This window comes from Peromyscus californicus, unplaced genomic scaffold (genome assembly GCF_007827085.1).
Source record: "Peromyscus californicus insignis strain IS unplaced genomic scaffold, ASM782708v3 Scaffold_5__1_contigs__length_169319896, whole genome shotgun sequence".
NCBI lineage: Eukaryota > Metazoa > Chordata > Mammalia > Rodentia > Cricetidae > Peromyscus > Peromyscus californicus.
The window spans coordinates 87,279,054-87,339,900 of NW_026294573.1; the positions used below are offsets into that span (position 1 = coordinate 87,279,054).

At 46.9% G+C, this 60,847-nt stretch overlaps 3 protein-coding genes across 5 annotated transcripts; 2 read left to right on the top strand and 1 right to left on the bottom strand.

Annotated features, from left to right (window-relative positions):
• Nucleotides 1-6,454: 6,454 nt before the first annotated feature.
• Nucleotides 6,455-35,215, bottom strand: CUNH9orf43 (chromosome unknown C9orf43 homolog). 2 transcript variants are annotated; one of them, XM_052716523.1, is made up of 15 exons: nt 34,798-35,215; nt 34,480-34,576; nt 28,091-28,243; nt 27,837-27,981; nt 22,258-22,312; nt 20,679-20,779; nt 19,209-19,242; nt 17,545-17,720; nt 16,759-16,906; nt 16,307-16,394; nt 16,020-16,069; nt 15,777-15,825; nt 12,674-12,756; nt 11,556-11,625; nt 6,455-11,347 (listed from the first exon to the last, which is right to left on the bottom strand). In XM_052716523.1, exons 1-15 carry the CDS (start codon nt 34,903-34,905, stop codon nt 11,118-11,120), a joined length of 1,587 nt encoding a protein of 528 aa, XP_052572483.1. In that variant the 5' UTR covers nt 34,906-35,215; the 3' UTR covers nt 6,455-11,117. The 2 variants fall into 2 exon arrangements, with proteins under 2 accessions (XP_052572483.1, XP_052572484.1); XM_052716524.1 differs by lacking the exons at nt 34,480-34,576; nt 34,798-35,215 and adding an exon at nt 29,203-32,612.
• A 14-nt stretch (nt 35,216-35,229) lies between these two features.
• Nucleotides 35,230-37,662, top strand: Pole3 (DNA polymerase epsilon 3, accessory subunit). Its single transcript, XM_052716526.1, has 4 exons — nt 35,230-35,423; nt 35,515-35,600; nt 35,909-36,027; nt 36,229-37,662. The coding sequence occupies exons 1-4, from the start codon at nt 35,358-35,360 to the stop codon at nt 36,396-36,398; spliced, it is 441 nt and encodes a 146-aa protein (XP_052572486.1). The 5' UTR covers nt 35,230-35,357; the 3' UTR covers nt 36,399-37,662.
• Nucleotides 37,663-40,205: 2,543 nt separating this feature from the next.
• On the top strand, nt 40,206-52,224 carry Alad (aminolevulinate dehydratase). 2 transcript variants are annotated; one of them, XM_052717703.1, is made up of 12 exons: nt 40,206-40,336; nt 46,203-46,390; nt 47,300-47,350; nt 47,915-48,011; nt 49,401-49,536; nt 49,637-49,720; nt 49,806-49,894; nt 50,439-50,494; nt 50,578-50,665; nt 50,758-50,844; nt 51,127-51,256; nt 52,075-52,224. In XM_052717703.1, exons 2-12 carry the CDS (start codon nt 46,278-46,280, stop codon nt 52,134-52,136), a joined length of 993 nt encoding a protein of 330 aa, XP_052573663.1. In that variant the 5' UTR covers nt 40,206-40,336; nt 46,203-46,277; the 3' UTR covers nt 52,137-52,224. The 2 variants fall into 2 exon arrangements, with proteins under 2 accessions (XP_052573663.1, XP_052573662.1); XM_052717702.1 differs by having other exon boundaries at nt 40,207-40,430.
• Nucleotides 52,225-60,847: the final 8,623 nt, after the last annotated feature.

Below are 60,847 nucleotides of genomic sequence, written 5' to 3' on the forward strand. Positions count from 1 at the left end.
ACCAGAGAGACCTTGACTCCACAGGGTAAAAGACAAGACCAACTCCCACAGGCTGTCCTCTGACCTCCAGATGTCCACAGTGATATACAGGTGTCTGAATTCACACACACACACACACACACACACACACACACACACACACACACACACGATTTTTTTTTAAAGAGTATAAAGACTATTGTAGTTTTTGAGAGTTGTTTCATCAAGTAGTTGGGTTATTTAAAAAAAAATAATAATTAGACCTTCTAAGCCAGGCATGGTAGCACATGCCTTTAATCTTGGGAGGCAGAGGCAGACAGATCTCTGTGAGTTTAAGGCCAGCCTAATCTATAGAGCAAGTTCCAGAATAGCCAGGACTACACAGAGAAACCCCGTCTCAAAAAAAAAAAATTGACCTTCTCTTCTGGGTCTGAATCTTCAGTAAAATACAATCAAAATGGGCCCCATTTCACCCCATCAGCACTTCTCACCCCTGGAAATTGGGCGGAGACTGATACTGGGTCTTGAGGTAGGCTAAGAAGTGGAAACAGTTATAAATGTTAAAGTCAGACCACAAAAAACAGTCTACAATATACATTCGAAAACTAGCTATTTTCAGGAAAGCAGCCCACATAGCACCTCTTTGGTTTCTCTTGCTGTGAAGGTTCAGCTAAATATAGCTCAGGTTAGTAACACAAGTGACATCATGCGCTGTCGATGGGAAAAATGGGGAGGCAGCAGGTTTGGCTTTCTACTCTGGTCTGTTTTGAGACCATGTTTAATCTGCCCTTCCAATCAAACTATACTTAGGGTAATGAATAATTGATGATGGAAAGCTTCTCTTCAAAGAGCTCAGACTCAGCCAGAGTTCCTCTGTGACACAGGACATGAGGAGCTCCATTGTTCTCCAGTGAGTCTGATGAAAAATACTTACGACAAGAAAACACTTAAATGCAGGTCTACTGGAATAGTCATAAAGGTATACAGCCGAGAAACACTTACTCAACAGGCTGGAGAGATGGCTCAACAGTTAAGAGCACTTGTTTCTCTCATTAAAAAGTAAACAAACAGCCGGGCGGTGGTGGCGCACGCCTTTAATCCCAGCACTCGGGAGGCAGAGCCAGGCGGATCTCTGTGAGTTCGAGGCCAGCCTGGTCTACCAAGCGAGTTCCAGGAGAGGCGCAAAGCTACACAGAGAAACCCTGTCTCGAAAAACCAAAAAAAAAAAAAAAAAAAAAAAAAAGTAAACAAACAAATAAAACCCTCAGGTTTGGCCCCCACATGCTAGCTCCTTCCCACAGGAACTGATTCCCTCTTCTGACCTCAGTGGGCACCAGGCATGCACATGGCACACATACACACTTGTAGGCAAAACAGTCATAGACGTGACAGAAGCTAAATAAATATTTTAGAAAAAGAGGAGGAAAAAACCATTTTTTCAAGAAAATATACAAAAACAGGCAGGCAAGATGGTTCAGTGGGTAGAGGCACTTGCTGCCAAGTTTGACAGCCGGAGTTCGATCGCAGGGACCCTCATGGTGAAGGAGAGAACCAAATCTCACAAAATGTTTTCTGACCTATACATGAGTATCATGCCATGTGCATGTACACACACACACACACACACACACACACACACACACACACACACACACAAATACACACATTGTATTTTTAAAGTTATTTCCTTTTTCAAAATTATTTATTTTTTGTTTGTGTGTATTAGTCTTTGCCTGCGTATATGTCTGTGTGAGGGGGTGGGATCCCCTGGAACTAGAGTTACACACAGTAGTGAGCTACCATGTAGGTGCTGGGAATTGAACCTGGCTCCTTTGGAAAAGAAGTCTATGCTCTTAACCACTGAGCCATCCCTCCAGCACTATTTCCTTTAAAAAAAAAAATGAAGGGAGGGAGAGAGGGGGAAAAAAAAGAAAATTTAAAAACCTTGAAACTCTCAGGTTTTATGATATGTGACCAAGAAGATGCATTTTTTGAGAGACAGAAACTGCACTCTGGTCTGCTGCACCCCAAATTCACGGCTGCCTCACCTGCAGCACAAGTCAGAGGGCTATTTCCCAGGAGGGACCAGCTGTCAGCTCCCCACGACCTGCTTCCAAGACCCAGTTCCAGATTAGTACATTTGCTTATTTAAGTGAGGACTCCCTTCTTGCACCCAGACCCTATTACGGAAGTAGGCTCTACTCTGGACATGGTACCACTAAGAGTGCTGAGGCCCTGGGTGACCTTGTCATGGCAAGGTCTTAAGACCTGGGACTAGTGTGTTCCATCATATCTCCCAATTGCTCTGCTCCAAACACAGAGAACACAGCACCGTCCCCACCACCACCAAACACAGAGAACACAGCACCGTCCCTGTCCCCACCACCAAACACAGAGAACACAGCACCGTCCCTGTCCCCACCACCAAACACAGAGAACACAGCACCGTCCCTGTCCCCACCACCAAACACAGAGAACACAGCACTGTCCCCACCACCACCAAACACAGAGAACACAGCACCGTCCCTGTCCCCACCACCAAACACAGAGAACACAGCACCGTCCCTGTCCCCACCACCAAACACAGAGAACACAGCACCGTCCCCACCACCACCAAACACAGAGAATACAGCACCGTCCCTGTCCCCACCACCAAACACAGAGAACACAGCACCGTCCCCACCACCAAACACAGAGAACACAGCACCGTCCTCACCACCACCAAACACAGAGAACACAGCACCGTCCCTGTCCCCACCACCAAACACAGAGAACACAGCACCGTCCCTGTCCCCACCACCAAACACAGAGAACACAGCACCGTCCCCACCACCACCAAACACAGAGAACACAGCACCGTCCCCACCACCAAACACAGAGAACACAGCACCGTCCCTGTCCCCACCACCAAACACAGAGAACACAGCACCGTCCCCACCACCAAACACAGAGAACACAGCACCGTCCCTGTCCCCACCACCAAACACAGAGAACACAGCACCGTCCCCACCACCACCAAACACAGAGAACACAGCACCGTCCCTGTCCCCACCACCAAACACAGAGAACACAGCACCGTCCCTGTCCCCACCACCACCAAACACAGAGAACACAGCACCGTCCCCACCACCAAACACAGAGAACACAGCACCGTCCCCACCACCACCAAACACAGAGAACACAGCACCGTCCCTGTCCCCACCACCAAACACAGAGAACACAGCACCGTCCCCACCACCAAACACAGAGAACACAGCACCGTCCCTGTCCCCACCACCAAAGTCTGGGCTCAGAAACATCCCCAAATACATGCATATATAGGTGGAAAATGAAAATCTGGGAAAGTCACAAATATGTAGAAATCAAATAACATGTACCCTTAAATGACTGAGAAGTAAGAGAAATCATCAGAAAAATAGCAATATGCTTAAGATCAATGAAATTTAAGATCTATAAAAATGTATAGGTTATTGCTAAAATAGTACTTAGAAACTTATAGCCCTGTACCTATAGTTAAAAAGAAGCCCACCAGGCCAGGTGGCTATAATCCCAGCTACCAAGAAGCTACCCATGGGATTGAAGGTTCACCACCAGCCTTGGCTACAAGAATATGAGTTCTAGGCCAACATGGGAAAATTTTTGTTTGGTTTGGTTTTGTTGTTGTTTGGGTTTTTGTTGTTGTTGTTGTTGGTTTGGTTTGGTTTTGTGTTTCAGGTTTTTTATTGGTGAAATTATTAAGGCCACTCCATGTAGTTAAAAGGGAGGTTTATTTTGTGGGGTAACTTACAAGTGAAGGGATAAGTAACAGGGTCTGGGAAAGGTGTGGTGCAGTCTGGCGATGTTCTCTGGAGAACTCTGCTGGGTCTACCTCCAGCGTCCAGGGTCCAGGAACCAAGAGAGCCGGCACATCCGGATCTCAGGTCTTCAGGGTCCTCCCTCCGCCCCGCCTTGTAGTCGTGACAGTTACCTAAGCCTGGCAGGGGGTGGGGGGGTGGGGAGGGGTGGGGGTGGAACTTCCATATCAAAGCTGGAATGGCTACCCACTACAGTTTTTTGTTTGTTTGTTTTTTGATTTTTGGTTTTTTGTTTTTGTTTAGTCCGGTTTGGTTTTTTTTGAGACAGAGTTTCTCTGTGAATCCCTGGCTGTTCTGGAACTCACTCTGTAGACCAGGCTGACCTTGAACTCAGAGATCACCCACCTCTGCCTCACAAGTGTGGAGGGGATAAAAGGTCTATGCGGCAGTGGTGCACACCTTTAATCCCAGCACAAGCTGGGAGGCAGAGCCAGGTGGATCTCTGTGAGTTCGAGGCCAGCCTAGTCTACAGAATGAGATCCAGGACGGGCACCAAAACTACACAGAGAAGCCCTGTCTCGAAAAACAAAACAAACAAACAAAAAAAGTTCTATGTCACCACTGCCCAGCTCCAACATGGGAAACTTAATGAGACCCTCTCTCAACAAATGAGGCCTGGGCCCCGCCCCTCGCCAATCCTGCTGAGGCCCCAGCTAACCAGCTCAGCTACCAGCCATGCCCAGATCCAGGGCTTTGAGTTGGTCCACTACAAACATCATCTACTCCATTTATGAGCTGCGGGAGCATGGAAAGGTGCTGGTCCATGACTGCATGCTGGACTATGCGGTACCAGAGTCACAGGATCTCCATAACTCTGGGCAACAGCAGGATATCCGAGAGGAATCTCAGGGAGGGTCCAGTGAGGATGGTGTGGCAGAAGCCAAAGACCTTGAAGCAGATCAATGACTCATTGCAACGAACATTTGCATGTAAAGCTTTTGGGCAGAAGGGTATATTGTGACACATTGCTGCTTCTAATACCTCTACAATGAACAAATATACGATGAAGAGGCAGGGGAAATGGAGGAGCAGGGCAGTGCCTGTGAGTTGGAACTGGAGACAGCTGTGACGGGGCGAGAGAAGGCTGCAGCTGATGGACGAACAGCTCGTTACCCAGAAGGGTCGGCAGGGTGGCATGCAGCACCTGAAGCCTGGGCAGACTCCGTCCTGGAACAAGAGGCCCCAGCCCCACGATCTCCCTGGCTCTGAACAGTAACAGGATATTCAAGATGAAGAGTGGTTCATTCACAGGATTGAACCTCCTGAAGACCTCTGTGGTCCGTACTTCTTCCTGAGTCCATGCTGGTCAGTGGCCCGTGTTTTGGCCCAGGGCCATGTTGATGTTCTCAGGCTGAACTACCACCAGAGATCAAGCAGAGGTCCCTGGCAAGTGCTGATGTTTGTGCATACAGATGTTTGTGGTCCATGCTGTTGCCAGAAACCACGTAGAAGCCCAGGACCCACACTCCCACTGACTGCAAAGGGCAAGCAAGCTCCTCTTGCAGTGGTATTGATGACTGCAGATGCACAGTTGAGAACGAGACACACAGAAGGCTTCTGTGACAACCCCCACCCGCCCGCCCGCCCCCCGCCCACCCACCTGAAAAGCAACAGCCTAAAAAAGAAGCCACTGAAGATTACTTTTAAAAATTGTCACAGGGAGGCTGGAGAGATGGCTCAGCGGTTAAGAACACTGACTGTTCTTCCAGAGGTCCTGAGTTCAATTCCCAGAAACCACATGGTGGCTCACAACCATCTGTAATGAGATCTGGCACCCTCTTCTGGCCTGCAGGTATACATGCAGACAGAATACTGTATACATAATAAATAAATAAATCTTTAAAAAAAAAAAATTGTCACAGGGATACTGAAGTGTAGCTCTCCACAACTGATGGCTTCTAGAGGGGGTGCAGATGGAGAAGGACTCAGCTTTCCTTAGGGGGCTAACCACTGGGAGTCTGAACATGCTCCAGTGAGTCTAATGACAACATAAAATGGACTTGTCTCTTTTTTTTCTTTCTTTCTTCTTTTTCTTTTTGTGGGGAAGGGGAACAGACACTCGAGGACTGGGAAGTGAGCATGACCAGGGTGCATGATGTGCAATTCCCAAATAATCAATAAAAATGTTATGTTTTAAAAATGAAATAGAATCTAGGATGAAAATTATTTAGAAATGTCTAAGGGAATTGTAGGTCGGGCAGTGGAGGTGCACACCTTTAATCCAAGCACTCAGGAGGCAGAGGGAGGCAGATCTCTGAGTTTGAGGCCAGCCTGGTCTACAAGATCAAGTCCAGGACAGCCAAGACTGCTACACAGAGAAACCCTGTCTTGAAAAAAACAGAGAGAGAGAGAGAGAGAGAGAGAGAGAGAGAATTGTAACCAAATAGAGTTTTTAAGGTGAAAAAAAAAAGAGACCCACATTCAAGAGGTAAAGAGAGAGGTGGAGATACATAGGTCAGTGGAAGCTTTTGCCTAGTATGTGTAGCTCTAGATCCAATCCCCACTACTACAAAAACAAGCAAACAAATAAGTACTAAAACTAACCTGCCTTCTACCTTAAGACACTGGAGAAAGAACAAACAGCCAAAGCAAACAGAACAAAGGAAACAGGAACAAGAAGGTTGGAAACCATAGAGAATGTTTTTAATGGAATAAACAAAGAAAACCAAAGTTTGCTCTTCGAAAATTTAAATAATGCTGACAGATCATTAGCTAATCAACAAAACAAACAAATAAACAAAAGAAAAAAGGAAGACTTAGTTCTGATTCTACTAATCAGGAATGATAGGGGACACGAGCCAGGAAGCAAATGACTATACTCGGAGCTCTCAGGAGGGAGAGGCAGAGGATCAGGACTTCAAAGTCATCTTCAGCTCACAGTAAGTTAAGAGCCAGGCTAGGCTACGGAAAGAGAGCCAGGCATAGGAAGAACGGGGACACATTACTGCCAACCTTCAGAAATAAAAGGGATCATAAGAAATAACATATATATACATCCTGGCAGTGGTGGCGAATGCCTTTAATCCCCACACTTGGGAGGCAGAGGCATGTGGATTTCTGTGAGTTCAGACCAGCCTTGTCTACACAGTGAGTTCTAGGACAGGCAGGGCTACACAAAGAAATCCTGTCTTGAACCCACACACACACACAAAAAGTGATTACAAAGAAATAACATATAACAGTATGCTAAGAAATGATAGTTTAGATGAAATAGCGACAAATATTTAGAAACTACAAAAACAGACTAAAGAAGAAACAGAGCTGGAATGATGGCTAGGCAGTTAAGAGCACTGGCTGCTCTTTCAGAGGACCTGGGTTCAATTCCCAACACCCACATGGCAGCTCACAACTATCTGGAACTCCAGTTCTGGGGCCTCCAAAGGCACCAGGCATGCACGTAGTGCACAGACATACACGCAGATAAAACTCCCAAACACATAAAATATAAATAAAAAATAAATAAATAGGTATTCTAAAGACTTATAACAATGGGTTGAGTTTATAATTAAAAAACAAAAAAACTACCCCAAAAGAAAAGCCTAGCCCATATTGCTTCATGGGCACATTCTACCAAAAGTTAAAGAATTAAATATTTCACCAACTCTCCCAAAAAGACAAAGAATATCAACAAATAAATACATAAACTTCCCAACTTATGAGTCTTTAATACCCAAACTAGGGACATCACAACCAAGTTACAGCCATTAGGGCTAGAGAGCATGGTGGCTGAAGCCTGTAATCCAGCTGCTCAGGAGGCAGAGGCAGGAGGAGTGTAAGTTTGAGACCAGCCTCAGCTACATAATAATTGATACACCAACCCAAGTACACAGTGAGATCCTATCTTAAAAATAAGCTAGCAAATTGAATCCAAAGACATATAAAAATAGCCATACACCACAGTCAAGTGGCATTATCCCAGGAATGCAGGTTGGTTTAACAGCCAAAAAAAAAATCTATACTATATTAATAGAATAAAAAAAACAAAAATATATACTCCTTACAATAGAAAAACAACAAAATTACAAACTCCAATATCTTTTCACAGTTAAAGAACAAAACAATTCTCAACAAGTTAAGGGTAGTAGAAAAAATAATCTAATAAAGACTTCTATTAAAAGACCCACAGCTAACAACATACTTTGTGGTAAAAGTATCTTTTTTCTCCTAAGATCAATAGTAAGACAAGGATGTCTGTTTTCACCACTCCGTCAACACTATACTAGACGGTATAGTTAGACAAAGGACACTAAGGGGCTGGCGAGATGGCTCAGTGGTTAAGGGTGCATACTGCTCTTGGGGAAGACTCCAGTTCAGTTCCCAGCTCCTATGTCAGACAGCTCATGACTTCACAGCAGTTGAGGCTGTCTGCACAAGACATGCACAATCTTACCCTGTAGCTGAAAGTTTTCCTGTGTCCCGCCCAGTCCGCAGCCGCTCAGACCCAATTAAACACACAGAGGCTTACATTAATTAAAACTGCTCGGCCATTAGCTCAGGCTTCCTACTGGCTAGCTCTTACACTTAAACTCAGCCCATTTCTGTTAATCTATATGTCGCCACGTGTTCTGTGGCTTTACCTGTGTGCCATTACATGCTTCTCCCTGGACAGCCAAGCTGGTATCTCTGACTCAGCCTTCCTCTTCCCAGAATTCTCCTTGTCTGCTTATCCCACCTATACTTCCTGTCTGGCTACTGGTCAATCAGCGTTTTATTTATCAACCAATCAGAGCAATACACATTCACAGCATACAGAATGACGTTCCATAGCAGCTTACCGGTACCTTTACACCTTGCTTCTTCTGGCAGTGGCTAGCAGCGTCCTCTGCTCTGTCCTTCTCCTTCCTCTCTCTCTAGTTAGAATGTCCCGCCTAACCTTGTTCTGCCTCACCATTGGCCAAACAGCTTTACTTATCAACCGATCAGAGCAACACATATTCACAGCATACAGAACATCCCACAGCATTACCCAACTTTTTCTTAAATTTTATTTAATTTATTGTGTATTTGTGGTTTGTAGGTATGAGTGCAGGCAGGTATGAGCCATGTCATACACAGGGAAGCCAAAGGACAACCTTCAGAAGTCAGTTCTGTCCTTCCACTGTGGGACTGGAGGAACGAGTGTGGGTCTTCAGTCTTGCACTGCGAGTACTTTCAACACCGAGCCATCTCACCTGCCCGCAATCCTAACTACCTCAGGATCCAGGAGAAGAGTACAAAACCCGTTCTACTAAGTTTGTTTGAGCATGTAAGAATTATAAGTCAAGATACCACATACTCCCCTCCTACTTGATCAGTTGTGGTGTTTGACTGAGAATGGCCCCATGGGCCCATACATCTGAATATTTGGTCCTCAGTTGGTGGAACTGTTTGGGAATGATTAGGAGGTATGGCCTGGATGGAGGAGGTGTGTCACTGGGGACTGGCTTCGAGGCTTCCAAGGACTTGCACGATGCCCAGTGCTTTCTCCCTCTCTGCCTCATACTCCCAGATCAAGATATAAGCTCATAGTGGTTCTTTCTGCCGTGACTTTGATCCATCATCATGGACTCTAAGCCCCTGAAACTGTGAGAGCAAATTAAACACTTCGTTTTATAAATTGCCTTGGTCATTGTGTCTTATCACAACAATAGAAAAGCAACTAAGACTCCAGTCTATTCTCATGAACTAAAAGTCCATCCTCAGTCAAGCCTCCCACTTCCTGAGATGCCACCTCTGTCATCCAGTGCAATAGAAGAACCAGCCTAAGTCCATGCGGGGTCCGTCCTTCACGTCTCTAGCTCCCATTCTGACTGGTGACACCTGCAGATGCCCCAATCCCCATGCCCAAGCTCTGGCTGCATGCCCTCTAACCAGCCTCTCTTAGCCACCTCAAACCCAGCAGTACACACATAGATGGTGGGCTCAGAAAAGCGCCTTGCAGAGGCCATGGAAGCAAGCATGAGACCATTTAGACAGCGAATTCTAGGGTTCCAGACACCAGTGGTCAAATACAAAAGAAACGAGACTTCAAAAAGGTATGCTTGGGGGATGGAGGGGTTAATATGACTAAAATACATGGTATGCATTATGAAGTTCTCTAAGAATTTTAAGAATTACATTTTAAAAGAAGGTATGCTTGTCATTGACCTTATAGACTTCTCCTTCCATGAGAAATAACATTAGCTAGAAAAACAAAACAAAACAACAGTAGGTCTTTCTAAAGTATGTGGTTCAACCCAACCAAGGGCCTTTCTTAACAATATCCCAGGTAGTGGGAACTTAGAGTTTTGCTATATTATATTGTATTGTATTGTATTGTATTGTATTTTTATACAATTTTCAAATTTTACAGGTTAAAATATTTCAGGAGGTTTTTTAATAGTAAAGGTTTTTTTAAGGACTAAACACAATGGAAAAAAATCCATCCAAAAACCAAGTTAGAAGTCTCCTGAGACTTTGGAATTCTGGGTCTTTGTAAAACATTGAAATTTCCCTGAAGACTAGATTTCTTAGAAACTAGAAAGCAAGCTCTTCTGAGTTGGAATAAATTCTAGGAAAAGAGAAAGAAAAGGGAGGAGGGTGCACAAATTAAAAGAGACTAGAGCATAGTGAGAAAATGCAACTTATGGAGCTTGTTTGAATTCTAATATGAATATGTCAACTGTTAAAAAACTTAGTAAGACATGGAAATTTGAATATGCTTGGATATGTGGACTCAAGCAATCAATATGAATTCTGTGGAATGAGATAATTTTTAGATGTTTCACACTTTTCTTTTAGAGATCCACACTGAACTATCTGTAGATAAGATAAACTTTAAGGAGGGAGTACCATACAGTGACCACCACCTGATAACGGCGCAGGCCCCATCACCAAATGAAGCCATCTCCAGGGAAGGAGAGGAGCATTTAGGGATATTATAGAGGTTCCTTCCCATAGCTGAATCCAGCTTCCCATCACTACAAAGATTTCAGAAGAGAAATAAAGGGGACCCAGAAAACAGACACAAGGAAGCACTACCTCCTCCCTTCCTGGAAATAGAGCACAAGTCTTTCGATAGAAGGGATTGTGTTTAATCGTGGAAATACTCTGCCCTGGAAAAATTTCCCATATTGAGCAGGTTTAGGGCTTTTTTCTCACTCATTTTGGAGGTAAGAAGCAAATGAAGAAAGCAGGGTCTCTGAGTCCTGGTCCTGCTGAAGGAATCCAGAGAACAAGTCTCTTCTCTATCCTACGTCCAAGGTTGTTGTCCTCAAAATACCAAGAACTGTTCCAGCTAAGGCTGCCCCATGTGACGTCTCCAGCCTAAGCATCCAGAGATGCCTCACTCTGTGCCCTAGAAAGATGGTTCTCCTCATCTTCCTCAACATGGGCCTGAAGAATCCTCAGCAGTTTGAGGTCAGGGTTCCAGCTGCCTTTGTCCATACTTCCAGACACACTCCTGGGGCTAGTGTTTTGGCTGGAAGTCATCATTCCCACCATAGTCTCATCCACGTCACCAATGTCTTCGTAAACCGGCTCATATAGAACAGGGCCTAAAAGAAGACCCGACCATTAATTGCATGGCTGATTTCTCCCAAATAACTATGACAAGAGGCATTTAGAAAAGACTGGCTCTCTTTAGGACCTCTCCAAAGCACAAGGGCTGTGGTCACACACACACCCAACCCCTGTCCCCCCTCCCCAGAAAGTCAGCTATCCTGGCTAGCACAGAATCAGCTCTTCCCATTCTCAGGCACTTACTCTCTGGAAAGGAAGAGTAGTCTGTGTAGTAGCTGCTGAGGTCATAATCCGATGTTTCCTCTACGGAAGCCTAAATTCATTGGGGTAAGCAGAAGAAATGTGAATGTGGACCTCAGTAAACTAAAAGAACTTTCTAGGACACTTTTCTTGAGGAAAGTAACATCTAAGACAGGATAAAGAGCCCCAGAACAAGCCTATATTACACAGTCCTTGCTTTCCGGGTCACTCAGATAAGCCAGGGCTCACTTCTCCCCATTTCCAGAAATCAACCAAGGGAAGCCTGACTCTAGAGATGGCTGCCCAGACGGCCACTGCTCTCATCAAGAAATGTGGTCTATTTTCACACCTGGGAATTGAAATGAAATGCTGGCTTCTTTGACCAATAAATGTTTTAGCTCTAAGTCCATCACTTAAGGAATGACTAGACAAAAAAAAAAAAACCACTGAGAGATGGCTCAGCAGTTAAGAACAAATGTTGATCTTGCAGTGTTTAAGTTCCTAGCACCCATATCAGGAAGCAAACTACTACTCACAATTCCAATTCCAGTTCCCAGTGATCTGGTGCCCTCTTGTGGCCTCTGTGGGCACTGCACATATATGATACACATTGTCTCTGTCTCTGTCTCTGTTTCTGTCTCTCTGTCTTTCTCTCAAGACATAACACACACATAAAATAAATGTATTTTTTAAAAGATAGAAAGTGGCTAGTCTGTCAATAAGCACAATAAATCACATAGAGAGAAATCATAGACGAGAACACAGGCACCCTGGCTAACAGCTCCTCCCAGCGGCACCGACCGATCTCAAGTAGGAGAAGAATGATTGTCCAGTCAACCCAGACTTATTAGAAATAACACATCATGGGCTAGGCATTGTAGCAGGAGCTTATGATCACAGTCCTCTGGAGGCTAAGGCAGGAAGATCAAGTCTGAAGTCATCCTGGTCTACATAGCAAGTTCTAGGCTAGCCTGGGCTACATAACAAGGTCGTGTCTCAAGAAAAAAAACTAACTGACTAGACCACCTCTTCTTGTATTTTGGGGTAGTTTGCTATATAAATTCGCAGTAAGAGATTACCAAACTGGACCCCAGCAGAGGCCTTGGGGCATACACACTTACATGTTTCACAAAGGCTTTTGTCGCCTCCTCTTCCTGCTCCTCCAGCTTTTGCTCATCTTCCTCTACTGATGGGATTATCTGACCTAGTAACAGAAGATAGGTTCAGTCCTCTTCTTATTGGCATTTCGTGTCCCATAGTTGGACTTATAGTTGACCCCTAGAGTAATTCCCTATTCAGGACAAGATAAGGCCTTGGTGGTAGATGAAAGGGAGGTAGATCTTCTGAATTCCATTTTTGTCAAGGGATGTCTTTTTTTTATAACTGATGCATAAAAAATATTATACATATTTATGAGTTTCCATGAGATGTTTCAAAATATGCATACCCTGTAAAGCCTTCTGAGTTCTATGATCCTGTTTTACCTAGGATGTAGCCATGTCTGCTAGAGACTAGAAGAGACCCAGTGCCAGCACTGGTGGGCACACAACACTCAGGAGGCAGAGGAAGGTGGATCTGTGAGTGCCAGCTCAGCCTTATCTACATATCGAGTCCCAGGCCAGCAGGGACTACACAGTGAGACCCTGCCTCCAAAAAAAAAAAAGTGGAAAGAGGGATGGAGACATGGCTCAGTGGTTAAGAGGACTGGCTGCTCTTCTAGAGGACCTGAGTTCAATTCCCAGAATATACACTGAACCCCAGGGGATCCAATGCCTTCTTCTGGCTTCCTTAGGCACCACGTGACATGGTCTGTAGATATGTGTGCCAAACACCCATAAACATAAAATAAAATTTAAATTTAAAAGGGGGGGGCAGGCCCCCTTGTGGCCATTGCTGGAGTGGCAGGCATCAAATGAAGTCCAATCCCTTTATGACTTCTGCCTGAAGCAAAACCATAAAGGGCATTTCAATGCCCCTTTGCACATTCAGGGGAAGATCCTGTCTCCCCCTCTTTCCAAAGAGCTGAAGTGTAATGCTCAATCTATGCCCATCGAAAGGATAGTGAAGTTCATGCTATACAAGGACATTTCCAAAGTCATCAAAGCAGTCTAAGTTTTCAGGAAGAAATGTGTCATCTACATTGAATAAGCAGAACAGATAAAAGCCCCAGCAAGGTGTTGTCACCAGGCTAAAGGTGATCAAAGAGGGCAAACCAATTCTGAAACAAAAAGCCAAGTCTCGCCATGTAGGAAAGGCAAGAGCAGACACGAGGGAGGAGCAATGAAAGCGCAGGAAGAGAGCAGTAGTGTATGTAACCTGCATTCAGAACTGGTCAGTGAAAGAGACAGACGCACAGAGACGGAGCGACCTAGGACTCCTGCAAGAGGTGCACAGTGGATCCCTGCAATGGTCAGCAGCCAAAGACCCTGGATCTTAGCTAAGCCAGGCCCGGCACTCCTGTCATCCCAGCACTGAGAAGCGAAGGAACAGGGATCAAGAGTTTGAGGTCAACCTGATCTACCAGTGAGTTCCAGGCCAGCCTGGGCTACACAGTGAGAGCCTGTCTCCAAAAGGAATCAAGAAGCTGCTAACTCTGTTTCTTTCCATTGCTACCCCTAGTTTGAGAATGTGTCATGCGCTCCTCTGAGGATACCCCCAACAGACCCATGTTAGTTTCTGAATCCAGGCCTTGGGTATTCCTTTCACACACACACTCTTTTCCCAACCACACCCTGAAGGCACCCATTCTCTCTTTCTCACCCTCCTCTAGACAAACAACTCCCAAGGGTTCTGCTAAACAGAACACTTCCGTTGCTCCCAAGCACTGGTTCTCATCCAAGCTTCACACGGGCCACACTGAAAAGCTTTAACCGACATTGGGCCCCAATTCCAGAAACTATGATCTAAAACATGAGGGGTTCAGGCTGGGTGTTAGGTTTTAAAAGCTTCTCGGTTGGCTTCAGTGTGCAGTCAGGGTGAACACAAAGGGAAAATGTAAGTGCAGAGAGTCTTACGCAGGCCCCTCTCTCCACATTCTCCCTTAAACCCTCACAGCCACACTAAGCAGCTACACTAAGCAAGACACATCTTCCCAAGCTACTCTCAATTCCAGGAATTCTTTTCCCACATCAGGAACCCCACACGACTGCGATCCAATTCACAAACCATCTTTTCTGTAAAGCCCGTCTCAACTTGGGGAGGACAGGCCACCGCTCGGAGACCATAACTCAAGAGAGGCACACCAGTCACCCAAGCAACACAGCTCTTGTTGGGAGCATCAGGAAGAAGTACAAAAGGAACCAGAAGAGAACTGTGGGAACGATCATCCTAGAGAGGAACTCACCTTGGACAAATTCCTCCTACCCTGAGCCTCAGCCTCTTCTACTTCCTACATGGAGGTCAGAACCCTTTGTAGACCTTTAGGCTTATGGACAGCGCTGACACCAGAAAACAGTGGGATGTGAAGCAAAGCACAAAGACAGCAGCTTTCTCAGGGACGTCTCACCTGAGCCCGCTCAGGACCCCAGATTCCACAGCAAATTCTGAGAATTCAGTTGTTTGCAGAGTAAAGCCAGCAATGCCCAGTCTGAGCAGAACAATCTTATAAGATTCTAGAAGAGTCTTCCTTGGCCCTTCCTACTCTGCATTCAAGCTGAGAAATGTCAGGCAGGCAGGGCTCCACGTGTCCCTCAGTCTATGAGATCAGAGCTCCAAAAAGATAGGTACTGTTCTGGATTTCAACATGACACCAGTCAGAATGGCTGCCTGCTGAGTACTGTTACTGCTGATACAACGTGTTGCTTGCCCACTGAGCCCCAGAACTCTCCAGCTTTTTGGGGGAAACCAGAGGGCTCTTGAGAGACAGGACCTGTCTCCGTAAGCCTCGAACTTCCAATCTTCCCCCTCAGCCTGTGAGATACTGGTAGAGACAGGTATCCCGACACCTGATTCCCACTCTGTACTTTTTAAAGCAGGACCTGAAGAAAATACAACTATGAGTCAGTCATCTCCCAAATGCCTGTGTGAAGCAGACATACAGCCTAACCTACTTGTCCAGTAACTATTTAGTTCACGGATGACTCAGGGTAGGCCTGCCAGACAGATTGAGCATTTCCAGAACAATTCTGAATGCCTGAGAAAAGTGTGTTTGACTGCTGCCCTTCGCTACATCCTGGGATGCTATCACTTGACTAAGCAAAGGGAGGGTTATAAATGTCGACTTACTCATACTGCGCTGGACCTCAACATCAATCTGGGCTTTCTTCTTAGCCTCCTGAAACCAACATAAGGAACTGAATTGGGACTTTTGGAAGCAAAGAAAACTTTGGCAAAAAGAAAGAACTTGAAATGACTACCGGACAGTAATGTCCTATCAACAACTGACACCCAGGGAAGGGCCCCTCCTCTGAGGTACCCTTCCCAGCCCTCACTGCACCCACATCTAAGAGGCTTCCCTCCCTACTCTACCTGTCTCGTAGTAGAGGTTTTCATCTTCCTCTGCTGCTGCTTCCTGAAACCTGGGAAGCAGAGAGGTCAGCTCAGTCCTCCCCGCTGAGAGTCCACATCCGCCAGGCTACTGACTGTGACCTGCCCCACTACGGTGACTCTCCTTCCCTGGCCAGGACCAAGCAAGAAGCTGCTCTAAAACTGGGGTCTCCTGGGTTCTCCACCTGACCCTGTGTGACTGTGGATACAATTGAACAGGGACCAAGTGACATGAGAGCACTGTGCCGTGACAGAGGAGAAGACGGTACCTGAAGAGTCAGGCCCGGGAGATCCTTCCCTTCTCTTCAGGTTGTACTGCAGCTTCCTCAGATGTTCAGGGTACCGCAACGATGGTCTCTGCCAGAAGAAAAAATGAGCAAAAAGTTCTTCTGTGGGTCTCTCTTTGCCCCAAGCACATGTATTCACCTAGTCTATAAAGGTGTTCTGAGAAACGGGTTTTCGGCAGTGGCTTTGTACCAAGGTCCGAGGAAGAAGGGACATGAGTGGGAAACAGAGTCCAGAAGACCCAGAGTTGCTCCCCTTGCCCCTCCCCCTATCCTGGCTTTCACTTCCACACAATCCAGCCCTCCGCTCTGCAAAGCCTGGGTCCAGAGCGGCAGGGCAGAATGAAGAATGGACAGATAACCAACGCTTCCTCTCTTCAAGACAGATGGCTCGGCCTCCTTGTAGGCCTTCTCCTCTGAGGCACCACGGTTCTTACTTGCAGGGTGATGCGGTGTATAGTTAGATACATCTTAGAGGAGACAGCGCTGACTGGTCGGCTCTTTTCTGGGGGAAGATTCTTTCTCATCTTGGCCAACTCTGTCTTCACCTCAGGACTAGTCATGGTCTTCTCATGTGCCAAAAAGCTAAAGGGGACAGAGACATCCAGACAGTCAGCTCTTCCCAGAGAGAGGCGCTGAGGAGAAAGAAGAAAGGGGCTCAAATCTAAAGAAATGTCCACTTTGGCTCTACAAAGGCTTGCACGGGCCTCCCTCGGTAACACCTTCCCACTCAGCTATGACGACCACAACTGGGTCTATTAAGGGCTAACGCTATGCCAGACTCCTATGCTTCCTTTATACCACTAACCCCTTACAGTCCCCAAGATATTATCATCCTCCTCGTTTTGCAGATGAGGAAAGCTAGGTAGAAAAAAGCTAAATAAGTTACCAATAGTTAACAAAGCCAGTTAAGTTTCAATGTGTCATTCAAAGGTTGTCACATTCCAAACCACATATACCGTTCTGCCTCCCAAATGGACAAATGTCCATAACTAGTCTCCGGGGAAAAGGGGGGTCAGGAGTTAGAGAGTCCACATACTATGCTTAGCCAGGAGCCCAGTGCTTGAGGAACGGTGGTGGTGATGACTGTCACCCTGCCTGTTAGTAATCCAAACAAGCAGGATCGTAGCTCGCTCCCTGTTCTCAAAGCACATGGTTTCACCCTTTTCGGCTTCAATAGAAAGCAGGACTCTGGCTCTCCCCACTGACTCCATGATACTCACCACTCCTTCAGTAGATCCTGGGGAAGCATGTCGACCTGGGCCCATAGAGGTATGACTTGGGAACTTAATGGGTCAAAAAAGTGCACTGGAGAGGGAGGAGGGACAATCACCCCTGGACTTCTCGAGTACGTCGATGCATACTGTCTTCCAGAGAAATACAGAGATGGCTTGGTTTTCTGGAACAAAAACAAAGCAAGGGACTCTCTGAGAACATTCTCCTCAAGTCTTGTTTCTTCCCACCAATATTCCACCCTGACACCTGAAACTCCTTACTTCCAGACTGTGAGTGTCAATTCGATTGAATTCAAAAATAAACAAAAACTACTGAGATGAAGCAGGAGAGATGGCTCAGGGGTGAAGAGCACCGACTGCTCTTCTAGAGGTACGGAGTTCAATCCCAGCAACCACATGGTGGCTCCCAACCATCTATACTAGGATCTGATGCCCTCTTCTGGCATGCAGGTATACATGCAGAGCACTCATACATAAAATATAAATAAATAAATAAATTTTAAAAACTGAGGGCGGCAGGTGACGGGGCTCAGCGGGTAAAAACACTTGCTGCACCATCTGGAACCCACAATGGAAAGAGAGAATCAGCTCTCAAGAGCTGTCCTCTCATCTCTACACCCATACCATGGTACAAGTGTTTACACGGGCACAGATAATAACCACAACTAATAAAAAACGTTAAAGAGGTTAGCAAAGCACCTTCTGGGTGTGCCTGTAGGGACTCCAGAAATAATCAGACCATGAGGCCACTGATGTAATGAGTGGATTAGTCCCTTGACGGGTCCCTAACATGATGGCATAGTTGGGACACAGTGAAGGGGAGTGGAGCCTGGCCAGCAGCAGCAGCAGGAAACTGGAGGCTGGCCCTAGAGGCTCCCTCCATCTTCCCTAGCCTCTTCCACACCCAGTCTGCCAAGAGCTGAACAGCCTCTACCACGGGCTGTTCTGTCCCAATATTCTGCCCAGGCACCTGAGGCCAAGCATTTCTGTGTTGTGAACCCTCTGAAACTCAAGACAGCATAAATCTTTTCACCTGTGATGTCACCTGCTCATGTATTTTGGTGGCAGCAACAACTCAAAAAATAACACACAGACCTACTTCAAGTTTTCCCGCCTTGTCTCCTCCATGAAAGATACCCGTCTTTCCCTTGTTGGCCTTCTAACATGCTGTTCCAATGAGATCAAGCCAGGGTCAATTTGCTTTTCTGGAGAGGCCATGCACTTATGAACTGAACAAACCAACAATAACCATCCAATTAGGTGCCAAACAGAAAGTGGGAACTGGTCAATGAAGGAAATGGAGCAGGAACTACTTCCAGGGACATAAGATCACATTTACCATAAAGGCAGGCTTGGGGTTGGGAGCCCAGATCTGAATTGCTCCTGGTCCACTGGAATGCTATCCCATCACACCGGGGATTAGCTTTTAACTGACAGAGGTTCCCCTTGATAGCCACTGCTTCCTGTTTCCTCTCTTAAAAATATTCCTTACCTTCCTACAGAGACTAGATAGGGAAGGGTCTGAAGACATCTGTAGCTATTCCTAAAGAAAGGGTTTCCTTTACAGATTTTGTGAGACAGGGTTGGAAAATCCTCAAAGGAAAAAGCATCAACCTACAGAATCACTTCAAGGAACAGAGCATGGAACTCACCTCTCTCGGTTTCTTTCTCTTCTTCCCAGGCCAGCTGGAAAAAAAAAAAAAAAAAAAAAAAAAAAAAAAAGGTGTCTTTCCAACTGAGCTTGAAATAAGAAAAACCAGCACTCATCCCCAGACGTTTCAAATGGAAGTGCTAAGGATATTTGTGAATGACGAGCATGGGTGTGGCGGAAAGCTACACATGTTCCGTTTCTTTCATTCAACTACCATTCTGTCCCTGGCCAACCCACCTCCATGACTCTTGTACATGAAAGAAAATGAACGTTTATGGCTCTTGTTGGTGACATCTCTCACACTCACACACACACACACACACACACACACACACACACACACACACAAATGCATATATAAATTTGGGCACAAAGAGAAAGTGGAAAAGAAACTCTTAAGATTGATATAATTAATTCAGCCACTTAGCAAGAATTGAAAACCTCAGTGATTGTCAAAGAAAAGCACCTTTCCTACAGTTGCAGTGCTAACAAGCCTTTGGGCCTTCCCTCTGCTTATGTGAAAGGCTCATATGCTGTTCATTCTCTCTCGATGCCCTAGGCCTCAGGGTTGAGATCAAAATTTCATGTTTCACTGAGGGCTCTTCTACTCATCTGTGAGGAAAAACCAAACCAAACCAACCCCGAATGTGTTTCTTTGTAAGTGAAAAGGGTTTTTTTTTCCATGTATTTATTTCAGGGCTGGAACTACACATGCCCGGGGCTCTTGTAGGGATCAGCTGACAACTTGGAAGAGTCAGTTTTCTCTTTCTACCATGTGGGTTCCAGGGGTCATACTCAGGTCACTGGGCTTGGTGGAAAGTGTCCATACCTGCTGAGCCATCTCACGGGCCAGCACTTGTCTCTTAAACCCCATAACAAATGCAGCTTGGGGAGGAGGAGCAGCAAGCTGGCTCAGCAGGTAAAGATGCCTGTCACCAAGCCTGATGAGCTGAGTTGGATCCCTGGGACCCACCTGATGAAAGGGAAGGAGAGGACCAACTTCTGCAAGCTGTCCTCTGGTTCTCCTAAGTCATCATGTGACTTCTGCAAGGGCACTTTGGCATGCTCCCCCAATTAATAAACTAAGGTTTTGTTGTTGTTGTTTTTAAGTGGAAAGTCACGCCCCCAAGGCCAACTACTTCAGCAAGTTGTCTTCCGACCACGACACCTGTGCTGTGGCGCACACATGCCTGCATGTACAAATACAACAGAGAAATGTAAATAAACTGGGCTCTCTTATGCGCTCTTTACTCCCGTGGAGAATTCCCACAGCAGGCATCTCACAGCGTCATTACAATGAAGTCCAGTGTGGTAAGAGGCAGAGGCAAACCTGGACCACCTTCTGCGTCTGGCCAGCTGCTGCCTGCAATGAGGTAGCTAGAAGGGAGATGACAAAAGAGTCTGCAGAGGGCCACAGGGATTTAAAGAGTATGGCCATCAAGGCCTCTAAGTTTCAGACAAGGATGCTCACCTTATGTTCTTCTCTGTTTCTTCTGGAACCCAGGTTACCACCAAGTTTCCAACATCTTCGGAAAAAGGAAGTTTTGCCTCATTCAGATTCAACACTGAAAGCTAGATAAAGGTGAGCAATGGACTGGTACTGAGCACCAGCAGGAGGCTGGGGCCTCAGACCAAATGCTGTGTTGTTACAGTCACCAAAACATTTGATGATTCAGAAAATTGTTTTTTAAAAAGCCCTCCTACATGGGATATCAGTACAAGTGCTTCTCAGGGGGTAGAAGTTTTTCAACAGTAACACTCCCTGCTTCTCCATGCCATTAGTGTAGAATTTAGAAAGGCCCATCTCACATGAGGATGTCTGGAGGCAACCCTACAGGAACTCTACTTATTCTGCCACTCCATGCAAAGACTTGGATTCCCTGCAGGTAATACACCCCACATTTTGGAACTGGGGACATACTGAGCATAGGTCATCAAGGTTTCTTCCTTTAGTTTCACTCTGTCTATAATTACAGGAATCCATATGAGTTACCTTGCTAATTTCTCCCACCCCTGAGATCAGTCACACAGCACTAGGGCTCAAAGAAATCCTATGAATCATCTAGCCCATATTCCGTTTAAGATTTTTTTCAAAGTTACCAAAAATAAAGTCTTGTCTGCTGATCAGAACTGACTGACTTGGAGAGGTAGAGGCAGGGGGATCTCTGTGAGTTCCAGGACAGCCTGATATACATAGCAAGTTCCAAACCATCCAGGGCTATATAATGAGACCCTGTCTAAAAACAAACAAACAAACAAAAAAAAAACAAGAAAGAGAGAGGAGAGAGAAAAAACAGGACAGAAAATGAGAGAGGACAGAGAAAAAAACAGGACAGAAAATATCAGAATACTTCCCCTCTGGTGAAGGGAAAGATTATTTTATGCTCTTTTTGACTGCAAAATCTAACATTATTTTAAGTTGGCATATAAAATAATGGGTTTCATTATGACATTTTCAGACATGTATATAAAATCCATGTCTAACCATGGATCACAGTTTTTAAAGCTGGAGTCATCAGACTAGATGGCCTTAAGGCCAATTTTAAGCCTAACATTTCAGCAATTTGAATTCTCTGTTTATGAAATGAGAATGTTTACTTGAAAGTTGAGCATGTTCTATATAAGGACAGAGAGAAAATCTTCACCTATGTCAAACGTTCACAGATCACTCCCATGTGTCTGGGGTTTCTAAAGACAATGTAGCCTGTGGAGCTGTTAGCACAGAGCCAGCCTATCACACAGTAAGGACAGCTCGTATCCTTCTCATTCCATGATGCTGGGGCTGGAGAGATGGTTCAGGGAATAAGACCCAGGTCCAATTCCCAGCACCCAGATGGTGACTCACGACCATCTGTAACTCCACCTTCAGGAGATCCAATGCCCTCTCAGGCTTTGGAATGTACCAGGCATACACATGGGTCACAGACATATAGGCAAAACAACCATACACAGAGAATAAAAATTTTCTTAAAAGAATAATGTCAAAAGCAAAATATTCCCACTAATAAAGAGAAACTATAGAGGAGTCAGCATTTAAAACTGTGACTTACTGTGGGAGGACTAGAAAGGCCAGGTACACCCTTGTCACGTAAAGCCTTCGGAGACCTGGAAGATATGAGTGCCAAGTATGAAAGAGAGTCAAAGAGGAAAAAAGCCAATGGAATAGCAAAGTTCACGCTCTGAAGAAAACCCATCTACTCACTACGAAGGCCCGGGATTTAATACTAATCAAATAAACACAGGTATTCCTACACGGACATTGTATACTGCACTTTATAACTAGGTATCTCATCAAACTCAATGCATAGCCTATGCCTCTCTAACTATAGGAAAACGAGTACAGCACCTTAAATAACAGTGTAGTATGGGCCAGCAAGATGGCTCAAGGGTAAAAGCACTTTCTGTGTAAGCCTGGTAACCTAACCTTGATCCCTGATCCCCACACTGGAAAGACAGAACCCACTCTCCAAACAGTCCCCCGACCTCCACATGTGCAGTGTCATGCCCACATGCTTGTATTCACACACACACACACACACACACACACACACACACACACACACACACACACACACCAAGTAAAGACAATTTCTTTAGGCTTATTAAGGCTGGGCACAGAGGTCCATCCATGCCTTTCATCTTAGCACTTGGGAGGCAAAAGGAGGCAGACCTTTGTGATTCAAGGCCAGCCAGGGCTGCATAGTAAGACCCTGTCTCAAAAAACAACATAGGAGAGAGAGAGAGAAACAGACAGACAGACAGACAGACACAGAGAGATAGAGAACCTGTAATGTTTTCATATCATTTGTTCCTTATTTTTAAGACTTATTACTTAAAAATAAGTTCCTTAATTTTAAGAAACAGTAATATGGAGGTATGCAAACAAAGACTCCATTCATCCTGACTTATGAAGTCTCAGGTGAGAGACCTTACTTTCCACTGGTATTTTCTACAGTTCAGCCTTACCTCTGAGCCCACATCATTCCTGCTCTGTGTTCCAAACTCTCAAAGAATGTCCTCTCACTTTCAGGCCCCAGTCCTATAGTTTTTTTTGTTTTTGTTTTTTGGTTTTGGTTTTGGTTTTGGTTTTTTGAGACAGGTTTTCTACGTGTAGTTTTGGTGCCTGTCCTGGATCTCGCTCTTGTAGACAAGGCTGGCCTCGAACTCACAGAGATCCGTCTGGCTCTGCCTCCTGAGTGTTGGGGTTAAAGGTGTGCACTACCTCTGCCCAGCTCTGTAGTTTAGAGTTTTCTCCCTGCCAGCTTCCCACATGCAAGCCCCCCCCCCTTTCAATATGCTGCTCTAATTTCAGAGCCGGGGATCAATATTCCCTGTGCAGATGACCGGGCTCTAGGTTAGGAAATCTTCCCTGTGCTTCCATAGCCTGGAACAGTAGTCCTTTTAGGTCACTCCACACTGGACACCCCAGCCTGCTGGTATCTTTGCCTCCCCAGCTGTGGCGAGCCACAAGAATATATTACAGAGATTCAGCTGTATATTAAAGCTATACTTTGACCAGCCAAGGGACTGTCAAAAGGCAAGCCATTTATTATGAATATTTGGTGCTAACCAGGCTTTAATATTTCAGCTGCCTTCTGCTATGAAATTCTTGCGTGCCCAAATATTTCCAGACCATTTGGCTAACAGTTCAGCTCCCCAGACCTGCTGAACTTCTAGGTAACTAACTCCCCCACTGAGCCTAGGAGACAAGCTGGCTGGAGATGCACAGCTTTGCTTCTTGTGCAAATGATGCCTTGAGGCCTAGTGGCTCTCCAGAGCAACTGACTGAGAACAAAAGAGGTAGAAGGTAGGGTGGAGGAACATTCCTGAGAGGGCAGAGAACTGCCTGGCCAGAGAGAAAAGAAGCAGGCATTTTCTGTAGACAGAGAGAAGGGCATGACCAAGGAGAAGAGAAGAACACAGAGGTAATGTAGATGGCAAGACAAAACTCTTGAGCTAGGAATAGAGAGCAAGTAGGATGGAGTGAGAAGAAACAGAGGACGAAGACGAGGTAGGAAGCATAAGAGCTTAGTCATCAGCAGGACTATGAAAGGGAACTGGATGGAACTGAAGCTATGGAGAACTGAAGCTATGGATTCACCCCAGAGAAATAAAGTAGACGGATAAGGAGCTTGGTGCATCTAGATTTATCCCTGCCCTGAATGCTCAATGGAGTTGTAGCTGTATTGATAGAATTTTGTCTTAGAGGAATAGTTAACAGACATAAGAGCTTAGTGTACATAGATTTTTTTTCCCTCAGATATCCCATGCCAGACATAGCGAAATCCCTGGACTCTGGGTAATCAATACCCAGCTAAGATGAAAGCCTCTGAGCACAGACACTGTCTTATTTCCATGAGATAAACAAAACCCTGTTGTATCCCCAGAACCCAGCCTGGTGACCCCCACTAAAAACATATTTGTGAGCTGCATATGTGACTAAACAAATGATGCTGTGACTCCTACTTTCAAAAGGGCTTCAAATGCAGGTGAGCAAAGAGGATGTAGGACTGGAACAAATCCATAAGCATGGCAGGAGCAATCACTGATGGAAGAACTGGGAAGAATCAGCACGCAGGGAGAATGGTAAGAGGTAAAACTCAACCTTGACAGTGGAGGACACCATATTCACTCATTCACCAGAAACCTGAGCTTCCACTCTGTGCCATGTACTGTTGGAGACACGGGAAGGAATAGAATGGAACGATATATCCTGGACCCTCTGGAAGGGCAGCCAGTGCTCTTAACCATTACTCCACCTCTCCAGCTCCCAGCACTGACATTCATTCTAATGACAGGATTCTGTGAAGTGATGTCCCTCCTCTCACTCCCAAAGCCATATCTATATTAAAGTCTATAAGGTTGAATGACTGACTGTGATTGTGGAGCGTTAGCATGTTACAGATCCAGAACCAAATTCTCTTGGCTATCTTTCACTCCTTTTATAACCATTTGTTGTTCTGCTCTGTGTCTGACCTAACATGCTGTAACCATCAGGCGAAACCTTTTGAGATGTAGTAATAGCTCATTAGTTTTCACCCACCCGAGAGCTAAGGAAGAATGTCACCATGTAGCAGCTGAGACCTGTAACAGAGAGCTCTCCTACTTTGTTGTAACCTCTGTATTTCAGGCCAAGGTCACTCAGATTGGCTCAAGAATGAATGATTTTATGTTTCTTTTTGTTGTTGTGATTTGAGACAGGGTTTCTCTGTGTAGCCCCAGCTATCCTGGAACTCACTATGTAGATCAGGCTGGCCTCGAACTCACAGAGATCTGCCTGCTTCTGCCTCCTGAGTGCTGGGATTAAACTGGGTTCCACCATGCCCAGTTTGCATTCCCTTTGAAGTGAGAGCTGAGTTTTGTGGCAACAAGGCAAACAAATGAATAAAAGGCTTCTCAGAGCAGGATGCGAGGCCAAAGAGGCCAAGTCTAATGATGGTCAAGGTGTATATGGGAACTTTTAAATAAGGTGCTCATCTCTGTGAAAAAGCAATTCTTCAGTTCAAACTAGAGGACAAGGAAGAACTAGCTGCAGGAGCATCAAAAGCAATGTTCTCAAATGGGCAACTCTGCCCCCCCCCCCCCCCCCCCCCCCCCCCCCCCCCGCAAGGCACATCTGACAATGGATGGATGGATTTGAGGTTGTCACAGTTGCAGGTGAGGTGGTACTGGCTTGCAGTGTGTAGACAGCAATGAAGCTCAGTGACCCATGACACACAGCACAGACCCCAATAATAACTATCTGACCCAAAGTGTCAGCAATGGTGGACTGTAAAACACCAGTCTAGGGAGCAAAGTGTAGGTGCCTGAGCTGTGGGGTGGGAAGTGTGGAGGATGTGACAGACAGAAAGGACAACATGGCTGGAACCTACTGAACAAGAAAGAGAGACACAGAAGGTGAGGTCCGTCAGGAATTCAGGACCTCCTGTGGCAGTCTAAGGCACTCCAGGGATTTAATGAAGCAGGGCAGAGGGAAGGGAGCCTTTAAGGTTGGGAAGACCACATGGGCAAAGTGTTAGAGACAGCAGCAAGTCACCATCGAAAAGCCAGAAAAAGTTGACATCAGAGAGCGAGGACCATGACCAGAGAGGAGTGCAGCAGAACAGAGGGGACAGCTCGAGAACGAGCAGATGCGGAGGAATGAAGTGAGTGAGGAGATGGGCAAAGCATTAGTCCGAGTGTCAGAGAAGAGGCAAGAGAGCAGAAGCCCACACTCGAGGTGGTGTGGAAACAGTCCAGGACAGAGGCGGAGGCGGACAGCAAGAACACAGAAGGAACAGATGGAACAGGAGCTGGCTGCTGAGGGGGCTACCTGCAGCACGGACACACGGGCCCTAATGGGAGCAGAAGCGTGCCTGTGTGCAGATGTGGGGCCCAGTGCAGGTCCTGGCTGGATGCTGATGCTGCTTTCTCAGGGCTCAGGTCCTAGAGAATCAGAAAGTAGTCCTAGTCCCTCCTATACTCCCATAAGGCTAAGAAAAATCACCAGCTTGCTTACATGGACTAGAGAAAAGAAACCACTTCAAGGGCAGTCATTAGTGCTTGGACTCTGGGCAGCGAGGTCTTTGAATTTTAAAAGCTGAGGTTTCCACAGAACTGCAATTTCATGTTTCGGCAAAACTGGGTGCCTAGACTTTGCAGGAGATTAAACAAAAAAGCCACTAGGAGCTTACAAGTCGTTTCACATCTAAAACTAAAAAAATAAGACAACATGAACCAGGCATGGTGGCACACGCCTTTAATCCCAGCACTGGGAAGCAGAGACAGGTAGATCGCTGTGAGTTCAAGACTAGCCTGATCTATTTAGTGAGTTCCAGGACAGCAGAGACTATGAAGAGACCCTGTCAAGAAAAAAAAAGGAAAAGGAAGGGAGGGAGGGAGGGAGGGAGGGAGGGAGGGAGGGAGGCAGGCAGGCAGCATGTGTGCCCACTCTTCTCTGATGACCTTCAGAAGCTGATAAAATCGCCCCATTAGCAGCTAAGTTGTGCCCCAAACCTAAAATTCATTTGCTGAGTTTCTAACCCCAGTACTTTAGAATGTGACTGACTATATTTTGAGACAGACTCTTTAAAGAGAGAACTAAAATGAGATGAGGTCCTGTGGGTGGGTGGGTCCTTATCCAATAGGATTAGTATGTTTATAAAATGAGATTAGGGTTCAGACACACAAAGAAGACTGAAGGACAAGATGTCATCTCCTAGGAGAGGGGCCTAGGAAAAAAATACGAACTCCTTGATCTCAGACTTCTTGCCTCCAGAATTCTGTGACGTTGAATTTCATTAGTTAAACCACCCAGGCAACGGTACTTCACCTGGGCAAACCACTACAGCCCCACTTACTCTGCTCCCGGAACACACGTATGGCTGTTCCTTTGGACTCTCCTTTCCCTGTTTACTATTCACTTAACTTTGGGTATGTTCCATTTTGCTGTCTTGTTTTTGGTAACACTGGGGATCAGATTCAAAGCCTCGTAGGTGCTGAGCAAAGGGGTCTTATCACTGAGCTACAGCCCCAGCCCTCAGTATTTTCTTTCAAATCCATCCTTCTGAGTCATCTGTGCGGATGAGAGAAATGCACACCTAGGGTTTGGAGACACAGTTTGCTAAGGAAAGATTCTTCGATCACTTACCTGCCATGACGTCTGCAGGTTGGTTTCCACAGTAAAGACCGCTCCTTAGGGAAGGTAAATTCTGATCGTGGTCGCTGAACCACCCTCTGCTTGGACCACAAGCAGGTATCCGTGATATTTACAATGGTGAGTGTCGGGAGTTTATCTGAGAAAGTGGACCACAATAAAACGTGTAACCTGTTGCCTGCGGAAAGGGAACCAAACAAACAGGATAAGGACTCAGTGAAGAAGACACCAGAGGCTAGCCAACGTACCTTCAACTTCGCGGGAAGATTTGCTGGATGAGTCCAGGATCCTAGGATGGCCCCTCTCGATCCGTCGGAGAGATGTCCAGCATTGTGGATGCTGACAAACTGCCGAGCCACAGGTGGTTTCGTCCCACTGGTCCTCATTTGGCAAGTTCATAGCTATGGATGGTTTAAGACAAAACCCAGTCTTGCAGCATTTTAACCCTCTGGAGAATTAGCAGCCACACACTTAGGGGTTATTATTTTGATACGTTAGACAGCCATGCAGGAGATCTCAATTTGAAATGAAATCATAAACTGTCTATCAAACCCAACTGAGTAAAACGTGGTCACACACAAAAACATAATTTAAAAACAAGCAAGTGTGAAGCTAGAAGGAGGTCAACAGGCAAGTTCGGGAGACCGTCGTCTTCAAAAGCCCCCGACTGGCCCTGTGCAGCTGAGTGAGTGGCTGGAGACTTTCCCACTCTGCCTCACTCTCTCATCTGTGAAATGACAAGTCTGTTTCAGGAACTACAACAGTTAGTTTACAGACATTCAAAAACTCGCTTAAGGCCAGACGTGGTGGCGCACACCTTAAATCCCAGCACTCAGGAGGCAAACGGAGGTGGATCTCTGTGAGTTTGGGGCCAGCCTGGTCTACATAGTGAGACCCTGTCATCTCAAAGAAGAGAAAACAAACAAGAAAATGTTGTTCCAATAATTCAAAATAAATATCAGAGCCAAACGCTCATACATGTAATCCCAGCAGCTCAGGGGGCTGAGGTAGGAGGGTTAATAGGAATCTGAAGTCAGCCTAGGCTACACAAGGTGTTAAGAGCCATCTTCGGCTATAGCACAGGATCTTTGTCTCAAAAACAGAAGTAGGGCCAGGGAAATGGCTCAGTGAGTAAAAGCATTTGCCAGCAAGCCTAACAATAATAGTTCGATGATCCCCCAAAACCCACATGGTGGAAGGAGAGAACTGACTCCTGCAAGCTGTCCTCTGGCCTCCATACATACACACATTATGTATGCAGATAGAAAAAATAGTAAGTATTAAAAATGGAAAAAACAGGAGCTGGCTCAGTGGCTGTGGAACAAGCCTGAGGACCTGAGTTCAGCTCCACAGCACCCACATAACAGCCAGGCGTGGCACTGTACATCTATAACCTCAGTGCTGGGGGGCACAGATCCCAGGGCTTGTTGGCCAGCTAGTCTAACAGCACCAGCCATCTCCAAGTTCAGTGAGAGACCCTGTTTCAAGAAATAAGGTGGAGGAGTGGTTAAGGAAGACACTCAGTGTTGACTTTTGGCTTCTATATACATCTGTATGGTCAAACATACCTGCACACACATGCACATTACACACATATACACAATGAAAAAATAAAATAATATCAGCATCCTTTCCTTTCCCCCTTCATTTATCATTACAAAATGCCACCACCTTTGAAAATTACAACCCGTAGAGACAGGCGTACAACTTTAATTCCATCATTCTAGGAGGAAGAGGCAGATGGATCTCTATGAATTCAAGACCAGAATAATCTACATAGCAAGTTTCAGGCCAGCCAAGGATATATTGTGAGACTCCATCTCAAAAAGAAACAACAATAAAAACTTAAAAATAATGAAATCACAGAAGTGCTATTTAGGTGGCTCAAGCCTTTAGAAAGAATTTATCACTTTTCAAAATGCTATAATCATCAGGAAATACCCCTGCCCATGAATGGCCTTGCTCTGACTGCAAGTCAGATGGCCTGATGTTGCTTCAGAGACCACTGACTTTTCATCTACTGGCTGCGTGGCCTTGACCAAGTAACCTCACCCTTCTTGGGCCATTTCCTGATGAAAGAGAGTGGGGATCCCACATAAGATTGCAAGAGGGCTGGAGAGCTGGCTCAGCAGTTAAGAGAAATGGCTGCTCTTCCAGGGAACCTAGGTTTAATTCCCAGCACCCACATGATGGTTCACAGCCTTGTGTAAAGCCAGTTCCAAAGGATTACATACCCTCTTCTTCTACTGTATGCATGTGGTACATACATTCAGGCCAACACCACTACACATAAAATAAATTTTAAAACTTTCATTGTAGGAACATACACACTCATCAACAATTCAAGAAAAGGAGAGGGGACTAGCAGGGCACAGGTGATCTGAAGGAGGAAATGGGGAAAATGAGGGGCTCTGACTAGGAATGGGGGAGATAAATACTAAAGGAGGAAGGATGATAAAATAGCAGTAGGATTCTGGAAAAGTCATAAGGAATCATCCTCTATTGTCTTTTTTTTGGGGGGTGGGGGCGGCTTCAAGACAAGGTTTCTCTGTGTATCTCTGGCTGTCCTGGATTCTCACTCTGTAGATCAGGCTGGCCTTGAACTCACAGAGATCAGCCTGCCTCTGCCTCCCGAGTGCTGGAATTAAAGGCGTGCACCACCATGCCCAGCAGTAATTAAACTTTTAACTATCTACCTAAAAATCCCTATAATTCATGTAAGTCAGTATATAGACAGACATATCGAGTTGAAGTGCGATTTTCCCGTCTGGGCTGAGAGTGCTCCCTTGGAGAGACACAGATCATCACAACACTGGGTATGAGCAGCCCTCTTGTTAGTTGTTGGTCAGGGTTGTCCAAGAGACTCCCAAAACATTATAGGCTATTGCTATTGTCCTCAGTTGCCCCCCAAAGGTAGAAGCTAAGTCCCTATTACTGAAGACATAATACACTTCAGACACAGGGCTCAGATTCACCTGAAAGCCTCCTCCCTCAGGACTAGCTTTTGTGGTACCAGAGGTGCCACGAAAAGCTTCCAAAGGAGAGAAGCAACCAATGCTGCCTATGAGCCACATCAATGACTGACGTGGCACCATAACTCTAAGGTGAAATAGAGGCATGCATATCTTGGTGGTAACCAGAAGCTCTCTAATAAGACTTAAGACCCACTTAACAACTGGGAAACCATGCCTGGCACTGGAAATCTTGTCAACTACCTAGGGCTAGGGAAGTTATGGATCTTGGAGGAGAACCTACAACCACCAATTTACTAAACCAGCATAATCCCTAACTATACTCTAAATATTTGTCCTTACACCCACAGATAACTGTAGTTCTCACCCCTCGGAAGGAAACTTCTCTTTGTAACAGACAGAGACCATTACAGAAAACTACATCCAATCAAAATGCAGAGTTAAAGAGCCCAGTCCCAGCTGGTACATCTACAATACAGTTCCTATACCTAAGGCTTAGGGACCATTGTGGAAGAGGGGGGCACAGGAGCTGGGGTTTTGCTGTGAGATTGTGTCTCCTAGAAATGTCAGAAGCTGGGCTGGATGGTGGTGGAACACGCCTTTAACCCTAGCTCTCAGGAGACAGAGGCAGGTGGAGAGAGCTCTGTGAGTTCGAGGCCAGCCTGGTCTACAAAGAGAGTTGTAGGACAACCAGAGCTGTTACACAGAGAAACCCTGTCTCCAAAACAAACAAACAAATGTCAGAAGTGTTGTGGAATATTATTTTAACTGGGCAAAGATGTGTTACATTTGTTCAAGCTGCTGAATATTACTTTAATGATGTAAGGATGTGTTACAATTGTTTGTGCTGCATTTGTTTAACTATGTAAAGATGTGTTGCATTTGTTTCACCTTGCCTGCCTAAGGCACCTGATTGGTCTAATAAAAAGTTGAACAGACAATAGCTAGGCAGGAGAGGGATGGGTGGGGCTGGTGAGCAGAGAGAATAAATAGGAGGAGGAGTCTAAATCAGAGAAGAGAAGGAGGGGGAAAGAGAAGGACACACCCAGGGCCAGAAGCCGGGCAGCCACCAGCCAGACACGAGAAGCAGTGAAAATAAGCTAGCTATTCAGAAGGAAGAAAGGTAAAAAGCCCCGAGGCAAAGTAGATAACGAGAAACAGGTTAAGTTAAAGAAGTAGCTAGAAATGAGCCTAAGCTAGGTCAAGCATTCATAACTAATAAGGAGTCTCCATGTCATGATTTGGGAGCTGGTTGGTGGCCCAAAAAAGAAAGCCTGGTACCCAGAAGCTATACCCACGAAGTCCCACCAACATGCCGGTCTAAACATGAGCTGAACAAAGACAACATTAATAGACATGCTATCAGAGAAGAAGGAACTCTCATGAGGCCTCAAGCCTAGACAAAGAACCACAGGCAACTAAGGAGTGCTGAGATCTGAAGAAATAGTCTACCCAAGGAAGAGCATACCAGTTGGTTATTCAGTGCCAAATGGTCAGCCCTGAAAACATACAAATAACATTATTCAGACTGAGCAGATTGTATTTATGTGTGTATAAGGGTATATATGTATTTATATACACACACACATATATATGTTACACGCATATATACGTAACAACAAAGAAAAAGAGACCATGAATTTGAAAAAGAGAAAGGGGGCTTACATGAAAGGGTATGGAGGAAGGAAAAGGAAGGGGAAAATGATGTAATTATATTATGATCTCAAAAAATAATTTTTTTATATTGTAGGAGCATACATACATATATGTATATACATAAAACAAAGAAAAAAGGTCATAAATTTAAAAGAGAACATGGGAAGTTTTTTTTTTTTTTGGTTTTTCGAGACAGGGTTTCTCTGTGTAGCTTTGCGCCTTTCCTGGAACTCGCTTTGGAGACCAGGCTGGCCTCGAACTCACAGAGATCTGCCTGGCTCTGCCTCCCGAGTGCTGGGATTAAAGGCGTGCGCCACCACCGCCCGGCAACATGGGAAGTTTTGAGAGAGGAAGAGGAAAGGGAAGGGGGAAATGATGTAATTATATTATGACCTCAAAAATTTTTAAACTATTTTTATAAAATTTTAGAAGCATCCTACACAGAGAAACCCTGTCTCGAAAAACGGAAAAAAAAAAAATTTTAGAAGCATGGCTGGACATGGTGGCACATGCTTTAATCCCAGTCCTGGGGAGGCAGAGACAGGCAGATCTCTGTGAGTTCAAGGCCAGCCTGGTCTACAGAGCAAGTTCCAGGACAGCCAGGGATACACAGAGAAACCCTGTCTCAAAAAAACAAAACAAAGCAAAAATTGTAAAAGTATCAAATAAGATACAATTTTTTATGTATGACTTATAACAAGTGCTTGATAAATATTATCAGGCTTTGCTCCCAGTAGCTAAAAACATTTGGAGGGCAAGGCATGAGGACCTGAATTCCAGTGCCCAGAACCCATAAGAAGCCAGGCACAGTAGCACGTCTGTAATCCCTTTGCTCCTACCACAAAATAGAAAGCAGAGCTTTGAGAATCTCTTGAAGCTTATGAACTAACAAGCCTGGCATGATGTAAACAGCAAAAAGGAGATCCTGTCTTAAGGCAGAAGGCAAAGACCAACACTTAAGGTCTGACCTCCACAGCAGCATGGCATGTGACTATCCATACTCATACACACATAAGTACATACATTACACACACACACACACAAATAAATTATACTATAAATATTATCAATCCCCTTTTTAAAATGTTATGCAGTCCCTACAACTACCTTATTCCTTTTAACATATAATTGCAGTTTATTCATCTATTTTGTGGGCACAGGTGCCACAGTACACATGTGAGGGTCAGCAGGAGGTCATTCTTTTCATGAGCCCAGAGACTGCTCAGGTCCTCAGCTTGGTACAAAGTGTCTTTACCACTGAGCCATCTCACCGGTCTCCTTATTAACTTTTTAAGGACACTGTCAATTTCCTCTTCTAGTCAACACATTTATTGACTACCAAATATGTGAGAGAACCTGTTTGGGGCCTGGAGAACAGCAATAAACAAACTCTCTCTTCTAAACAGCTTATCATTTAAATCAGGAATCCAAAACTATTGGCCTGGGTTGCACCTGGCCTATGACTTATTTAGCTTGGCAAGCATTTTGAGCCAGTATCTTGAAACTGAAATGGTCCATAATATTCAGATTTCTGGTTTCGCTCCTAGGTCAAGATGTCTGACAACACCAGTTCCAGCTAAACAGTGGCTGGGAGTAAGGCTTCTGATGTCGTTAAACCAGGCCTGTTCTGAGGGCAAAGCTCTTTCCACCACAGCAATCCCTCAGCACCATTCATCATCCTATTTGCCTTGTTAGTGGATTGTGTTTCTTTCCTCCCAAGAGGAAAATATTTCTTTGTAATTGTGTCTTCAAGCAAAGCAGGAAAACAAATCTTGGAACATGTTTTAAGAAAAACAAGCAAAGAGAAAGAAAGACTCCAACATTAGTTCTCAGTAAGAATTTTTTTGTATTTAATACAAAAGTTATGTAACTTAAAACGCCACTGGAAATGTAAAATTCCGTAATGATTTTGATGGAGAATATGTACGATGAATTACTTAATGAATTAAGAAATACAACTTTAACACGGGTTTTTAAATGAGAATGCGAATATGATGCATTATTCTTACAATCAGATGCTTCTCGCCCTTTCAGTGCCGGACCAGTCCAAACTGAGCCCCGAAGTCTCATGAGGCGTCTCTCGATATTGCCAGTATTACAGCTGTCCTAATAAAATAGTTGGCATTAAAAACAACAACAACAACAAAGTTTTAGATAACATTTATCCTCAATACGATTATCACAAAGTTGTGAGGGGACTAAGATTAAAGATGGACATCGGTGAAGTAAAATTGAGAGAAAATCTCCATTGAGTTCCGAGCCAAAAAAAAAAAAGTGAGGGACTCAAGTGTCAGTGGTCCGCGACTCCGCGGGTTAAAGGTAGATACCAAAGTGCTCTGTTCTGCGCCACTAGGGACAACGCTGAGATGGCGAAAACGCTCCGAGGCCTTGGCCCCCGTCCACCTCTCCCAGAAGACCCCGCCCAGCTCGTCCATCGGAGTCCCGCCCCACCGGCTCAGTCTACGCCTGCCCCTTCCACGCTAGGCACCATGCTGTCCCGTTGCCTAGCAGCGGCGCAGAGCACGATGGGAGACTAGACGGAAACCTCAGAGAGCCAAAATTAGTTTGGTACGGAAGTTCCAGTGATAATGACGGTGTGTGGCAAAGAAACGAGCCTGGAGAGGAACGTCAAGGATACGATGGAAGCTAACGGAAATCTCAGTGAGCCGAAACCACTGCGACATGGAAAGCTTGGCTACGCCGGCGACTTGAGGCGGGGCGGGTGTAGAAGGGAGGCGGTGCTGCGCAAAGCACTGTGGGACACTGGCAACGTGGGGTGGGACGGAAGCCTCCGAGGGTCAGATCTTAGCGACGCGGGAAGTCCAGACGCCAGAACTGTCTGAAGAGAAGGCCTGAGGCGGAGGAGGCTCGGGCTCCGGCGGAGGCCATGGCGGAGAGGCCCGAGGACCTAAATCTGCCCAACGCCGTCATTACTAGGATCATCAAGGAAGCGGTGAGCTGCTCGGGCTGGCGAACGGGTCGGGGGCGGACGAGTGGGCAGAAGGCTAACGAGATCCGCGTGTGTGTCCTATCCACTCTCGCAGCTCCCGGACGGCGTCAACATCTCCAAGGAGGCCCGGAGCGCCATCTCCCGCGCCGCCAGCGTCTTCGTTCTCTATGCCACATCCTGGTGAGCCGAGCAGAGGCGGAAGGGAGGCCCTGCGGGATCCCGACCCCGAGTTCGTGGCCCCCGTAATTGTTCCCTGCCTCGGTAGAGAGAGCGACTCACAGCTCTCCTCCAGTTCCCGTAAATTCTGAAGCAGGTTAAACAAGAAGGTTGCCGTAGCCCTTTGTAACGGGGAAGGAACGAACTGAGGCGTGTCGCAAAAACCCATGCATCTAAGATACGTGTGGGCTTTTTTCCCCACCCCCACCTCGTGGTGTCTCGTGTCCCCACCCACTCTGACAGCTTCTGAAGGGCTTTGCTTTTTCTCCCAGTGCGAACAACTTCGCCATGAAGGGCAAGCGCAAGACTCTCAATGCCAGTGATGTGCTGTCAGCCATGGAAGAGATGGAGTTCCAGCGGTTCGTTGTACCGTTGAAAGAAGCCCTAGAAGGTATCCATCCCCTCTTCTGTTTCTTAAGCCATATGAAAGGTGGCATCCTCCGTTCCCTGACCTCCTGGTTTCAGGAATCCAGTACTGGTCACAATTCCACTCTGTTTAGTTGGTAACATTTCGGACGTGTGACGCAGGCCTGGCTATTCCTCCTGTGCCTCGGTTTGTCTGATTAAACATTGTTCTCCTGCTTCCTTACAGCGTACAGGCGGGAGCAGAAAGGCAAGAAGGAAGCTTCGGAGCAAAAGAAGAAGGACAGAGACAAAAAAACGGATTCCGAAGAGCAGGACAAGAGCAGGGAGGAAGAGGATGAAGACGAGGAAAGACTGGATGAGGAAGAGCAGAATGAGGAGGAGGAAGTAGACAACTGAGTGGAGAGAGTGGGCAGACTGTGGCACCATGGACGTGACCACCCTGAGATGTTTCCATGTGAGGCCTTTCCCTGCGAGGCAGAGCCTTCTGCAGGCACAGGTGCCTGAGATCAAAGTAAAAACTGAGCAGAATGATCAAAACCAGCTCTTCCCATACTCAGAGCATCTGAGTAACAGAAACCTGTTTTGCTGAATCAGTCTGGAGTTTGTGACTTTTTAGTATAAGGGATTTTGAATGACTAAATAGTATGATATCATTTGTTTACTTAAGTATGTGGCTAGCTAGTTTTTGGTTTTTTTTATCCCATTTCCCTGCCCCTCCAAAAAAGGCAACTTCCATGTTGCCTGCTGTGTTCCATGTCACAGAGGCACTAAAGGCTCAGGGGGCAAAATGGGGCTTTGATCATGGTCACCCCGTTTGATTGCACAGTATTGGCAGTAGGTGTTAATGGTCAGAATGGTTGCCCTTTAGGAAATGACTAAACTGGGAAATAAGGTAATCTCTTCACTGGATGGTAACATTTCTTGTTTGTTTATTTGGTTTGGTTTCTAGACTTAATTAGTTTGTAGCCCTTCTTTATTGTTTGTAGATGTTCAGTCTGCTGGGGTGGCTGCACTCCTATAACATACACTCTTAAATTCTCAGTGTCAATTGGAATCTGTCAAAAGGGGTGCCAATTCTGAAAAACAGGTGGCTTAATCTTAGCGATAACTCAGTGCCTGCCACTGTAGGATTTAGTGCTACCTCCTGGAAGGTGTAAAGTCCCAGGTTTTCTCTTCATTAGTCCATCTCCCTGACCAGTGGCTGCTGCTTTTCACTTCCTGAACTCTTGACAAGTTCCAGACTTTATTTCCTCTAGGCACAGTTTTTCCCTCTCCATCTGTCTCCTGCCTCTGCTTCCCAGCCCACTTTCTCCTCCTCCTTTTACTTATTTCATCTTCTAGTCCTCAGATCCTTAGTCCTCGTCTCCTGAAACACCTCTGAACCTTCAGGTGAATGTAATGGTGCTCAGGAATCTAGCAACTCAGCCACCACCTCTGTGGCTGTGGAAGTGTCTGATGGCCTTTCCTTTCTCCCCAGTTAGTGCTCCAAGCACTTTGCTTTTTATCTTAGTTGAGCACTTGAGGTTGACAAGTAATATAATATAGTTGGACACTGTTAGCTAGTTGAGTGGATACAGTGAAGAGTTTATTGAAAGTGACTGGAGACTGTTGAGAAGATTTTAATGCTTTATACAATAAAGAACATTCTTGTTGAAAATGATGACTCATACAGTGTGCTTTTGGAAAAGACCCATCTCCCTTTCTCTTTCTCTCTCTCTCTCTCTCTCTCTCTCTCTCTCTCTCTCTCCCTCCCTCCCTCCCTCCCTCCCTCCCTCTCTCTCCCTCTCTCTCCCTCTTTCCTCTCCTCTCCTCTCCTCTCCTCTCCTCTCCCATTCACACACACACACACACACACACACAGAATCCTGGATCTCGTTGGATCACCAGCAGGTGAATGAGCATTCACAATTAAGGACTGCTGTTCTAAGTGCTTTCAGGTATTAATTCCTAACTCCTATCAAGCTGCATTACTGTTACCCTTGTTAGCTCTCTATGTTAATTCTCCAATAGACATCGTTAAGTCATAAGTCAAATTTATAAATCAGAACCCCAATGGTCATTTGATATCCCTTTTTAATTCCCATGAGCATCATGGTAGACCTAGGCTTTCAAGTCCCATTTGGACTCCTGTGACTTCCTTTGAGGTCAGTGTCCCATGAATACTACTTAGCAAATGGATCTTCCTGGAACATAGCTTTGTTTTCTGAGGTCAAATCCTGTTTATTCAAGGCCTGAGTAAGAGGGGCTCACCCTACCATCTAATCTCCACCATAAGGCTGTTCACGTGCCAGTAAAAAATGGAAAGGGCTCAGTTACAGCATACTTGCCTAGCTTGTTCAAACAACAACAACAAAAATGCTCTTTATATCTTTAGTTCATCCTACCCAAACCCTTAACTAAACTTTAACTAAGAGAAACCTTTTCTAGGAATGGAGATTTGGATTTAAAAGTACAGAATTCAACACCTGGAAAGAATCTTTGAGGTCATCCATCAGCTCTTTCTCAGTCACACCTATACCACCCCATAATGGCATCTGGATTTTGAAGGTTTTCCAGCAGACTTAGGTAAGTTTCTCTTTTCTTTAAGCAGAGTGCTTCATGCACAGAGACTAACCTGGATCTGGGCAGTGGAAGAGTTCTTGTTTTAATTCATTCAAAGCTACTTTGAGGGTTTGAAGAGATGGCTCAGCAGTTAATAGCAGTGACACTCTTCCAGAGGACCAGGGTTCAGTTCCCAGGACCCACATGGCAGCTGGCAACTTCTGTAGCTACAGTTCAAGGGGATCCCATGCCCTTTTCTGACCTCCCGCCACTGCAGGCAGGTGGTGCATAGCCTTGCATGCAGGCAAAACATTCACACACATAGCAATAAATCTTTTCAAAAATGTTTTTGTGTCCTAGCCCCCTATTTTTACTTATGGGAAGTTGAGGCTCTTTAGAAAGAAATTACGTAGGGTCTTAGAGCTAATTTATGATTACTGAGATCATGATCCAGTGGCCTTTGGCCTTCTGGTTTTGAGTAAACTTTATAAATGGTTGGGATAATTTTAGATTTACAGGAAAATCACAAGGAGCGCAGTTTTCATATAGCCTTCATTTGACTTCTCATATTACAACTTTTCTACTGAAAAAGTCCAAATTTTCTACTGAATTTTTAAAAACTAAATGAGATTCACAGATCATAAAATTAACCATTTTTAAATGGAGATTTGGTGGTACTTAAGACATTTACAGTATTACACAACTACCCATGTCTACCTTCAAAATAATTTCATCACCTCCCTAGTAAGCAGTCACTCCCCCATGCTCCCCTCCACTCAGGCCCTTACCACCCACCACCAGCCTTTGTTTCTAGCCCCATTAGCCTCCCTAGACCCCAAGCTCTGATCCTCCACAAACCTTTGGTTAATTTTGTTGTTGTTGTTTTGTTTGTTTGTTTTTGTTTTTGGAGATGGGGTTTCGAATTCACAGATCCTCCTGCCTCTGACTCCCAAGTGCTAGGATTTGTCCACCACTGCTACCCGGCTAAATTTTAAAAAATTGTGTTGTTTGGTTTGTTTTTGTTTTGTCGAGACAATGTATCACTATGTAATAGCCTTGGCTGGCCTGGAACTCACTTTGTAGACCAAGTTGACCTCAAATTCAGAGATCCACTTACCTCTACCTCCTAGTGCTGGGATTAAAGGTGTGTACCACCAAGTCTGCTCCCTTTGGTCAGATTTTAATATACCCATTGTAGATAAACCTGATGCCCCTGTCACATTTGATTAGTTTTGTTTTTTCAATGTCCACATCTTTCACATCTCTCAACCCATGACAGATCAAGGGCTGGATAATTAATTACGCTGGAATAAATTTGTCTGAAATGGGCAGTCAGTCTGCTGCTGAACTCAACAACTTTAAAGGGCTCAGCCCGCCAAAATGGATTTACCCGCTGTGTTAGGCATTATGTGGTGTTATAATGTCCTTGACATCCAATTGTTCTTTTTTTGTAACCTATGAGCAAGTTTTTGCTCGAGGCTGAGAAGAGACCTTCAAGTGAACTCCGGGATGAGTTTGGAATTGCAAGCCAGGGCCCCGCCCAGAGGCTTGGGACTGCCCACGTGCACCCCTCGGGCCTTCCCACCTCAAATGAGGCCGGAGGGGCGGGAGAAGGGGTGGGCCGGAGTAGGGGGGTGGGCGGTCTCTCGGGCACCCCGAAAACTCCAGATTGGCCAAGACTCCAGCCTTCCAGGCGTGGGCCAGGCCGAGAGCAGCCCGGGGATCCTGGACTGCCCCGCAGGGAGCTTGGGCTGCATTCCCGTGGGGGCGGGCAGTAGGAGAGCCGCTTCCGGGTGAGTCGCCCCGCCCCCACGTGGGCTTGCGCTTTTAGAGCGGGAGAGCGCAGTCAGGAGCCGCGACTCGGAGCAGCGGGGACCGGCCTCCCGGGTAGGTGAGCGGGCCCTGCCTCTGGGGAGTGGCGGGTTGGGAGGACGACTCCAGGACCAGACGAGGTGCATCCCGGATGGCACTGTGCTCCCGAAGATCTAACACTGCAGCGGAGACACAGTCCCGGTGCACCCTCTAGAGTGGGCGGAATATCTTGCCGCTACGTGGTCTTGCTGTGTCCAGGCTTGGGGATTCAAAGCTGGGCTCCACCCGCCTCCTTTCTCCGAGGCCGCAGGGGTAGTCTCGGAGCGCGAGGTGTCAGGCAGGCTGGAGAACTGAGGGGAAACAATGAACGTCGCTTGTCCTGGATGTCCACAGCTTCTGCTCAGTCAGGCATTACAACAGCCCATTGAGGTCAGTTCAAGCCCCAATTTACCACATGAGAAGACAAGAGGTCAAGCATCTGAAAACAAGAGTTTGTCTCCATGCCTTTTAAATCCCAAAGTCACACACTTAACCCTCCTGCTACCAGCAGTGGCCAGGTCTAGGTCATACCATACCCCTTCCCTCCCCTACTCTCTCGCCTGGAGCGCTCAGTCGGCTCATAACTGCTGGGACTATAATGTATGAACTCTGTTCTTCTAGTGTCAAAGGGCATGGTGAGAATTGAGGGCTGCTGGACTCACGAATTTTAGACCGGATTTACAGCTGACCTGCTGTATGATCCCTGTTCAATTTTACCATTGTTTGATGTTGAAGCTCTCAGCCAGAATTTTCTAGAAATCTGGGAAAGGCAACTCCTAGTTTGAAATGGCTAAATCCAGGCAGGGGAGATTAGGCCAGCAGACTAGAGGAGGTCTGGTTTTTTTTCTCTAATCCCTCCTAACACTGTGGCAGGTGGCAGCAAGAGTGTTCAGGAAATGCAAATGGGCCACCAGGCAATCCCTTTTCAGAACTGCTCACAGCTGCCTTTCCTGGGCCTTTTTGAAAAATGCTTCAGCTTTCCCAGCTTTGGACCTTCTACCTAGCTGGCCCTCCTGACAGGTCTCCGCCCCAGCCCGTGCAGAGCATGCCAGAGTTGGCACCGGCTCCCACTATCTATGCCAAGAGCACAGCCTCTGGAATCCTCCATGGGGCACAGCCTGGGAGTCCAGGCCCTGAAGCTCTTTCTCAGCCACTCCTGGTGACAGTCTCACTCCCAGGTTGGAGGATGTTGCCTCCTATGGAAGGTGAGATTTCTATAGTCTTTCAAAAAAGCTATCCTGCAGTGTCTCTATGAAACTACCCTTGACTGTCTACAGTGGTCAGTTCCTTCCTGTCAGGCAGGTGCTGCTGGAGGGCCTCTATCCTCTCTTACCTCAGGCGCTGGGGTGGAATGTATCTCCTTCCTCCGGTGTGGTGCAGGGTCACACAGTACCTGTACTCATCCCAGCTCAGCATTAGCCTTGTGTGTGGTGTCAGACACACCTCACCATTATCTGATCTTCTCCACAGCTTACTGGCTTGATAAGATCAGCACATTTTAGATTTTGAAAAAAGGGATCTGAAAGGCCTTGCCCAAAGTTAGAGTCCACTCTGGGGCTGTTTGAGCAAACGATTCTCTCTGCACCATTTTGTAAGCTTGCTAGCAAAGTGAAGCTGTTTTAAAATGGGGGAAAGGTGAGCTGGGCCCCTATGGTCATGTATTCCTGTTAATATGAGACACAGGATTTAAGCTGAAGTTTGCAAACTCCCTTAATTTGGGGAAAGTGCCTGCCCTTGTTTGAGAATCTTCCAGGCTCTGAATGCTATCTCTCAAAGCAATTCAGATCTAGAATTGGTTCTGTAAAACAGAAGCAACTCCGGGCACCTTTCCACTCTGGACTTTCATTAAACACCTGCTGTAATAGACGGTGTAGTAGAGGGCACTGGACTAGAAGTCAGGAGCCTCACTTGCTGGGTGAACTCAAGTCCTGTGACTTCCCTCCAGCTCTTCATTTCTCCTATCAAAATGTGAAGGATTGAATAGAACTTTTTTTTTTTAATTTGCCCTGACATCCCTTTCAGTTTTGTCTGGTGATCAAAATAAAAACCTAAGCCCGGACAAGAGATGTCTCAGTGATTAAGAGTACTTGTTGCACTCACAGAGGACCTGGGTTCAGTTCCTAGCACCCACATAGTGGCTCAACAACCATAAGTAATTCTAGTTCCAGGGAATCCCACAACCCCTTCTGTTGCAAGATATTTGATTCCACTGTGTAAAGATGTGTCACTGTGATTGGTTTAATAAAAAACTGAACTGCAATAGCTAGGCAGGGGGCCATAGCAGGGACTTCTGGACAGAGAGAGCTCTGGAAGAGGAAAGGCGGGGTTGCCACCTGGATGCAGAGGGAGCAAGATGTGCAGGAGGAGAGGTAAAAGCTTCTAGTCACGTGGCAACATGTGATGAATAGAAATGTTATAAGAGCTAGTGAGACAAGCCTAAGCTATAGGCTGAGCTTTATAATTAATAAATCTCCATGTCATTTGTGTGTGTGTGTGTGTGTGTGTGTGTGTGAGAGAGAGAGAGAGAGAGAGAGAGAGAGAGAGTAAGCTGGCAGCCTCAAGAAAAATCTATCTACACCCTTCTGAACTCTGGGCACTGCAAACATGTGATGCATATACATGCACATAAGCAAAATACTCCCAGGCATGATATAAATCTTCAACAGTTTTTTTAAAAAAAATCTAAATGGAAGTTGAACTCTTGTGGCTGGGGATATAGCTCAGTGATTGAGCACAAGGGTCCAGGAGTTCAGTCCCACAAGAAAACAGGAGCTGCTGTAGTACCCCCACCTACCCACACACCTCTCCATTCTTCCCCTCCCGTATCTCCCAGCTACCTTGACGTAGAAGTCAAACGGCATAGCTCCTAGGTGGCCCTCCAAGTTTTACTTTTAGGCAGATGGCCTATCAGTCGCTCCCTTAGGCTTTTAGGGGAGATGAGTGAAAGCCAGGGAATGCAGGTGTGGATTCCAGAAGCCAGATCCTGCTGCAGAGATACTTCTTAGGCAGATGAATCTGAATATGCACCTGGTTTCAAAATCTGACTCCAATCCAGAATGGCATTGAGCAAGTTCCATAACCTCCCTGAGCCTCTATTTCCTAATCACTAAAAGTTATGTTGATTTTTGCAAATAAGTGTCCTAAAGTACTACTGTCAGTGCTCTGTACCTGACAGACCCAGTAGATCAGAAATGGTATCGGTAGAGACCAACTGGAGTCCAGAACAAAGAAAAAGTCTGGTTTTATCACTGACCAGCTATATGGTTTTGAGCAAATAATTTTACACCTCGGGACTAACTCCTAGCAGATGTGAGAGCCAAATTTTGCACAAAGTGGGTCGATAAACCCTCATGTGCTGAGTGTGACATCTCTAAGGAGGCCTGGCCTCCCCTGTGTCTTGTGATGAGGCTGGCCCACCCAGGGGTGTGGTGGTAGGGTTGGTCCCTGTGTGGTTCCTGATAACCTCAACTCTACCAAGGAGGAAGGTGGGATAAGAGGGGCCCCTGAGCTGGTTGGGAGGCAGCTGAAGGAGACTAAGAAGTAGCAGAAACACGGCAGAGCACACTGAAGGATCCCAGCCTTCTGGACTTGTTTTCACTTTTAATTCACTGTAGAACTTTGGGTGAGTACCTGCCCTCCGGTCCTCGCTCGACATCCCCTTTGAAGAGCAGAGATTCAAGCCCACCAACCTCCACTTTCTGTGGCTTTTTTGTTTTTTTAAACTTGGCCGCTTAGTAGCCAAAAGAGATCTCCAAAAGGAAATGTCTAAAATGGAGCTAGCTGTCCACCCCTTCGTCCCACCACCCTCTTCCTGCCTTGCCCCTGTCTCAGTTGTCCCCTGGGTCAGAGCATCCGCCCTAAGAGACAGCCTCTTGGCTGCTTCAAGATGTCCCTTCCTTCGCCGCCGCCTGGCCTCCCACTGATCCTCTGCTTCCTGTCTGCTCTCCTCAGCCACAAGAGTTCTCTTAAAGCCAGGCTCTGGCCAGGCCACTACCCTATTTGCTGCTGCTCAGAACTCATCCCTGTCTCAATTCCTCCACCTCTTTGACATGGCCTCTGTTACAGAAGAGTCCACAATCATCCTCACTCACCCACCTTCTTGAGGGAGCACTCTCTCTTGCCCTCTGCCAGATTCACGAGTCCTGCGGAGGAGAGCCCAAGCCCTGGCTTGTTCAAGCTCTTCTGTCCTCCTCTGGGTCCATGGATGATAGGGGCCTGGGCTGCCTGACTATGCAATGCACTCATCCGCCCTGCCTCCCAGGACTAGCCTATGACTTCCAGAAGGCACCTGTGAGGGTGCTGCCGTGAGCTGGCACACAGTAGGCTCTCCTAAAACAACGTGGTACCCAGGCTTCCTTCAGTCATGCATCACTTTTTTGGCATGCAGTTTTGTCTTGTGCTCGGTGTGATGAAATATTTGCTCTGTGCTAGAGTCTGTGCGTGGGGAGAGCACGGTGTGGGAGGCCAGAATGAATTCATCACAGCCTTTGCCCTGTAGAACCTCTGTTAACTGGCACAAGATAAGCCAGTGCTACAAAGAACTGTTAGAGAAGAGGCATTGTGAAGTGGGCAGGAAGGAGGCCACGGTGGGCGAGGGAGAAGCTGGTGGCACACTTGCCTGAGGGCAGACTGCGGAGTGTAGGCCTAGGGAAAGAGAACAGCATGCCATCACCATACAAGCCGTTGGGCTGGTATCGTGCTTGCCTAGCATTCACAAAAACCTGGGTTCCTGTGTATCACATAATCCTAGCCCTTGGGGGGTAGATGTGGGAGGATCAGGTGTCCATGGTTGGCCGCCACAGAGAGCTCTTTGAGCTCTTTTGAGGCCACTGTACAGGGGAAGTACGTGTGCGTGCGTGTGTGTGTGTGTGCGCGTGCGCGTGCGTGCGTGTGTGTGTGTGTGTGTGTGTGAATCATGCACACAGTAATTGATCCTGGTATTCATTGTGCCTAGTGCCACAGCCCACATACCAAGGTGTTAGCAGTGCTTTGCGCTAGCAGCAGAATTCCAGGGCATTTTTCTTTCTGCTTCTCTAAAATAGTTGCCAAGCAAGTTTGGGGCCAGCCTGAATTACACAGTGAGATCCTGTCTCAAAATCAAAACAGCACTAAGGCTGGGCCTGTAACCCAGCAGTTGAATCCATGCCTGACATGTGCAAAGCTCCTGGGTTTGATCGATGGCACCACATTTAAAAAAAAAAAAATTGTTACATCTCGGTCCTCCATAATCATGGGCGTTTTTCATGGATTAAATGAAGTTTAAATGTTGCAATGATCAGTGCTTCTTAAAATACGTACAAGGAAGAATCAGTTCTGCTTTTTTATTTCTAATTTTCAGATTCCTTGCTAAGATACAATTTAAAGATACTAGAAAAGTTGTGGTTTGTTTGTTTTTTTTAATGTGCATTGGTGTTTTGTCTGTAGTCATGTCTGTATGAGGGTGTCGGATCCCCTGGAACTGAAATTACAGTTGTGAGCTGCCATGTGGGTGCTGAGAATTGAACTCAGGTCCTCTGGAAGAGCAGCCGGCGCTCTTAACCACTAAGCCATCTCTCCAGCCCCCAAAAACTGTTTGTCTATCTGTCTGTTTGTTTGTTTATTTTTAACTAGCAGACCTGTGAAGTACAGGCCAAATGCTATCGTTAGATTGAACTACTGAAGCTTCTGTGGGTATCCCTGCCTTGCCTTCTCCTGGAGGGGCAGCCGTTGGTAAAACCACACCATGAGTTGCAGAGACTGGAAAGAGCCGTCCTCCAGATGTGACCCTGGGCACAGCCATGTCTTACACTTCCTGTGGGTCCCCCGCAGAGCTGATCTACAGCGGACAGCACTCGAGTCTAGATCCCATCAAGCAGACTGCCCTGTGCTCCACTGGCCCACACCATGCATCACCAGTCCATTCTGCATAGCGGCTACTTCCACCCAGTGCTTCGGACCTGGCAGACCTCTGCCTCCACCATCAGTGCCTCCAACCTCATCTATCCCATCTTTGTCACGTGAGTCCCCAAAACTGTGCCAGGCCTTGGATCTGCCTAGGGTTGGAGGACATACGTGCCTGGAGCAGGCAGTACTGTTGGGAGCGGGAGGCTTAGAGTGGGTTATCAGCCAAAACAAAAGCTTTTGCAAGTGGCCTGTGAGGTTGAAGACAGTAGTCTTTGGAACCATACAAGCTCCGAAAAGAACTCAAGTCACTCAGTTTGTAAAGTCAAGGTTACTCTTGCCATTCTGAGCTTCAGTGTTTAAAACAAGAGGAGGGAGGAGGGAGTAGCTGGGTCCAATGCTGTGTCTACGTCAGAGGCGATTGTTAAAAAACAGTCAAGCGGTTGTAATTGTTAGCAACCACAGAAGGTATTTGTGGAGTGCTTGCTTATTGTGCAGCAGGAACTATGCTAAGCACCTGCATCTGTTATCTCATTCAGTCCTGGTCTCTACACAAGGAAGAAATAGTCGTCTTCATGCGTCTCACCTCTGGAGGGCAGGGGTTATTGCTGCCTCACTGTTCTTATCAGTGCCCAGAACACTACCTAGCACATAAGAACTGTTCAGTAAATCTTCAGTGGGTGAAGAGATGAATCTACACAGGATCCGGGTGAAGGGCCTGAGGCTGAAGGAGATGCTACATCTTGGCCAAGGTCACTTAGTCAACATGTACCTAGGCTAAGACACAAGGACCCTCTGACCTCAGAGTCCAAGTCCTTCCTGTGACTGCTGATCTTTCGGGACAGTTGCTCTTACTGTCACACTGTGATTGTTCCTGTCATCATTTTAGGCCCTGGGGTTGGCCAGGCAGGGGAGCCAGACTTGGGTTTCCACCTCCTCCCTCCATCTCTACTCCCTTGTCCTTCGCCGGCTTCCCACCTGCCCTTCCCTGTCACACTCACCGCTGGCCCCTCCCACTCTTGCAGGGATGTACCTGATGATGTCCAGCCTATTGCCAGCCTCCCAGGAGTGGCCAGGTAGGAAGGAGTCTTATGATGAGTGGCGGGGAGGTGATGGAGGGAGCGACGTCATGGGGCCGAATGGCAGGAGATGGAAGCACACTCAGCAGCTAGCGGAGCTGGAAAGGCGCCATGGAAAGAAGGATTGCTTGGGGACTAGACTGTTAGATGGTATGGGAGGCAACCTCATAAAGTGACAAGCGTCCCACCATCGGGGACATTGTGGCAGAGGTTGCTGCAGGCAGGAACTGAGCTTGAGATGGTACTTGAGTTGAGTAAAAGCCAGAGAGGAGTCTGCCACAGCTCGCTCCATAACTTCTCTGTTTGTGACCCAATTTGCCCAAACCTCTGTGGTGGGTGTGTTACTATTTGGTCCTGGACTACTGCGGGGCTCGTACCCTCCTGGTACCTACACAGCTTGGATCTTCACTGCGGACCTCTCACAGGCTAGCAAGTGTGTAACCACAGAGCTACATCCCCAGCCTGCAGCTTGGCTTTTAACAGAAGCACTATCCAGAGGGGTGGAGGCCTGGGCAGGGAACCTGTTCCCTCAATGCTTCGTGATTCCCTGACCTCTCCCAGGTATGGCGTCAACCAGCTAGAGGACATGCTGAGACCCCTGGTGGAAGCCGGCCTGCGCTGCGTCCTGATCTTTGGCGTTCCCAGCAGAGTTCCCAAGGTGAAATATTGGAAGAGTTGAAAAAGGAAGATGAGGACTGGGCAAGTAGCTCAATTGGTAAAGAGCTTGCTGCTCCAGCTTGAGGATCTAAGTTCAGTCCCAAGACCCATGTTGAAAAGCTGAGCAGGCAGTGCATGACCGTGATCTCAGTCCTGAGAAGGCAGTGCACGACTGTGATCCCAGTGCTGAGCAGGCAGTGCGTGACCGTGACCCCAGTGCTGAGCAGGCAGTGCGTGACCGTGACCCCAGTGCTGAGCAGGCAGTGCGTGACCGTGACCCCAGTGCTGAGCAGGCAGTGCGTGACCGTGACCCCAGTGCTGAGCAGGCAGTGCGTGACCGTGACCCCAGTGCTGAGCAGGCAGTGCGTGACCGTGACCCCAGTGCTGAGCAGGCAGTGCGTGACCTTGACCCCAGTGCTGAGCAGGCAGTGCGTGACCGTGACCCCAGTGCTGAGCAGGCAGTGCGTGACCGTGACCCCAGTGCTGAGGAGGCAGTGCGTGACCGTGACCCCAGTGCTGAGCAGGCAGTGCGTGACCATGATCCCAGTGCTGAGGAGGCAGTGCGTGACCGTGACCCCAGTGCTGAGGAGGCAGTGCGTGACCGTGACCCCAGTGCTGAGGAGGCAGTGCGTGACCGTGACCCCAGTACTGAGCAGGCAGTGCGTGACCGTGATCCCAGTGCTGAGGAGGCAGAGATACGGAGATCTGTGGGGTTTGCTGGATAGCCAGTCTGCCTGAATTGGGGAGTTCCAGGTTTAGTGAAGACCTGTAGCGTGGTGGTGCATACCTTTAATCCCCATTAGTGGGACAGGCAGCCTCTTTCTGAGTTCAAAGCCAGCATGGTTTATGTAACTAGGCCAGCCCAAGCTATGTGGTGAGACCCTGTTTCCAAAACAAACAAACAAATTAAAGTAAGGTTGAGAATGATTGAAGAAGATACCCAGTTTTGACCTGTGGTCTCTGCGTGCGTGTGTATATGTGTATACACATACACACACACACACACACACACACACACACACACACACACACACACACAGAAAGATAAATGAAGACAGAGTGAGGAGGGACTGAAGTGCCACACTCACTGTGGCCTTGCTCTGCCCTGTGCAGGCTCTGGGGGCCACAGCTGCATTGGTGCATTCTTTGCCTTTGACCCCAGGTCAGGAAGCTCATAAGTAGGACTGTGACACCCTAACTGGTGATTTGAGCACTGTCTCCAGGATTCTGCTGTACGCTATATAAATGGGGCCAGTCCAGTGCATCCTCATCCAGAGTCTTCGATGGGATGAAAGGAGAGGGCTGGGGTTGTGTTCTTCAGTGGCAGCCACCATGCCTTGTGAAAAACACCTGTAACATACAGACCACCTTGTCCTTCCCCTGCCTCTAGGATGAACAGGGCTCTGCAGCTGACTCTGAGGACTCTCCAGCTATTGAGGCTATCCGTCTGTTGAGGAAGACCTTCCCTGACCTTCTAGTGGCCTGTGATGTCTGCTTGTGTCCCTACACCTCCCATGGTCACTGTGGTGAGCTGCATGCCCTGTTATTCAAGCCCAGCTTCCCCCCAGGGCGGGCATAAACAAGGACCCAAGGTGTACCCTCATATCCATCCATCTTGTCCCCCAGGCCTCCTGAGTGAGAATGGAGCATTCCTAGCCGAGGAAAGCCGACAGCGGTTGGCAGAGGTGGCACTGGCCTATGCCAAGGCAGGTGAGTGAGCCCCTAGTAGCAGGGACAGGGTGGCATAATGGGCAAGAGAGATCCAGAATTCTGAAAGTCACCTTCTGTCCCTCAGGATGTCAGGTTGTAGCTCCATCAGACATGATGGATGGACGTGTTGAGGCCATCAAGACTGCCCTGCTAAAACATGGACTTGGCAACAGGGTATGAACGGAGGGCAGGGAGGGGTGTGGGGATGAATGGAAGGAGAGGGCCTAGGCCAGCCCAAGGAATATGGCTCCGTAAAGCATTTGCTTATAAGTGTGAGGACCTGAGTTTGGGTCTCCCAGCCCATATAAAAAGCAGGCATGGTGGTGTGCTTGTAATCCCTGTGATGGTGTGGTAGAGCTTGCTGGCCAGCTAGCCTACCCCTGGTAAAGTTGTAGGCCCGTAGGAGATAACCATCTCAACAAAAAAAGTGGACGGCACCTAAGGAATGATGCGGAAGTTGTTCTCTGAGCTCCACATGCGTGTGCACACACGTGCACTCACGTGACCCCACGTAGACACAGTGAATCATAAAATCGAGAGCAGTGCTGGATGAGGCCTTTGGATTCCATCTCGGCCTCAGAGAAACTCAGGCCTAGTGTGTGTGCAGTGAGACTAGGTTATAGGTCCTTTCATTCCTGCCTGAGGACTTCTCCTTGTCGCTTCAGCCTGGGATTTGGAAAGGGCCGACTCAGCCTAGACCCCGCTGTCTTCTCCGCAGGTCTCTGTGATGAGTTATAGCGCCAAGTTTGCCTCCTGTTTCTACGGACCTTTCCGGTAAGTGGCACCAGCGGTGGGCTGTTAAATTCCTGGCCCGGGCTCCTGAAGCTGGACCCTAGCATTGTGATGTTCTTTTGTAGGGATGCAGCTCAGTCGAGCCCAGCTTTTGGAGACCGCCGCTGTTACCAGCTGCCCCCTGGAGCCCGTGGCCTGGCCCTGCGCGCAGTGGTGAGTGACCAGAACTTAAGCCCCGTACCCACCTGCCCTGCCCCGTCCCGTCCCTGTCTCAGGCTCTGCCCACACTTCCCCCTTATCCCTAGGCCCGGGACATTCGGGAAGGAGCTGACATGCTCATGGTGAAGCCGGGAATGCCCTACCTGGATGTGGTGCGGGAGGTGAAGGACAAGGTAAGCACAGAATGTAGGGTGGGAGAGGTCGTCCCTACAGTGGGCCCTAAATGGAGGGGCTCTCGAAGGAGTCTCTGAGCCAGAGACAGTATGCCCCTGAAGAGGAGCCCCCTCCCATCCCGGCCTAGGTACTGCTTGTCCCGTCGGCCACGGCTCACAGGAGCCTTTAGACAGCTCTGGCTGAAGAGTTTGTGAATGAGCTGGGCTCTCAGCAGCAGTGATTATTCAGACTGGGCAGGGAGGAAGGGACAGTCACCCGAACCTGTTTGCCGTTCTCCGCAGCACCCCGAGCTCCCCCTCGCAGTATACCAGGTATCCGGAGAGTTTGCCATGTTGTGGCACGGAGCCCAGGCTGGGGCCTTTGATCTCAGGACTGCCGTACTGGAGGCCGTGACGGCCTTCCGCAGAGCCGGTAAGCGGGGGTGGGGTTCGGAACTTGCGCCACAGGGCCTGATGGGCACTCTGCCCAGGTAAGAAAGCAAAGGTCTGAGAAGTTTGGATTCTTTGCCGGAAGTTCTGATCACCAGGCTCAAGCAGAAAAGAGTATGAGGAAGGGCAGGACAAGTGTGCAGCGATGGCGGGAATAGGACCCTTTTGTGAACCTCGGAGTCCTTGTCCATAGACCGGGATAAGATACCTGGTACATACGTGTCCTGAGGAGTGCCTGAGATAATATACAGTGGAGGCTTATTACCGTATACATGGGAGCAGGTTTCGTTAGTATCACACACCATTCTGGTCATCAGGGTAGGTTTGGGCTCCAGGGCCAAGAGTTTAACAGCAGACGCCTGTTATCCCCACTCACCAGAAAGGTCCATAGAAACAAGCAAATTGGACACTCTAGCTCGTCATTGAAGCCCATGGGGAGACAGTGGAGTCGAAGTTCAGTCAGCCCTGGCTGGATCTCAGTGACATAGCAGGAGGAGAAAGAGCCTCAACTAAGAGATGCCTGTAGTCTGGTCTCAGTGCTGCACTGGGCCTCGGGTTCCCCAGGCCGGCAGGACATTCAGGCTTGTGCTTGCTGCTTCTGCACACGTCGCACATCAGCAAGTCAAGGCCCAGAGCAAGAGAATGACCTGTTCAGTATTTGGAGCTGGCTACAGCCAGGCTCAGTCTTAGGCTGTGACAGCAGGCTGTGCCTGTCCATGATGGTCTTCCCGTGCCTGGCCCTCACCTCCCAAGTGTTCTGGGGCTGATGTCACATCCCCCTCATTTTTGTTTTCCACACAGGGGCGGATGTTATCATCACCTACTTTGCACCCCAGCTGTTGAAGTGGCTGAAGGAAGAGTGATGGGACAGTGTGTAGGACTTGATCTTGACAAAGCACCCTTGGGCCTTGAGAAGTGAAAACCAAAGTAAATGCTGCTGTTAGAACTGTGCCCTCTGCCCTCTTCCTGCCCGTGTTGATGGTAGGGTGCAGCACCATGGGTGGTTTCTGCCAGCATGCTCAACTCTCACTGGCAGCTGCATCTTCAGGCCCTCCAAGTTTCCCAACCCTGGCCCAGCCCAGAGACCCACCTCTCTGCTCTTCTAAGGTGTGGCTTCGGCTTGGCAGGAGCCAAGAGCCCTAGGCGCAGGCTTGGGGCTTTGGGACGAGAGGAGAGCAGCTGGATCTTGAACCCTAAAGAAGATTTACTCATTAATGAGGATCAAAACCCAGAAGCGGCAGGAATTCCTGGCTGCAGGAGATGGCAGCCAGCATCAAAAAGTCTTTATACACAAGAAATTCCTGAGAACCTCTGCCCAGGGCTATTTGGACACAGGACATGCAGCAGCTTGTCTCTGTAGAATTTGTACAGAAAAAGGGGGGTCAGATAAAATGTAACAAAGCCGTTGAAGTGATACATGCTTAGAAGGAAAGGTCCAAGACCGAGAAGCTGCCCCTGAGTTGAGACCTCAGAGGGACCAGGAAACATGTTCAGAGACCCCTTTGGTAGGAGTTGGCCAGGGCTGGAGGGCAGTCCAGGAGGAAGGTGAATAACCGCCTAGAGCTTGGAATGGTTACTTCTCACACCTGGCAGGGACCTTAGGTTTTATTTGGCATCTGATGGCAGCCATCTTAAAGATGGTGGGGTGGGGTGGTTTAATTTGGTTTGCTCCACTAAGGACTGAATCTTGGCCTCACGCATCTAGGCAAGCACTCTGCCACTGAGCTGTGCCTCTAGCCCTTCAAGAGACAATCTGGAAACAGGACTAGAAATTTTGCTGGAGGGGAATACGGGACAAGAGGGAGTAAAGAGGTCTTTGTGGATTTCTGCAGCTGCCCAGCTGGTTCCAGTTCATTCATCTGACATTTTGACACACTGCCACTCATGAAAGTCAGGGCGAGTGTAAAGCTCACCTGACTTCAGATTCACTACTCTGGCACCAAAGCAAGTTCAGTTCAGTCTCTGAAGCCATACCATCCATTTTTAAAATGTAGAATTAATTAGTTATAAAGTGGCAGCTCCCGTAGTCAGACTGGTCCCGGCTCGTGGTGGCTTTCATTTAGAGCTGTGGCTAACTCACCTTAAGAGCTGATCTTCCTGTTTCTCGCCTTCTGAAAGATAGCCTCCGAAATCAGATCTTAGAGTCCTAAAGGTTCCCTTTCTGGAAGCCTGAGCCTGGATCTACCATCTAGCGCCTAGATCACTAATTTGAGACACGCCCTCATTGGGCTCGAGGTATTCCAGACTGGAAATGAACTGTCCTCGCTTCTGGACCTGTTCCACTGCCTCTGAGCTCTCCTCCAGTTAAAATGGTTCATGTGTTAGGGATGGCTTTCCTAGGCCATCCCAGAGCTATAATTACAATTCTCTCAAACTTACATCCAAAACAAACTCTTGGGTTTTTTTTGTTTTTTTTTTTTTGTTGTTGTTGTTTTTTCGAGACAGGGTTTCTCTGTGTAGCTTTGCGCCTTTCCTGGAACTCACTTTGGAGACCAGGCTGGCCTCGAACTCACAGAGATCTGCCTACCTCTGCCTCCCAAGTGCTGGGATTAAAGGCGTGCGCCACCACCGCCCGGCCAAAACAAACTCTTAATAGAACCATTAACACTTTAAAAACTTTAGCAAAAATCCAAAAGCAATTTCTTAAAACTCTTTACACTCTAAAGCAATCTCTTTATATAACCATTTGCATTTCTTACTAACACATAGAATAAACTTATGATGCATCTGCATCACTTAAGTATTTCCTTAACTTCACCAAACCATGGTGTATCAATATCAATATGTTAACATAGTTCTATCATAAATATTACCATGCATACATTCAGAATCAATATTCTCAATATAACCATTAACACTTCAAAAACTTTAGGGGTTTGGGATTTAGCTCAGTGGTAGAGCACTTGCCTAGCAAGCACAAGGCCCTGGGTTTGATCCTCAACTGGGGCGGGGGGGGGGGGGGGGGGGGGGGGGGGGGGCACACACGACTTCAGCAAAACATCCAAAAGCAATTTCTTTTTTTTTCTTTTAAAGATTATTTATTACATATACAGAAGAGGGTACCAGGCCAGATCTCATTACAGATGGTTGTGAGCCACCTTGTGGGTGCTGGGAATTGAACTCAGGACCTCTGGAAGAGCAGTCAGTGCTCTTAACCTCTGAGACATCTCTCCAGCCCCCTAAAAGCAATTTCTTAATAAAACTCTTTATGCTTAAAGTAATCTCTTAGCATAACTATATAAACATAACATTAATCCACTCAAGTAATAAGAAAATATTTTTTAAATTAAATAGACTGAGGAATATTAACTCCCCCTTTATAATTTTTTAAACTAAATCTTGAGCTTAGTTGGAAAAAAACCCAAACTTCCCCATTTAAACAGTTCCATAAGTAAACAGTTCCATTTTTAACACAAAACAGTTCATAAATCACCATAGTTAGTAAAGCATACACAAAACTGCATCTTGATCCTAGGTAGAAAAAACAAATTTCTCCATTTAAACAGTTCCATTTTTAATACAAACAGTTCCCAGGTCATCACCGTTGATAGTCTATATACATTAAGTAAGTTCAAAGTTGTCCCGTTGCAATGAAATCACTATTGTCCAACTCATTTCTTAAGTCCCAAAATTCAAATAGTAAATTCTGGTACCAGCCTTCCAAATACGAAGAAACCCATAGCCAAAACCTTTTTGTAGTTTTATCTCATTTTTTTTTAAGTTCAAAAAGTTCAAATAAATTCTGGTACTAGACTTTCACTTCCAAATATGAAGAAACATTCTACAACCAAAAACTTTTTGCAGTTGATAATTTTAGTTCCAACAAGCATCTCTGCAACTTTTCGTTCTCACGGACAGAAGTACTTGCAGTTACAATGATGGTTTTTGTGGTAGTCTTTCACTCAGGGAGAAAGCTATTAACTCCATGGGAGCTGGGTGATGCAAAGTCCTCTCAAAAGAGACTTTCTTAGAGTCAACAAACATACTGCAAAACTTTTGCTGCTGGAAGCTCAGGCTGCGTCTCAGCAGTTCCCAGAGCTTCGGTCTGCAGCATGGTTCTCGCCTCCAGGGTTCCATCCACACTTTGCTGCCCACTGAGCTCTTGGCCTCTCATGGCACCTCCCCTCAGCCACCTGCTCGGCCTCTAGCCTCTCTGCCTTTCCCGTGGCGTCTCGTGCCGCCGGGGACTGTGGCTCCAAGAGACAGGCCTGTGCCGGTAGCTGGGGTCCAAAGTCTGCTGCGCTTCAAAAGCTGCTGCCTGCTGTCCCAGGCTGACTGACTGCACTCTCCCGCCACGGCGCTTTCATGGCCGAAAACACGCAGAACCTCACCGCTGGTGCTGGCTCTGCTTTCGCTGGCTCTTGGTGTCTCCACTCCGCTCTCACAGTGGCTTGCTTTCAGCAGAAAGCTTACAGGCCCTCGGGCGTCTGCAACCTGGGTTACACTGCATCCTCTGGTCTCAGCTGCGGATGCCAGGCTGTGGCCGCTGTCCTGGCTCTGGCATTCTTAGCGGCTTCTGGGATTTCTGAAACCGTTCAGACTGCCAGCCCACATCTGCTAGGGACTCTACCTTCTGGGTCCCAGGTTGAGAAAACCTACTCTACTACTTTTTTATTAAACCTTCACTGTATCTCTAGACCTAAAGCTTATTCTACACTAATATCGTTTGTTTGTTTTGTTTTGCTTTTGTTTTTGTTTTTCGAGACAGGGTTTCTCTGTGTAGCTTTGTGCCTTTCCTGGAACTCACTCTGTAGCCCAAGCTGGCCTTGAACTCACAGAGATCTGCCTGCCTCTGCCTCCCGAGTGCTGGGATCAAAGGCTGGGATCAAAGGCGTGCGCCACCACCGCCCAGCTCTACGCTAATATCTTAAACTAAACTTATGACTTACTTTATTAACAAGAGAGAAAAACAGAGAAACACAGACAAAGGCAAACATTTGCTGCAGCACTTGGGCATACTTTCAGTCCCTTTCACTCCCAAGATGAGAATAGGTCACCCTCGTCTACACAACATAATTGGACATGCCCTAACTTCCCACAGGGCCCTCTACCCTACCAGTTCTCTGGTGTCTCTGTTCAGACACCATCTGTGGTGGAGCAGCCACCCCTTTTACGACCCAGGGTACTCTTGAGTAGGGAGAAGTGAGAAATACTAGCTAGAAAGAGAGACCTAGATGATGAGAGGAAAGACGGAAGACACCGGAGGGCCTGGGTCTCAACCCATCATCCCAGAACTTTATTCCAAAGGGCTTTTCATCACAATGCCAAGGGGCAGAGCAAAAGATCTCCCCCTTGCTAGACACAGGCATGTGCTGACCCTTCCAAACACCCGGTACCCAGGCCTGTGGTCCAATCATCCTCTTTATGCAGACCTGCTGGGCAAAGCCACCAGGAAACCCAGATGGGCTCCAACAGTGAAGGTCAGCTGGTCCTGACCTTTGAAGGATCAGAAAACAGTTCTCTGAAGGACCAATGCTTGGATGAGCAACTAAGCTGAGACCTAACTGGACAAGAGCATTCTAGGGAAAGCACCACTGTGCAAAGTTCCTGGGACCAAAAAGGAGGCAGATGAGCACATTGCTGGTGTGGCTGGCACACCAGGAAAGATAGACAAGAGCAGGTGGCCTGAAGAGTGGAGTTTCAGGCCAAACCACACAGGGGCTTCGATGCCACATTTCCCTAACTTGATTCCAAGATCAAAAGGCATTTCAAGGATGCCAGCAGGAGAATGGCCGCAATGTATTTTCTCTTAGTAACACCGTGGCATGGTGCAGGTGAGATGTTTGAATTGTGTGGGCTATAGTGACCATAGGGATGCAAAAAAAGGATGTGCTTCGGATATAATTAGAAGGTAGATTAGACATGAGAGATGAACTTGGTTGTCTGGGTGGCAGGTGGGCCAATCAGTGGAGAAAGCAGGTTCAAGGTAAGCTTAGCTTGGGTTCCTTGGCAATGAGGAAGGTCTGTCTAGAGATTTGGTGGCACTCCACCAAGGCTACTTATATTTGTGGCAGAACTGGATTAGACCACAGCTACAAAGAAAACCAGGTGTGGCATTGTGACCCAACTCGAAAGCCTCTGCCTTTAACCACTTCATGACACCCCCCTAGTAAGCAGCAGTGATCAACTTCGGCATGGCAGGAAGGCCCAGGAGCCCACTTACTTTCAGGTGTCAGTCTGTGTGGGGCCCCCTAGAATGGGGTCTTGTCACCTAAGGTGTCTTCCTGGTGGCAGCCACCCACATCTTTTTTTTTTGTTTGTTTGTTTTGTTTTGTTTTTTCGAGACAGGGTTTCTCTGTGTAGCTTTGCGCCTTTCCTGGAACTCACTTGGTAGCCCAGGCTGGCCTCGAACTCACAGAGATCCGCCTGGCTCTGCCTCCCGAGTGCTGGGATTAAAGGCGTGCGCCACCACCGCCCGGCGCCACCCACATCTTTACAAAGCCATCACAGGCAGACGTGGGTTGTACCTGGGAGGTTAGAGCAGGATTGCCAGGACTTTGAGACAAACCTGAGCTGCAGCCTAAGATCTTTTTTTGAAAGCAGGAAGATCTCTCTCCTGGATAGAGAACCAGACTTTCACAGTCCAGTAAGGCATATTGTCAGCCTTCCAGACACTGCTGGGTGATGGGCATGCAGAAGCCTCAATGAGAGACTTGGTTTTTCATTCTTTCGAATGTGCCCTACAGTTTAGGCTGTAGCTTGTCCCTTTGACAGGCATTGTAATTAGCCATTTAACTCCTGAGGAGTGGAGAACATTGGTTTCCAACTCCTTGTCCCACATGGACTGCCAGTTGCACACAGGAAGGGCCTGATTCTGGGTATTCTTGCTTGCAGGGGCTAAAACCCAGTTCAACCGAAAAACAACTGGTTTTCATATCAAGCTCTTGATAAGGTCAGGTGTGTCCATGGGTCAAAGACTTATCTCTTGGCCTTGTGTAGACTTTATTGCTAGATGAGCCTTCCTGGTAAACAATGTGATCGCCATAACTGCTGAAACGATCCCTAAAATTTGTAATCCCAGAGGAAGACCCATTCTGTCCCATCCCTGTCATAAGAGATCTGTGGTTGCTCTGCTTAAGTCACAAGCCTGCCATTTGGCTCACTCACTGTAAACTAAGAGATGGGTGACATGGTTGAGCTGCCCCATTACATAAAAGGCTGACAAGGTCTTGGCTCTTGTACCAATGGTCCTCTTCCCTGAAATGCTTTCCCATAAATCTGGGTGGCTCTCCATTTATGTTCTGAGCTGAGCTGAGCTGTCACTTCCCTAAACCTGACCCAACAATCTCTGAACTCACCCTTTGTATTTGGATTAGTGAATATAACAAAAGCCAAAATAGCTAGTTTTAAAGATTTACTTCTTGGAGATGAAGATGAGTCAACAGGTCTAAATGTTTGCCTTGCAAGCCTGATCTGAATTCAGTCCCTGGAACCCACAGTGAAAAAAGAGAATTAACTTCCAAAACGCGTCTCCTGACTACCACATGCCCTCTTTGGTTTTCTCTCTCTCTCTCTCTCTCTCTCTCTCTCTCTCTCTCTCTCTCTCTCTCTCTCTCCTATAGATGGATTTCTAAACAGTCTTATTAAATAAGAAACACAACCAAACACAGGGGTGAAAGCCATGTAGAGATCAGAGAAATAGTGAGAGCCACCAGCTAACCTTAGCTCACCACGCTGCCATAGCTTCCCAAGAGAACCTCTTCCTGTCTAACCTGCGCCTTTATTGCCTTGCTGTTCTGCCTTCTCATTGGCTCTTAGCCCAGCTACCTCACTTCCTTGTCACTGCCTGTCTGTACAGACCTCCAGGTCTCTATGGTTGGTACTGGGATTAAAGGCATGTGTCAACACGCTTGGTTGTCCCCTAGTGTGCCCTTGAACACACAGAGACTCTGCTTACCATGTGATCAGATTAAGGGCGTGTGCTACCACTGCCTGACTTTTGTTTTTGGCTGACTGTGTCCCCTGATCTCCAGGCAAACTTTATTTATTAACATACAAATAAAATATCACTTCTCTCTCTCTCTCTCTCTCTCTCTCTCTCTCTCTCTCTCTCTCTCTCTCTCTCTCTCTCTGGTGTGTGTGTGTGTGTGTGTGTGTGTGTGTGTGTGTGTGTGTGTGTGTGTGTTTATATAATTTACTTCTCTAAGCAAACTGGGGCTGGTTTGTCAGTTTGTGTAGGCAGGGGTATTGATCTCAGTTCCTGTCTTATTCATTCCTTTTTTCTTTTTTTTCCTCCACGCCCCTAGACAGGGTTTCTCTGTGTAGCTCTGGCTGCCCTGGAACTGCTTTATAGACCAGGCTGGCCTCAAACTCACTGAGATCCACCTACCTCTGCCTCTCAAGTTCTGGGATTAAAGGCATGTGCCACCACCACCCAGCCTACATTCCATTTTTCATCTCTCATAATCAATGATGGTAGTTTTAGCCGAGTGTGGTAGTACATTCTAATAATTACAGCACTGGACAGCTGGGAAAGAAGGATCATGAGTTCAAGGCCATCCTATGCAACATAGCAACAACTCTCAAATCACATGCATGAGCACCAGTGGGTTTGGGAGCATTGAGATGTCATAAATCCATATTTTCTAACATTGAAAGGTAGATGCCTGTTGAGAATGGGGAATATGAGAACTCTAGTTGCTAGTACACCCATTTCAGAAAACTGGCTCTATCTACTGAAATGAAACATACTCAATGATGGTATCCTGATTGCCACACCTATGTATTTATTGAGAGTGTGTACTGGTGTTCTCTAAGACATATTTAGAAGGTTCACATGTGCCTGCTGTCCTCAGCTGCCTAGATGGGAGGATCACAAGCCGAGGTTGGAGACCAACCCAAGAGAAAAATGGGTCTTAACACTTTCTAATATGTGTGACCATCCCAAACTGGAAGTAACCCAGATGTCCATCAGCAGTGAGATGTGCTCCCTATGATTATGGAATGTTACAGTTCTGAAAATGAACAAGACAGCCACACAGTGTGACATGGATTAATAAAACTTAGAAGCAAAGGAAGATACAAGATCATGCCTGCTGTATTGTTCCATTTACACAGCTCACAAGTGAAATTACGATAAAAACCATGGGAAGGCTGGGGTGGTCAGTAGTAGAAAGAATACTTGCCTGGTTCTGGTTCACCTCTAGCACCACATACATAAAGAAGTGGGTCATGGTGGCTCAGACTTGTATCTCAGCACTTAAGAGGCTGAGGCAGGAGGATTGCTGTGAATGAAATAGGGCAATCATAGTTCTGGGCTACCATGTGAGATCCTATCTCAAAAAGGGGCAGGTGGAGGTTTTTGCTACCACTTGGGGATAAACAATTGGAAGCAGACATGCTCTAAGGCATCTATCTAGATTGGAAGGGTAGCAGTTGCAAGAATATACTGTGAAAATTCAAAAACATTTTTTTAACAATGTGGTCTTACTATGTTGCCCTGGCTGTCCTGGAATTTGTTGGTGTAGACCAAGCTGGCCTCAAACAATAGATATCAGCCTGGCCGCTGCCTCTTGAGTACTAGGATTAAAGGCGTGTGCTACCACACTCAGCCTGTTCTTTTCTTTTTTTTTCA

Bases quoted from the DNA above. Each gene is read 5' to 3' on its own strand.
- CUNH9orf43 (XM_052716523.1), bottom strand. From the start codon at position 34,905: ATGGACGAGCTGGGCGGGGTCTTCTGGGAGAGGTGGACGGGGGCCAAG. The intron at 22,313-27,836 runs GTAAGTGATCGA...CATATCTTCCAG, and splicing joins ACCTGCAGACGTCATGGCAG to GTCTCCGAAGGCTTTACGTG. The intron at 19,243-20,678 runs GTGAGCATCCTT...TTTTTTTTCCAG, and splicing joins GAAACAGAGAAGAACATAAG to CTGGCCTGGGAAGAAGAGAA.
- Pole3 (XM_052716526.1), top strand. From the start codon at position 35,358: ATGGCGGAGAGGCCCGAGGACCTAAATCTGCCCAACGCCGTCATTACT. The intron at 35,424-35,514 runs GTGAGCTGCTCG...CCACTCTCGCAG, and splicing joins CTAGGATCATCAAGGAAGCG to CTCCCGGACGGCGTCAACAT. The intron at 35,601-35,908 runs GTGAGCCGAGCA...TTTTTCTCCCAG, and splicing joins GTTCTCTATGCCACATCCTG to TGCGAACAACTTCGCCATGA.
- Alad (XM_052717703.1), top strand. From the start codon at position 46,278: ATGCATCACCAGTCCATTCTGCATAGCGGCTACTTCCACCCAGTGCTT. The intron at 50,666-50,757 runs GTGAGTGACCAG...CCTTATCCCTAG, and splicing joins GCCTGGCCCTGCGCGCAGTG to GCCCGGGACATTCGGGAAGG. The intron at 51,257-52,074 runs GTAAGCGGGGGT...TTTTCCACACAG, and splicing joins GACGGCCTTCCGCAGAGCCG to GGGCGGATGTTATCATCACC.